At 35.7% G+C, this 72,089-nt stretch overlaps 3 protein-coding genes across 7 annotated transcripts; all 3 read left to right on the forward strand.

The window, feature by feature from the left end:
- The first annotated feature begins 7,804 nt into the window (after positions 1-7,804).
- LOC132316495 (uncharacterized) lies at positions 7,805-15,278 on the forward strand. 2 transcript variants are annotated; one of them, XM_059814967.1, is made up of 12 exons: positions 7,805-8,028; positions 8,114-8,176; positions 9,070-9,204; positions 9,505-9,607; positions 10,630-10,700; positions 10,806-10,910; positions 11,592-11,625; positions 12,123-12,223; positions 12,914-12,973; positions 13,032-13,235; positions 13,817-13,942; positions 14,959-15,278. In XM_059814967.1, the coding sequence occupies exons 1-11, from the start codon at positions 7,912-7,914 to the stop codon at positions 13,907-13,909; spliced, it is 1,086 nt and encodes a 361-aa protein (XP_059670950.1). In that variant the 5' UTR covers positions 7,805-7,911; the 3' UTR covers positions 13,910-13,942; positions 14,959-15,278. The 2 variants fall into 2 exon arrangements, with proteins under 2 accessions (XP_059670950.1, XP_059670951.1); XM_059814968.1 differs by having other exon boundaries at positions 13,817-13,935.
- Positions 15,279-17,086: 1,808 nt separating this feature from the next.
- LOC132316498 (heavy metal-associated isoprenylated plant protein 21-like) lies at positions 17,087-19,026 on the forward strand. 2 transcript variants are annotated; one of them, XM_059814971.1, is made up of 3 exons: positions 17,087-17,205; positions 17,389-17,464; positions 18,513-19,026. In XM_059814971.1, the coding sequence occupies exons 1-3, from the start codon at positions 17,134-17,136 to the stop codon at positions 18,803-18,805; spliced, it is 441 nt and encodes a 146-aa protein (XP_059670954.1). In that variant the 5' UTR covers positions 17,087-17,133; the 3' UTR covers positions 18,806-19,026. The 2 variants fall into 2 exon arrangements, with proteins under 2 accessions (XP_059670954.1, XP_059670955.1); XM_059814972.1 differs by having other exon boundaries at positions 17,132-17,236.
- Positions 19,027-35,352: 16,326 nt separating this feature from the next.
- LOC132316519 (protein C2-DOMAIN ABA-RELATED 5-like) lies at positions 35,353-51,634 on the forward strand. Of its 3 annotated transcripts, none has more exons than XM_059814991.1 (9): positions 35,353-36,099; positions 36,221-36,263; positions 40,527-40,597; positions 43,806-43,913; positions 45,165-45,260; positions 47,873-48,155; positions 48,456-48,562; positions 49,734-49,829; positions 50,855-51,634. In XM_059814991.1, exons 1-9 carry the CDS (start codon positions 35,572-35,574, stop codon positions 51,131-51,133), a joined length of 1,611 nt encoding a protein of 536 aa, XP_059670974.1. In that variant the 5' UTR covers positions 35,353-35,571; the 3' UTR covers positions 51,134-51,634. The 3 variants fall into 3 exon arrangements, with proteins under 3 accessions (XP_059670974.1, XP_059670975.1, XP_059670976.1); XM_059814992.1 differs by having other exon boundaries at positions 35,353-36,090; XM_059814993.1 differs by lacking the exon at positions 40,527-40,597 and having other exon boundaries at positions 35,979-36,090.
- The last annotated feature ends 20,455 nt before the right edge of the window (positions 51,635-72,089 follow it).

The following is a 72,089-nucleotide window of genomic DNA, read 5'->3' on the forward strand; positions in this document are numbered from 1 at the left end:
GAACAGAGAGAACAACCCTCCTGGCCGCCCGTTGGGAGAAATAAAAGTGATTATGGGAGGATTTGCATGTGGGGGAGAATCAAGCTCAGCACGAAAAACTCATGTCAGGAGAGTCCAGAGCTCGGCAGGAATCAATGAAGTTGAAATTCATGAACCCCCAGCGAAGTCTCCTAGAGTGGAGGGCCAGGACATTACCTTTTCGGAAAAAGAAGCTAAGGGAATCGAGCAGCCACATGACGATCCTTTGGTAGTGACAATGGTCGTGGCCAACTACGCAATCCACCGTATACTAATTGACAATGATAGTTCTACCGACTTGTTATTTATTGATGCATTTGACAAGATGTGTATTGGCAAGGAAAGGTTAAGGCCAACAAAGTCCCCCCTTGTTGGTTTTTCTGGAGAAAAGGTTTTCCCATTAAGTGTAGTCACACTTCCATTGACAGCCGGGACCAGTCCGAAATAAGTAACCGTAATGGCAGATTTTTTGGCGGTGGACTGTCCATCTACGTATAATATAATCCTAGGGAGAACAACTTTGCATGCAATGAGAGCTGTCACTTTAACATACCACCTATTAATGCGGTTCCCTACAAAGCAAGGCATTGGTGAGTTAAGAGGTGACCAAGCCATAGCAAGGGAGTGTTATGTTGCCGCTTTAAGAATAAAAAAGTTGCAGGAAGCATTGGCCATTGAGAAACCAAAAGGGTTAACTAAGAAGGAACTCAATCAAAGGGCGGAACCAGTAGATGACCTCGTAGAGATCGACTTGGATGAAGAAAGAGCTGGAAGAAAGGTGAGTATAGGGTCATTACTCAACCCACTCATCCGAGATTCACTCGTTCAACTTCTCAGAGATAACAAAGATGTATTTGCATGGGCACATGACGACATGCCTGGCATCAACCCCTCCATTGTGGATCCATCTTTCAGACCAGTCAGACAGAAAAGGCGAGTGTTTGTTCCAGAGAGGAACCTTGCTATATCAGAGGAGGTCGAGAAACTCCTGAAGGCCGACTTTATCCGAGAGGTGCAGTACCCCCATTGGCTGTCTAATGTGGTTCTGGTCAAAAAGGCATATGGCAAGTGAAGGCTTTGTGTTAATTTTACAGATCTAAATAAGGCTTGCCCAAAGGATAGTTTTCCTTTGCCAAGGATTGATATGTTGGTTGAAGGAACAGCAGGGCATGAGTGACTTAGCTTTATGGATGTTTACTCCGAATACAACCAGATCCCAATGTATTCTTCTGACAGTGAAAAAACTTCTTTTATTACTGACAGAGGTTTATATTGCGATAAGGTGATGCTATTCGGGTTAAAGAATGTTGGCGCCACCTATCAGAGGCTAGTCAACACAATGTTCAAGCAACAAATAGGGAGAAACATGGAAGTGTATGTGGATGACATGTTGGTAAAGAGCCTGAAGGCCGAAGACCACTTAGCTGATTTACAGGAATCTTTTGATGTGCTTAGGGCCCATAATATGCACCTGAATCCAATCAAGTGCGCCTTTGGAGTATCCTCGGAAAAATTTATGGGGTATATGGTAAGCCAAAGGGGAATCGAGGCAAACCCTGAAAAGATTCGAGCAATACTAGATATGAGATCACCTAGATCAACCAAAGAGGTTCAGAAGTTAGCAGGAAGGATCGCAACTTTGAACAGGTTAATCTCTCGAGCCACTGACAAATACCTTCCTTTCTTTAAGATACTAAAGAAAGCCTTCGAGTGGACCCCGGAGTGCGAACAAGCATTCATTGAGCTCAAAAATTATCTCAGCTCACCACCATTATTGTCCCGAGCAATTTCTGTAGAAAGTTTGTACCTTTACCTAGCAGTTTTCCCTGAAGCGGTAAGCTCAACATTGGTTAGGGAGGAAACCAGTATTCAAAAACCGATATATTATACTAGTCGAGTACTTCGGGGAGCAGAAGAAAAGTACCTGGCAATAGAAAAATTAGCATTTGCGCTAATTGTGGCAGCAAGGAAACTCAGACCATATTTCCAGGCACACACCATAATAATGCTAACAGACCAACCACTAAGGCAGGTCCTATACAAGCCAGAGACGTCAGGGCGCCTCACAAAGTGGTCAGTAAAACTTGGTGAGTTTGACATCCAGTACAAGCCAAGGGTAGCAATAAAAGGCCAAGCACTTGCTGATTTTGTGGTTAAGTTTTCTTCTTCTCTAGAAGGGAATGGGGTCACAGCCGCAGCTGAAATTAATCCTGAGAATCAGATGCATTCGGATGATGCTTGGTCACTTTACGTTGACGGGTCATCCAACGCCCGAGCCTGTGGGGCCGAGTTAGTGATTATATCGCCAGAGGGAGAGAATCTGAAATATGCACTTCGATTTGGTTTTAGAGCCACCAATAATGAAGCGGAATACGAGGCTTTGATAGCAAGATTAAAGTTAGCAGAGGTTCTCGGAGTGCAACAATTGAAGGTGTTTATTGATTCTCAATTGATTACAAGACAAGTTTGTGAGGAATACGAAGCCAAAGATGACAAGATGAAATTGTACTTGCATAAGGTGAGGGGCCTAATTGGTCGCTTCAAGAAGTTTACAATCACACAAATACCCAGAAATAAAAACGAGAATGTAGATGCATTAGCTCGGCTAGCCACCGCAGTAGAGCTTGAGAGTACTAAGGCTATACCACTTGAGTATTTGGAAGAGCCTAATATATCTAAAGAGCACAAAGAAGTAAACCAGTTAGCACCGGGGTTAAAGTGGGCAAATTCAATAGTCAGGTACCTCAAGAGTGGGGAGTTACCACAAAACCCGGTGGAAGCTCGGAAGGTAAGGGTTCGAGCACCTAGGTACACGCTTGTCAATAAAGTTCTCTACAAAAGGGGTTTTTGTCTGCCCTTTTTACGTTGTGTCTCGGCAGAGGAAGCTCGCTACATCATGAAAGAGATACACGAAGGTGCTTGCAGAAATCATACAGGGGGCAGATCCTTGGCTTACAAGGCAGTTCGTCAAGGCTATTATTGGCCCACCATGCAGAGAGATGCATTGTAATTTGTAAGGAAGTGTGATAAATGTCAACGGTTTGCTAATGTTCCTAGACAACCACCCGAGGAGCTAGTGCCGATGTCAAGTCCATGGCCCTTTGCTTAATGGGGAATGGACCTGATTGGTCCACTGGCTACAGGGAAAGGCCAAACCAAATATGCTGTTGTGGCAATCGACTATTTCACCAAGTGGGTAGAAGCTCAACCATTGGCCACTATCACGGCAAACAATGTCAAAGAATTCACTTGGAAGTCTATAGTGTGCAGGTTTGGAGTTCCCCATGTCATTGTGTCAAACAACTGTAAGCAGTTCGATTGTGCTGTCTTCAAAGATTTTTGTTCCCAGTTAGGAATAAGAAATCATTACTCATCGCCCGGACATCCGCAAGCCAATGGGCAAGCAGAAGTGGCCATCAGGACAATACTCAGTTTGATTAAGAAGCGACTTGAGAAAGCAAAAGAGGGTGGCCAGAGGAGCTGCCTGGTGTATTATGGGCTTACAGAACTACAACAAAAACCTCGACAGGTGAAACTCCTTTTCTTTTAGCCTTTGGGAGCGAAGTAGTAATTCCAGTGGAAACTAGTGTAACAAGTTTCAGAACCAAACACTATGATCCACTCCAGAATAAAAGAGAACTAGCTGTCAACTTGGATTTAATTGAATAGAGGAGAGAACAAGCTCAAATCAAAGTTGCAGCCTATCAACAAATGATGTCTCGATATTATAACTCTCGTGTAAGGAAAAGGAGGTTCCAACCCGGTGACCTTGTGTTACGTAGAGTGACTCAGGCAACTAAGGAGCCTAACGAGGGCAAACTTACCACCAATTGGGAAGGCCTTATAGGGTTATTCGTACAAAAAGACAAGGCACTTATTGGCTAGAGACTTAAGGGGGAAGGCAACTTGACCACCCTTGGAATGCAGAACACCTAAGGAAGTACTATCAGTAAAGTTATAATTCAATATTAGTGTTAGCTTTTATTTTTCCTGATGTTTAATGTTAGTTTCGGGTCGATTCGCGACTTAGTCTTTCATTTTCAATAAGCCTTGAGGCAATGATAGTTTTTAATAAAATTCCTCTCAGTTGCGTTAACTCTTGGTCAGTTATCTTTACATTTGCAATGTCCCCGTACTATAAGGGATAGTCAATAAGCGTCCTGTACTAAAAGGACCAGAGCTGAATTAATCCCGTAATCAATGTTCCCGTACTATAAGGGATGGTAAATAAGTGTCATGTACTAAGAGGACCCGGGCTAAATTAATCCCGTAATCAATATCTCCGTACTATAAGGGATGATAAGTAAGTGTTCTGTACTAAAAGTACCCGGGCTGAATTAATCCCGTAATCAATGTCCCCGTACTATAAGGGATGGTAAATAAGTGTCCTGTATTAAAAGGACCCGGGCTGAATGAATTCCTCAATCAATATCTCCGTACTATAAGGGAGACTAACAGTGCTTCGTACTATAAAGGGCCCAGCTATATAAAACCCATAGTCGTTGTCACAAAGTGATACAAGATCATAATAGAGTTCTTCATACAATAACACTACTCATATAATGGGAGTTCGGTTCACGACTAAAAGACAATATTCAACGTTACAATAGTAAAGGGAATTGGAATTGCATAAAGATAAACCGAGGAACAGGAAGCTATTCCTCATCGTCTTCCTTTTCCTCCTCAGCATCCATGGCATCATCTGAATCAGCCGGAAAAGGTTCAAAACTTCCAAAATCTACATTTGGATAAGCAAAAAGAACGTCAGCTCGAAAAGACTCAAAGCCATCCTTGAAATTCTTTGCTTTCAGATACTCAAACTCTGGGGAAGTTTTGAATTTAGCAATAGTAGATGGCCCTTCAAGGGCGAGCTTGGTAGAAAAATCGGCGTTGAGGTCCGCGATGCGCGCGTCATAGCTGGCCCGCACATCTGCTAGTTCTTTGGTAAGGGTCGCTTCAGCCACCTCCGCCTTCTCTCGACACCCTTTTTCACTCGTAACCTCGTTTTGACTTGATTCGTGCGCCGCACGAAGGAAAGATACTGTGGAATTAAACTCTTCCTCGTTTTTGTTGAGCAGCATTTTGGAAGCTATGGCTCGGTGCGACACACTCGTACGGTATGTGGCAACCTGTGAACAAAAGGTAGCGGTGAGAGCTAAATAATAATAATAATAATAATACTGTGGTAAACAAAGGAGGGACACTCACTTGACCCAGATCGTGAAGGCCGGCATCCAAGGTTTGCTCAAATGAAGCTAATTCCGAATCATTAACATCATCTGCTATAACAAAGTTATCCATCCTGCGGGCAGCAAGGGTAGTATCACGAAGGACCGATTGGCGCTTAGATGAAGCAATGGGCCTTGTAGATTGGCCAGAACAGCCCTAGAGAGGTTCTCCTTGGGGAAACAATGGGGTAAACGAAGGTTTAACGGATCCGCTGAAAGGGTTCTCACTGTTAAGCATGTCCTGAAATAATGGTTATGTAGGAACATTAAAGGTTGTCAAAAACGAATTTGGGTTAGGTAACGCCTCCTGTAACGAAGAAGTTTCAGCAAACGGATGAGTTACTTGATTTGAACCATTCCTTTTTCTCCTCCTGGCCGGTGGAGATGTGTTATCATTATTGCGAAGCTGTTCAATCACATCATGATCGAATATCGGCGGTGCAGCTGCAAGGGGGGCTAACACAATCAATATAGACAATAAAAGAAGTGCACAATTTGGCTCAAGAGATAAACTCACAATACCTTCAACTATGGTGAGGGTGTTGCGACAACCCTGTTATTGAGTTCAAATGAAGCAATGGTTTGCGGATTTACTATCTCAGCCCACACTTTTAACGGGTACGCACGGGCTTTTGCTATATTAGCATGCTCTTCATCGGTAAGGTCACGATCTATTGTCAAATTTATTGAAGTAAGAAGTGTTAACTAAGTCAAAACAGTCATCTGAGGAGAGTAAATAAAATAAACTTTTTACCAGCAAGATTCGGCTCATTCCATGATCGGGGCACATAAAGGCTTTTGTCCTCAGGGCTGGCACCCACATCGAACTCCCAACCATCTCTGGACACAAAGAAAAAAGCCAATCTCCATTTTCAGGGGTAGCTAGGAAGCTTTCCTAGCAAGGCGTCAGGTGGGTGGGCAAAGTTGAGCCAATCACCAGCTTTCTTCCTGGGTTGAAAGCAGTGAAGAAACTCCTTCAATGTCAAAGGAGTATTACCGCACAAATGCCACAAAATTATGCATCCCACAACTGTTTTCCAAGCATTTGGAGAAAGTTGGGAGGGAGCTAGATTAAAGAACCTGAGTAGCTCCCTAACAAATTTAGGTAAAGGGAACCGTAAGCCAGCATCGAAAGCCGTCTCAAAGAAATAAGTGGAGTCCCTTACAGAGAGTCCCTGCGTTACTAGACAAACAAGTGGCAACAATCCAAGGCCTACACCAGAGGCTCATAAGTTGTTTAACAGGGGTCCCCTACGTTTTTCTCTTTATAACTACAAGTAAGTGGCCGTAACACAAGGTCTATGCCGGTTTCTACGTTGTAAAGGAAAAAGGGAATCCTTTGTAACTTTCTGACAATGGGGTCCCTTACACCTTTTTGACAAGGGAACCCTTTGCACCTTTTTGACAAGGGAATCCCTTGCACCTTTATGACAAGGGGGTCCCTTGCACCTTTTTGGCAAAGGGTCCCTTGTACCTTTATGACAAAGGGATCCCTTACACCTTTTTGACAAGGGAATCCCTTGCACCTTTTTGACAAGGGAGTCCCTTGCACCTTTAGGACAAGGGGATCCCTTACACCTTTTTGACAAGGAAGTCCCTTGCACAGGTCCCTTGCACCTTTTTGACAAGGGAGTCCCTTGCACCTTTATGACAAGGGGTCCCTTGCACCTTTATGACAAGGGATCCCTTGCACCTTTTTGGCAAAGGGTCCCTTGTACCTTTATGACAAGGGATCTCTTGCACCTTTTTGAGAAGGAGGTTTCTTGCACCTTTATGACAAATGGACCATTGCTATCTTTGACGGAGAAGTTCCCTCCATTTGCCATGAAGGCCCCAATAATATAAATATATAAAATGAAATATATATATATATATATTTTCTACTAATCTTCCAGGGAATCAAACACCTTACATTCTCTTAGTTTGAGATCTAAATATGAGAATGGGGGCCAACTGATGATAAGGTCTCTACAATCCAACACGAATACACAAGTTCTAACAGACACGAAAGCCAAGAAGTCTAGTAAGCTACAGTTACGTAGCGATATGAATAAGGATAAGTTCTTAAGATCCGTATTGTACTAGAATAAGGAGATTAATTCCCTTATCAAATACTATAATCTATTCTATTAAAAGGGTAACTAGCCAATTCAAAATGTACGCAAACAATATCCCTAAGAGAGTCCATTGATCTTTCTGGTCTTGTACTAACTTGACCGTCGGAGGCTCTTGAGTCGGTGCCGTACCGGTGCCTTTTCGACGATGCTTTTTCTTCTCTGCAGGTGACTGCGTCGTTATGAGTCGTAACATAATCTTGCATCATCACAAGTGATATTTAAGTTTTTTTTTTTTTCTTCTTCAAAGTGACAATTGCAGATTGAAATATGAATATTTTCTTTTTCTTTTTCATTTTTTTTTATAAAAAAGTTAGCTATAGAAAAAAAAAAAAAAAAAAAAAAAAAAAAAAGGAATAACACATAGGGGTGTATATCTATTGACAACGTGGCAAAATGTGATTTGCAGACATCAAAGTAATTTATTACGTATAATTTACTAGAACCGAATCCTTTGTTACCTACTCTTGAACGGATGAACATCAAATCTGGAGAGAGTGATAGCCTAATCCTAAGCACGAACCCATAGCCGTTGTGTTGAAGAAGAAGGAATGCAATCGTCTTCACTGATGCTTCGACGCTTTTGCTGTTTCAATGCAACCTTTTCTTCTTCTGCTCTCAACCCTTCCTCTAAGAAAAAGCAACTCGTCTTCTTGGGTTCCCCTCAAGTACATCTCTCTCTCCTCTCTCTCTATATATATATCTATATATGTTGTATGCATATAATTTTTTAGTGCAATGACTGTTATTCAGGTATCTGCATCTGTTCTTGATGCTCTTTTCAATGCATCTTCATCTCCGGGCTCTTTATTTGAGGTACTAAATGATACAATTTATGAACTCAAATGTTTATATTTTCTTTATCTCTATATACATTAGTCCACAATAGTACTTCAATTTGGCTCTGCCTTTGTAATTTTGGTTATGGGTCTTACAGATTTTGTTTTTGTTGGGTGTTTTTAAACTTTTGATTTTATGTTTATTTTGGAAGATTTTGATGGGTTTTTATTTGATGTTTATATTTTCTGTTTCTCTACCCATTTTAGTCAATAATATTACTTCAATTGAGTCTGCCATTGTAATTTTGATTATTGGTCTTATAGATTTTGTTTTTATTATAGAATCCTGATTTCATGTTTATTTTGGAAGATTTTGATGCCTTTTCGAAAAGGACTTGATCCGCATTCCAATTTCACCCACAAAGTCTTTAGCTTTTACTTAAAATCATGATATTGATTCCCGGTTGCAGACTCTGGGTACTTCAAATCAGCTCAAACTTTTTACTTTATATTTCAATTTTAATTAAATTATATTTTATGATTATTTTGGGAAAGGAGATTAAATCTAATGGTTAAATCTTATCATTTACAGTAGTATACATGATTCTTCAACTGGAAATTATGGTTTCGTTGATCAGTTCTTTCTTCATCATGATGGCACTGTATTAGAACTCGATGTTGACTTGTATTTATTCAAGCCCCGCTGAAATTTTTTATCAAGTTCCTGAAATTTGCATATGAACTTACATTTGATTTGAGCTTAATTTTACATAGTTTCTAATATAACCTGGCTTTTAAGTTATGGTCCTCCTCCTTTTGGCACAATAGACTCGATATAAGTAATGTTTTGCAGAGCGAAAGATGTTTTAAGGATTATTATTGTGGATTCTATCTGGTTGCTCATTTTATTGATGATTTGATACTGTCTAGGTCGCAGCAATTGTTACTCAGCCGCCTTCTGGAAGAGATAGGGGAAGAAAAGTGATGCCTTCTCCAGTTGCACAGCATGCTCTTGATAGAAGCTTCCCTGCCGATTTGATTTTTACGCCTGAGCGAGCTGGTGAGGTAGGTACGTTTTCTGGGTATTATTTGTTATCATTATCCATGCACACCAAAATTTCGTGTTCGACTTTAAACTTGTAATTGTACTTATGGTTGATAAGTCTTTTTCATTTGACTCGAAGGTTTCTCTCACTTGTTTCTCATTCCAAATCAAGTCTTCTCTGTGGGAGTTTTCCATGCACTGCCGTGCATTTAGATATTCTAACAATGTTTCCTTGGCTGTTCAGTAATTTGTTTATATCAATGTCATTGAAGTACTTGACATATTCTGGGAAGCTCATTTCTCATTCTACGGTTATGCAGGAAACATTCTTGTCCAGTTTAAGAACTTTGCAGCCAGAACTTTGCATTACAGCAGCTTATGGGAATATATTACCAAGCAAGTTTCTCAATATTCCGCCACTGGGTTAGTTGAAACTTAAATTTACAATGCAATTTCTGTAACAAAATCAAAGTTGATATTTTGTGTTATTCTGTAACCTTTATAGTCTCGCCGATTGAGCTAGTTTTTTTTATTTTATTATTAGTATTTTTTACATACGTTAACTCATTGACTGTTAGAATCTATAAATTTGAGATTTAGACCATTGTCTTAACAAAGTGCGATCACAAATCTTTTTTTTTTTTTTTTGATGATTTTTACTTCACATTTAGGTACAACATTTGAAAATTTGCTTAACGTTCATGCCCTGATAACCTAAAACTTGTGAAATATCTTTAACTTTTGAATCTGACCTAATCACTTTCTACACGTATTCTCATGCATCTTATGCTTCAACTTTTATAAAAGCTTGTTCTGTATGTGTTGTTGTTCGCAACTTTTCTTCTTGTTGTATAGGCATCAACTACTTATTAGCAAAACCTTGATGTATTTTGTTAATATTTGTAAATTCTTTAGTTATTGGACAAGTTCCATTTCTTGCTAATGTCTACCCATGTAAGCAGTAACAAATTTGTAACCTTTAATATTACAAGAACTCAGAACTGAAGCTAGGAGTAATCTCGTAAACTGAAGATTGTGATATCATATAGTTTGTCTTGTTATAATGACGTAGAATACATCTTTCCTGTTATTGGAATAGTGTGAACAGTCATTACGACCATACTTATGTGTTGAGAGAATTTACCAATCATTATTTTAGGAATTACTTTACGCCTTTGCATTTTAATATAACTTCAGAAGGTGTCATTAATTTCAACATGCTTCCAGTTGATTCAAAGACATTGTCAGAAAGGACTTTATATGTAAAGTCAATATGTGCTCTCTCTCTCAAACACATCACCATTCCAACAGTATATATCTGTTGAGGAGAGATGGATTTGATCATTGGGGGATGGAGTTCTTCTCTTTTGTCTGATATGATTTTTCCACCATCTAAACTTGAAACCTGTTATTACGGTATCTCATGTTCAAATGTAATCTTCCAGGGACAGTCAATATACACCCAAGCCTGCTGCCTCTATACCGTGGTGCTGCTCCTGTTCAAAGAGCTTTGCAGGTTCTTAATTCCATTGAAATTTTGATATTAGTTATTTGGAATGCTTATCTATACTATTGTATCCTTTGTGAGTTCTACCCACAATATCATATATTTATATGCTAGGATGGTGTAAAAGAAACAGGAGTATCGTTAGCATTCACCGTACGCCCGCTGGATGCTGGACCTATCATTGCCTGTGAAAGAATGGAAGTTGATGATCAGATTAAGGTATGCATGACATTATTTAGAGTCATTAGTTTTATCTGAAGGTTATAGAAGGAGAACGATGAAATTCAGTTAGTCCATTTTCATGTCAGTCTCCATTTGATATATGACAAGTATTCGGGTGTTTTTTTGATCAGTAGATGATAAGTTGCATATGGGACAAATTTTTTGTAGTAGATGGTTCCGAGAGTCAAGTCCATCACATTTTATCTCATAAATTAACAATAATGCCGATATATGTTACAAGAGCTCAATTATGTGTTGAGTGTGGATTTGTGTTTAAATGTCTGACTTATCAAATCCTCGGACCTATGAACTCAGGAATATGGCTAAATATTCATATTTATTGTTATTTTCTTTTATTTCATAGGATGAAATGGTGTTTCGTGACAAAATGAACATAATAAAAGAGTTTTATGTACAATCTTACATTTCTTCAAGCATTTAGAATAGTCTGTATAGCATAGACGTGGATAAATAAAACTGCAATTAGTAATTTTTGTCTCCATTGACTTATCTCTCGACAGCAGTAGTTAGCTTCATCTTGACCTGCAAGTTTCTCTTAAGCACACAACATCTGGTCTAATAGTTAAACTTAAATTAATCATTACATCTTTCTATTGCTTTTGACTAGCATTTACTACATTCTAAGATTTTTTTTTTTTTTTGGTGAGCTGCCTGCAGGCACCGGAATTACTTGCATTGCTGTTTTCTGAGGGTAGGCTATTGAATTCCATTCTCTATGTTGTTTTTAATATCTGTATCTTAAACATCCTTGTAGTTTATAAATGTTTCACTTTATACTTCTATACATCTCTAATATATGACATATTTTTGCCTCTTTTTATTTTTAAGTTGCTCTGTAATATGGAGTTTTTGTTGTTTGCTAGTTAATAAACTTTAAGTATGTATTATGGAAATAATTTCATCATGCTATGTTAGCACGAATGTAGAACTGTGACAGTTGATTTAGAATAGATATGTTGACACGGATGAATTTTTAAAAAATGAGACATGACAAGGCAAGGACTTTTTGCAATATCTAAATATCCATGTTGACAACCGATCCACTCTTATTATACGTTGGAAATAAAATTTTGATTGGTGACCATGAGCTTCCCTCTGGATATGACAGATTGGCAATGGTGAAATCACAAGCCTAAGATGACTATATATAACTGATCCATTTTATTTTATTTTATTCTATAAATGTAGGATCTAAACTTCTGATACATGAGCTTCCCTCTATATTTGATGGATCAGCAAGGGCAAAAGCACAAGCCCAAGATGACTCTAAAGCTACTTTGGCTCCAAAGGTAACCCTTTTTAAACTATAATATTAACAGAGCCTGCAAAAATTCTAGGTCAAGTTGATATGTGATATAATGTTTACAAGTAAGTTTGCTTTTTTATATTACTATTCATGCATGCATTAAGCATTTCAAATTTTAAAATTGAAACAATGATTTCCTGAAACTGATTCTGGTAACGGCTAAAAGGCTGCTGGCAGTCCTGTAGAAAGGGTTACTGTTTGGTTAATGAGTGTCAGCTTTGTACTTCATTTTTGCATTGTCACTTAGGCTGCTTGCTCAATAAATGGTCGGAAAAAGACTAATGTTATTGTGAGTGTGAGCATCGGCGTACTGATGTTGCATCGTTTTGGCATATTCAGATTTCTGCATTTTCAGACCTGTGCTTCCTGAACGAGCTCTAAACTTAAAAATTCTAGACTGGTTCATTCTCTGTCTGCCTCCATCGTGCCCTTTGCTTCCCTTTTCTTGTTTGAGTACTTCCTAGATATCAGATATAGGGGATGAATGTTTATGCGACAGATGACAACATATGGTATTTAAGAAAGATGGAAATAACTTTTATTCAAGTTTGTTTTTGAATCATATGTACTTCTGTTGGCTTGCTGCAATAAATTAAGTTTGCCAACTTTCTATATTTAGGGTCAGGGATCTGTATATAGACTATTGAATTTTAAGATTGCTTCCTTTATGCAGATTAGTCCTGAGGAGTCGTGGCTATCCTTTGATCAAGAAGCTTTAGTCCTACATAATAAGGTACAGTCTTACTTTTTCCCTTGATCTGACTATGTAGAAATGACACACAACCTTTTAGGTTCGGGCATTTGCAGGGTGGCCTGGTACCCGTGCTAGAGTTGAAGCTATTGACAACAAAAGTGGTCAACGGAGTATTCTAGAGCTTAAGATTATCACTACAAGAGTTTGCAGCACTGAAAATATTCAGCGTAATGAAGTAGATGTTGTGGATTTTGTTAAAGGTGCATTGGTATTCCCATGTGGTGGGTGCACAACGCTCGAGGTGAGCAATCATTCTAAGGTTTTATGCTATATATATATATATTTTAAGATATTCCTATGGCTGTATTAATGGCATGATAAAAATTGAGTTTTGATGGTTGATGCTTTTCCTTATTTTTTCCCCATTATTTTTCAAACCCAAAAGAAATGCTTTATGGGGTGATTATGAGCTCGTGTGTGTGCTTGGGTGCCTTTACTTTAGTGTCAAGCTCTGTAAAGGCACATGGTCGTAAGGAAAAAGAAGTTGTTTTAAAGCATGTTTTAAGTTGGGGCCTATTCATTTAATAGTCAAGATGATGAGCAAAATATGTCCCTTTCTCTATTGTTTCCTAAGCGCTATTCTCAAATTGTGCCAAAGCTGTTGTACAGCGATGAAATACTGATATGACATCTAAAAAGGAGGGGCGGGTCAAGAGTTTATTTTTTCTTAGGTGTTGGTCCTAGCCAAACGAATTCAGGCTAGAGATATGTTTTGCACTAAAATGCATTTAACAGGCACACACTTCGTTATGGTCACACGTTAAGACGTAATGCATGCCCTTTGTTACTGTTATTGATGTTGGCTCTATGATGATATTTCAGGTACTGGAAGTTCAGCTTCCTGGTAAGAAAGTGGTAAGTGCAGCTTCATTTTGGAATGGTTTGCGAGGTCAAAAGCTGAAGAAGTTACAATGAAGGAGGCATTTTGTTTAGACGGCAAAGTAAGATGTAGGTTGAGAATATTCAATATGTTCTCTCTTTCTTTCTCTCTCTCATTAATTTTAAAAGGATTTTCTATATATTAATCTTAATTGTGAATATTTTCCTTAGTTTGTTTAAAGAGGGGTTATTTTGGCATTAATTTTAAAAAAAAATTTGTTCTCCCGTTGTTCCATATATATTATATATTTTCCCTCTCTTCTTTGTTGGCTATAAGTTAATAACACACACACATTATTGTCCCACAAGGGGACTTGAACCTTAAGAGGATATACCACTTAAGCAAAGGCTTGGTGGTCCTATTGTGCCATACTCTTAGAGTAAAAGAATATATTATTTGGTTCACAAATTTGTGAAAGATTTTTTAGAACAAACTTTTGAAATCTTAAAAGTTTCAATGGGAGACATGAAATTCTTAAACAAAAAACTATAGGGGATGACAGTTCATTACAGTACGAAAGAGAAGCTTCCAGTCTGAAATGGCAATAAAAAGTTTGGTTTTTATGCAAGGCTGGTCTACACTTAAAACATTGTTAAAATGACTTAAAAGCTGATGCAACTTTGTTCTATGTTGAAACTAAAAAGAGTTGTACTCATGCAAGGCTGGTCCAGTAGCTGGAACAAAAGTAAAAGAGGAATGTTGCCCTTGATGGGACAACTCATCTTATAAACAATTCTTGGAAATGGCTTATGAAACACAGAACTTTCTTTTAGCCAACACTTAAGGATGATTATATCGAGATTTACGAATTCTTGTGACCAAATGATGTGATCTATCAACTATCGTACATTGTTGGCGTATTGTGTTTCTTAGTGTCGAGATTCAAGAGTACTAATAGCATGTATATGGCACGGGGCAAGAAAACGTATAGTGGTAGTCTGGTAGCATCTTGACATTGTAACTTATCGGATATCCTTAAATTTTGTTTACTTTACTGTATTATTATTATTATTATTATTTTTTTTTAATTTTGTATATTAAGCAGATTTGATGTATGACACATTTATCTGGTTTCTCCTTATAGTTATACTTTGAAGAGAAGGAAAGCTTTGGCTGGGAGAGAGGATTCTGAATTTGCTCTGGTTTGAAGGCATGGAGTTTGATATGGTCAGCTAATTCCACAGCCCATTGCATCTTTATTTGAGGGATTAGAACTGTATTCTGATGAGCCACACTTGAGAGATCAGAAGTGAAAATTTTGGCAATGCTTATATGGCAGTTTAGTTTATATTTATTTTCTTTATACGGCAGAAGCTTTTCTGATTGCTCGTATGCAGTAAATTTTCAAAATGTTCATTTTTGTGGTGTATTATTAGTTATATATGCAAGAAAGCTTTTCTTTAATTTGACATGATTGAGAGAGAGAAGCAGCTAGATGGATGGCAAAGAAATCATTGGATCATTAGGGATATATACAGGAGACCTCTATATATTAGTACACCTGGTTTATTACTCTCTCTTTCTACATGTCATGATAAAATGAAGAGAGAATTGAAAATGAAAAGAGAATATAACATGGTAAAGGAGAGGCTTATTTGCAAAGAAATAAAAAAAAATAAAAAAATAAAAATTTCCTTGCACTTTACAAGTTCCGGCAATTATAGAAAATGTAATTCACTAGTATTTTCTCCTCTTCCAAAGGAAAAGGTGGATGGTTTAGTGGGAATGTATTTCTTGCTAATGAAAAAATGATAAAAAAGAAATTGTAGTTTCTTTATGCAAGTCGGACGACTTTTTGTGAATTGAGCATGTTGAATATTTTCTTCCATTTTAGTTTGGGTAATTTCACGGAGTTTTGTCTGAAGAAAGTTTTATGCAATTAACCCTAGAGTAAATTGAGATTTGAGAAGAAGTTGATGATGGAGAAATTGACACAAATTCATACTAGAAATGCATCCAAATGCACCTTTGGTATGTTTAAGAGATTATTTTAAAACAAATTGTAATGTTCACCAATACAAACCAAGTATAAGAAAAACAACAATTCCAACACTAAGCTAATTTTCAAGTATTGTACACAACATTTGACTATAATTAATTACTTCAAAACAAATGACATTCACAAGCTGTGAGGAAAGAAAAGAATAGTTGGGGAATCTATATTGAAGAAGCTAATACATATGAGTCCAAAGAAGAAGGCACATAATTCCGGTAAATTTTGATTTCTAGTGACTTTAAATAAACTTAAATTGTTTGCAAAGAAACTTGAAGAAGACAATCACCTGCTTCAATCCAAAGTGAAGATAACCACGGATATTTATGGATAGTATAATCTTTCCTCCTTAAAAGAAAGGTTGAGAGTTCAAAATAATAAAGTACATGTTATATGTACTGAGTGTGTGTTTGCGTTAACTCTCAAAATAATAATAATAATAATTATTATTATTATTGAAGAAAACAATGCAAAATTTTGAATTGTGCAACAATTTAAGAAATAACAATATATAAAAAAATAAATAAACAATGGTTATCATTTGAGGTATGGAGTTGAAGTGTTGAAAAAAGTTTGGAGGGCATATTTTTCCAGCTTAATTTCAAATATGGGAAACATGGTCTGCTAGCTCATTATTTAAGAAATTTGCTCCAATATTTTGCAAACAATTTTAGTTGGAATAGAAACCAACTATATATCAAGATCTTGATGGTTTTCAATCTCTAACAATTTGCTGAAATTTGGTGAAGGATAGGGCTTGGCGTAATAGTAAAGTTGTTCCGTTATGATTAATTATGAGATCACACCGAGTTAATTAAAAAAAGAAGAAGAAGGTAAAGCTTCGTACATCTGACCCTCTTCAAATTCTAAAACGACAGGAGAAGCCTCTTACGCTGATCAGTTAGCTCTTTAATCTTCAGATAGAATCAAGCTACAAAGCCATTATTGTGGTATATATTGATAAATAAATGAAAAGCAAAGCCACACCCATTGAACGAAAATGAAAGCAAACACAAAAGCACTTTTACAACATTTTTCCATTAACTTAAGAAAATAAACAAATGAAGGGGGAAGTCCAAAAGCATTGTTGCCCCCCTCATGATTTCAAGGCACATTATCATGGTTTGTGGGGCATTTTGTTGGTTAAAAAAATTCCATAGACATCTTGTTTACACATCTCCTTTAGTCCCACAAACCACCTAGCTTATATATATACCAATTCTTCCATTTATCTCTTTGTACTTTGCTTTCGGCCAAAGACAAGCAATGGGTGCTCTTGATTATCTTTCTAACTTTTGTACTGTCACCACCACAAGAGGCAAACGCAAACCAATGCAGGTACTCATTAGCTCCAGGCAACTAGCTTCATGTGTGTATAATCTTTGTAGAACTCTTTCTCTCTCTCTCTCTCTCTCTCACACACACACACACACACAGACACACACTTGTGTTTTGCTGGTTTTACTTTCTTCAGTTGCTTTATATTTCTTTCTGAGAGATGGGTTATGTTTTCTGTTTCAGACAGTTGAGATTAAAGTCAAAATGGACTGTGATGGTTGTGAAAGGAGAGTGAAGAATTCTGTTAAGTCCATGAAAGGTTCTTTTAGATTCTCTCTCTCTCTCTCAAGCTCTTTTTCATCTCTCTGGTTGAGGATATATATAGCAACTGCTTCTATAGTCAAACAACAATGTTAGTTTTTATTTTTTTAATTTTTTTTTTTTTTGTATTTTTGTTTTCGTAGTTCAACCAAACACACACAATCACAATATTACTCCTAGCAGGATCGAACTCTCAACCTCCTTTTGGGAGGAGAGACTAGTTAACAACATTGTTAGTTGCCAAAGTAACCGTAATTGTGACAGTTCTATCAACAGCTTTCATACTTATATATTTTTTTCCTCCATAGCTAGCAGTAGCAGCATTTAAATCTCAATTTTTTTTTCCCGGATATATTCGGATGAACTTTTTGTAAATTCATAATATAAGGAATCAGACTTCTTAAAAATGTTTTTATCAGTTATGACAACCGCACATAAAGAGAAACAGTGCACAGGAAGATGAATATACAAGTGTGTGAGTGTGTGTGTATAAAAACCTTGGTTAGCACTACTGCAAAGGAAAGGAGGAAAAAAGGAAAAGGTTCAGTGAGAAGTCGAGAACTGAAATTTGTTTCTTTGTCAAATTTAATCAAATGGGTTTTTTTAGGTCTAGGTTTGGTCTCTTTTGGTATGATTTTATCTGCTTATTTAATTTTGTCAATTAATGAATGGGCTTTGAGGATTTGTTGCTTTAAGTGGAAAGGAAAAACTTATGCCTTGGCAAAAAATTATTTTTTATTTTTATTCTCAAAATTTAAGCAAATTGTACATGTACGAACGTCAGAAATGCTCATGGAATTGAAGGAAACACCTCAGATAAGATAATTAATACGTAAAGTCCATCACATAGATAGCAAAGAACCCCAAACCCTACTTTATTTTGTTTATATGTTACTAGAATATATTTCTCTTTGGAATTGTATAATCTAACTTTATCTCTAACCCTCAACGTACTAATAACTGAAATGTACTTTTGATCTTTCTGGACTTCTTTTGATCATCTCATATATATTATCATAATCTCTCTCTCTCTCATTGGCTTTTAGGTGTGAAATCTGTGGAGGTTAATCGAAAACAAAGCCGGGTAACAGTTAGTGGCTATGTTGAGCCAAACAAGGTATTAAAGAAAGTAAAGAGTACTGGAAAGAGAGCTGAATTCTGGCCTTACATCCCACACAACTTAGTTTACTATCCTTATGTTCCTCAAGTCTATGACAAGAGGGCCCCTGCAGGCTTTGTTCGCAATGTTTCACAGGCGGTACCTGCCCCGAATGCACCTGAGGAGAGAATGACCTATCTCTTCAGTGACGATAACCCAAATGCATGTTCCATCATGTGAAATACTACTTAACTGAGTGGAAGAAAAAAAAAAAAAAAAAATGTTCACATGAGGAAGAAAGTGAGTTTATATAAAGGAATTTCAATATGATGTTTTGTTGTGGCCTTCTACTATATGTATGTATGTATGATTTCATGCTTTGCCAGTTTAAACTGCCTCATGTAGACAATGATGTCAATGTTTTAGCTGATATAAATATATGAGGTATTGAATGTAATAAATTTGCCACTGTTGAGAGTATAATTCTGCAATATTATGGGTTTAAATGGAAGGGAATGAGTTTTTTTTTTTAATTTAATTTTTTAAAAGAAGAATGATCATCCCGTTACTTACTTGGACTCTCGAATGGTTTGCATCCAGAATTTGTAAATTATTCGAGAATCTAAAGTAGCTAACTATATATATATATATATATAGTCAATAGATATACCAAAAAAAATAAAAAATAAAAGTTTATTTGATATGTTAACACTACAAAAACTAATAACTAGTCATTAACCATGATAAGGGGAGAAAAAGAAAAGCTAACTATATATATATATATAGTCAATAGATATACCAAAAAAATAAAAAATAAAAGTTTATTTGATATGTTAACACTACAAAAACTAATAACTAGTCATTAACCATGATAAGGGGAGAAAAAGAAAAGAAAGGAAAAGAAAAGGTGAGGTGAAATTATCGGTTTCAAATCTACACTGAGCATAACTGATTCTTTATTTTATTTTTGTGATCTATTGGGGGAGGAAGGATCATATCAGAATAAATAGATAAAGAGTATACTCAAAAGGGAGACATGACATTTTAAAGGTTGTGGTGGTAGAATAAGATTCTTGTTCTGATCCTAAATTGGTGGAATTAATTAGGTCAAATATGTTTTCAATGTCACTTGCATGTACAATTAAAGTGCTTTTCCCCAGTTATTTGGCATGTTTTTTTTACGAAAGTTCAAGTAAATGTATTAACATTCATAATATTATTCCTCACGACTCGACACTCAAATCTTTTTCTTGAAAAAGTGAGATCATACCATCTAGCATCAACAAGAATTCTTGTAGATTAGTTAGTTGAACCATATATGCATATAATTGTTAACATATATTCTAATATATAAGTCCATATATTTAACAAGATGAAAAGATGGCAAAAGTGATAACAATCACAATAACAGATACCATATATATTTTTGAAGCTTATATGGGTAGTGACTAAAAGACTAGATATCAGAAAATCAAAATTGGCTTCATATAGGAGAGATCCACTTAATTATACATACAGCCACCAAAGGGTTAGGAAAGTGAATGAAATAAAAAATATTATAAGAAAGTATAATGTAAAACTTTTTAGGTAGCTTATGATAAAAGCATGCATTTTAATATATGGTAAAACATATCTATGATGGAGTTATGATTACCGTACCCTAAAGATGATATTCATGGTAGAAATATGAATTTCCTATTAAAATTGGCTAGCATTAATTTGGTTTTACCATCATTAGGCAGTATCTTCTTATTCATGGCTTTAGGTAGGAAAGTGAAGCTCATGTGTATGCTTATTAATTGAAGAAAGCCATACCATACTAAGCATAATGAAGCTTCCAACCTTACTTCATATGTACCAATAGGCTCTAGTTTAAATAGTATAAGCTCTTTCTTTTTTCTTTGGAACATTCGAGCTTTAGCGGAGGCAAAAGTATATAGTGAGTGAGCATAGATTTGCTTGAACCAAAAAAATATATATATATAGATCCTTAAGCCATAGGTTAATTTCTTAGAAGTTCAAGCTATTAAAAATGGTATAATATTAATGTTTATATATATTTAAGCTCTCGTGTTAAACACCATCTATACTATAAACTTAAACTATTAGAAAAGTCCAAGGGATTGGCTCAGTGGCAAGGTCACTTGGCTCTGGTGCTTCATGAACCATTAGGTTTGACGTCCGACTCCTATTGGGTCCAAATAATTTTCTTTAGACTATGCTTCTGCGGCCATATTTTGCGACTTACTCGGCCTGAAATGGGGAGACGACTTTCTTGAGTCCTTGGGAATTAGTCGTAGCGAAGTTCCGGACACCCTAAATAAGAGAACTACATAATTGACTAGTTCACTAAACCAATATCTTTGCTGACTTTACTAGTTTGCTATCTCTCATTTTCAACCATCCCTAATTTCTGGCTTTAATTTGAATGGAGTGATATCATCACATTTTTATAAGATGGTGGTCCTCCCCCAAGGTAATGTGGAATCTTATCTAAATCTTTGATATTACCTACAGACACTACAGAGACATTTTTTTAAACATTATATATTGTCAAATGTAGATTTTTCAGTGATCTTATACAAATCAAAACTGCTGATATGGGGAAAAAGAAAAAATAAAATAAAATAAAATAAACTTTCGGTTAAACAAGGTCACAAGAGCCCTTAGCAAAACAGCATCGCATGTCGCGCGGCTAGAAATAATAAATCAAATTAAAGTGTGACACTAACATAGAAATAATAAAAGTGGTGTTCTTATTAACCAAAGTATTATATATATAATTAGATGAGATCTTATCCTAATCTTTTCCTTGGTGATCGAGGAGACAATAACATATTTTTTTACTTTTTATCTTATTGTGATTTTATGATTAATCATATTTATCATCAACTGTGATGTTTGTATCTGTTAATTTGGTCAAAGTTTAGTCCACAGTTGGTGAAGAGAGTGGAGTGACAATGTGTATAGTGACACTTGAAACATATATTATTTTACAGGAACAAAATAGCATAAAAGAGGGTGAAATCATTATTGGAAGCACCAACCATGGTTTTGCAATAATATATTGGTGTTAGAGGGAGAAGCTTCTTTAAAGAAATGAACTTTTAAGGCCTTGATTGGGAATTATGTGATTTGATTAAGTTAAATAGATGGTCCACTAATCAACCACCCTATATTTAAATATTTCAATTACAAAGTTAAAGAATGATTGTTCTTGGGTTTCTAACAAGCGAAGTTAAAGAATGATTTGGGTTTTTTAATTTTTTTCTCCAAAAGAATGATTTGTTTTCTTGGGACAAAATTTGTGAGAGAAATGGAAATAATTGAAGCATGATCGTTTGATCAAGTGATAAAAAGATGTTTCTTTGACCAGAAATCTACAATTATGGACGATCCCTCACCTTTCCTTCCATCGAAACTCTACATCTCTGAGCCGTTTACCTGAGTGAGAATATTCCTCATAAATATAAACATTTATGATTTTAAAATGTATCTACATAAGTAGAAGACATCTTCTTTTGTTCGTAACTAACTTCTTTTCTTGATAATGTGAAATGTCACACTCATTCTCTTTCTTAAAACTCACATTCTGGATGGCTTTGAAAGAAACATATCTAAGATATTTTAAAAATAAAAATTAACATTATCTCGCTGACAAAAATGTTAACAGGTAAAAAGAATCACGATTCCTTCTTGTTTGGAGGGATTCTGTGCACTAAAACGTTCATGCCAGAGTTTAAAGTGACCCACAAAAAGTCACAACACGCATTTTCGTTAGCGTGTACGTGTGCACCAAAATAATGTCATTACATGAGGGGATCTACCTCTACACAAAGATCGGTAAAAAAAAAAAAAAATCTGAATTCTAGGGTTATTTTGTATAAAGCAAACTGTTCTCAATCTCGACAACTTTCTAGCACTTGTTACTTTGTTAGAATTATATACTAAAGCAAAGTAACCACTAATAGGTGAGTTTGTTAAGTCAATCTCACAATGTATTACACTTCTCAACCACCACACAGTGTCAGTTTTACTGTTGACAACAAAATCCACTTCCATAATTCCATCCATGGATAATATGTAGATGTATATATTTGCAATAGTTTTTATTTTATTTTTATTTGACTGATAACACAATTTGCATATACATTTTTATAATAAGAAAGTGATTTGAAATCTTGTTATTTCAGTTAATTGACAGTCAAGCTCAACACTTCTTTTAACTAATTAAGCAATTTAGTTACCAAGAAATATTAGATAACTATAATTAAGTAATAGAAAATATATAATCGACTAAGAAAAAAAAAATTAATGAAGCAAGTCTTTCTGCTTCATTAATTTAACTATGCTAAAAAGGTATAAATATGATATATCACCTTGGATTTTTTTTTCCCCTGTAAGTATATCACCATGGATTTTATTACTACAATATTTACTTAGAGATCAAAAAATAGAAAGAAAAAATAGCTGATCATTACCCAAAAGCCAAATTTGTTTTTCTAATGGATTTTTCTATTTTTTATGTCAATATATATAGCATTCAATAGTATGTTTTAATCCACAATAATAATTCTCATAGAGATGGGTGCTTCATTTTTCTGCACCTTAATATTTTAACAGAGGAGCATTTACTCGATAGCACTCAGTTCCCGAATGGGCGGCGGCCTAATGGTTATAGGTCTGCTGGCTGATCTGGGCCGGCCTAGGCCATTATTGGACTTAGATTTTTGTTATAGCCAGGCCTAGGCTATTCTTTTATGGGCTAATCCATTTTCTGGTGAGCAAGGATCAATGTCTAAGGCCCAATCAGCCCAACTAAAAAATAACACATTTATTTTTTATAATTAATAATATCTAGAAAATAGATACCCTACTTGAGACAAGTAAATCATGCAAATATAATTTTGAAGCCATTGCGTAAGTTGGAACCACTACCAAAAATCAGGAGTCTCTGATCTACTGTTGTAGTGTATTGTAGCAGTTTTTAACGTATTTATATTTCAATGTATTTTCAACATAAAAAAAAATTTAAAAATTATTGAACGAAATAATATATTGAAAGTTGAAATGTTTACAACACATTGTTTTATAATTAATATATAATGTGACAAAACTAATCCTAAATATATAACCCAAATACACTCAATTAAAACTTCTTACACAAAGTTCATATATATTTTACTCTACTTTTGTCACACCACTAATTAACTAAAAATTTAACTTTAACTATTTGAATGCGTAATTTTGACCTAGTAAATAATTACTTTGACAAAGATCGGTTAACTAAAGGACTGTACTTTTTCATTAACCTAAGTAATTTATTAAAATTTTTTTTTTTCAAAAAATAAAAAACAATACACAATTCAAGGTCAGCTATTTGACTTGGCCGGCTCTAATCGGAAGACTATTAGTTTTTGTTTATTCACTGGAGAAAGAGAGACACAATTCATCTTGATTTTCAGTGAATTGGGTTTTTGAGGAAGAGAAAAACACACAGATGGCGTCGGCGTTGATCGGAAAGGCTGCATTGGGAGTAGCGTTCGGTGAATTACTGAAACTTGTTGTGTACGCCACAGACAAAACCATCAACTTCAAGTCCGAACTCGAAAGACTTGCATCAACACTGAATTCACTTGAACCAATTGTACGTGAAATTGAGAAGTTGGACAGAGAATTGGATGTCCCTGAGAAAGAAACCAAAATGTTCACCGATCTCTTGAAAAAGGTGGCGGAGCTGGTCAGCAAGTGCTCGAGAATTAAGGGCTTGAATTGCTTCATGAGGCCCCTCTACTCGAAGAAGCTCATCGAATTTGCAGTTTTGCTCGAGAGATTCTTTCAGAACTATGTGCAAGCTCTGCAGACAAGAGATGGCAAGAAGATTCTGGTGAAAGTGAATGAACTAGAGAAATTGTATGAAAACATTCTGGTCAAAGTGAATCAAATAGCGAAATTGCATAAAAAGATTCTGGTGAAAGCGAATGAAACAGATGCGAAATTGGATGAAAAGATGAACGAAATAGATGCGAAATTGGATCAAAAGATGAATGAAATAGATGCGAAATTGGATGAAAAGTGGTCGAGTATGAAGAAAGATGGAGGGGTTTGTGATTCGACCCCAGCCAAACACCTTGACCTTGATGTGTGTATAATCTGTGAAGAACTCTTCTCTCTCTCACACACACAGTCACACACGTTTAGTTGTGGTTTAAACGTTTTCTTCAGTTGCTTTTTAGTTATTTATAACAGATGGTTGTGTTTGATTTCTGTTTCAGACAGGTGAAATGAAAGTCAAATTGGACTCTGATATTGGCCGGATTGGCTGCGAAAGTAGCGTGAAGAATTCTGGTAAGTCCATGAAAGGTTCTTCTTAATTATACATGTTCTCTTTCAATCTATATTTCATCCTTTGGTTATAAGGAAGCAATCATAATAATTACAGATATCATGCAATGTTAAACTTTTTGGAGAAAACACGTGAGATTATTATTATTATTATTATTATTATTATTATTATTTATTTTAAGGTCAAAGCAAGTAACACCACAGAGATAACAACACACATAAAGTCCATCACATAGATGGCAAAAAACCCCAAATTAAGCCTACTTTATTCTTTTGTATATGTTTATTATGTATAATATATGTCCCTTTGGATAATTTAATCTTGTGAATTAGCCTCAATGTACTAATAAATGAAATGTGCTTTTCATATATTTTTTTTTGGAGTTATAGCCCGTTTGTTTTGTAATTCTGATAACTGAAAACAAAAACAGTTTTCTAAAAATTCAGTTATAAAAATGTTTAGAGAATTGTCTTTTCTTGTTCCTGAAATCAATTTTCTGTTCTATAAATTTTTTAGAACTGTTTTCAAAATTACAAACCAAACAAACTCTAATTTCTCTCTCATTGGATTTTAGGAGTGAAATTTGTGAAGGTTAACCGAAAGCAAAGTCGGCCAACAGTTAGTAACTATGTTGATCCAAGCAATGTCTTTTTTTTTTTTGGGAAGGTTGATCCAAGCAATGTCTTGAAGAAGCTAGAGTGTACTGGAAAGAGAGCTAAATTCATGCCACGCCGTGCTCGCAGTGTTTCACCAGGTCTGGTGTATGCATATGTGCGCGCTTATTTGCAGAGAAAACCAGAATGCCCTGTGTGCGTATGCGCGTGCTGAGTTGCAGAGGTTTGAAAACCAGAATGCGTCTCCCAGTCTCTTCAGTGAAGAAGACGTTCCATGTTCCATCTTGTGAATTACTGCTTCTCTCAGAAAAATTAGAATGCATTGTAAACCATTTATATAAATCTTCCTTACCTTAATCATAGGCACATGTATACAAATATAATCAAAACACATACCTGTATTCATAACAGTAGAACTCATGGGGGTTTCAATTTTTTTTTTCTACAGAATGTGTTTCAAAATTTTCAAGTCATGATTTCAGTTTTAAAACAGGCAATGGTAGCAATGGGCGGGATACATTGGCCAAGCCAGGAATTCACTTTAGAGGGGCAACCTTTGACAATAATATAATAACCCAAAATACTCCCTTGTTCCGTTTTCATTTTTGGTCATATAAGCACGTGAACCTGTTATAAAAGGGTGTATTTGAAATTCATTTCCTACCATTATAGTAAAATTTTATTAAAATTTACCCTCTTAAAAAGTTAGGAGGTTCCCAAAAAAAATAAATTTTTTTTTTTTTTTTGTGGGACAGGGAGAGTAATAAATATAAAAACTAAAAATATTATTACTTGTTAAAAATTGAGTTCACTTAGTTTGTTTGGAAGTAAAATATTTTTTTCTAAAAATATATATTTTTTCTAGGTAAAATAATTTTTTAATTTTTATTTTTCGATATTTGGCTAAGGTCTAAGTTGAGGTTGAGGTCGAGTCCATCGGGTGGTGTGTAAAATAATTTATCAAAAATTGATAAATAAATTATTTTTGTTAAATTTTAATATATTTTTTTTCTTTGTAAATATTTTACGACTGTCAAATACCCAAAAACATAAAAAATATTTTACCGTCAAACAAATTAAGGTAGCCTATCAACTAAAGTATTCACATTTAATGGATGGCTACTGAAATATGTATATAGTGACACTTGAAACATATATTATCTTACAGGAACGTAATAGCATACAAGAGGGTGAAATCATTATTGGAAGCACCAACCACGGTTTTGGAATAATATAATAATAGTGTTGGAGAAGCTTCTTTAAAGAATTGAACTTTTGAGGCCTTGATTGGGAATTATGTGATTTGATTAAGTTAAATAGATGGTCCACTAATCAACCACCCTATATTTAAATCTCTCAATTACAAAGTAAAAGAATTATTGTTTTTGGGTTTCACATATACAAAGTTAGATACTTTACCAAGGTGGTATAGAATTTTCTTTGACCATAAATCTGCAGCTATGGATAATCCCCCACCTTCTCTTCCATTGAAACTCGCTCGTCTCAAAGGATGAGGATATCTTTTCAAGGTAATGTGAGACATCTTCATAGCATAAGATTTAACTCCACTTCATGTGCATATATGTTTTCATAATCAGAAAGGGGCATTTTTTTTTTTTTTTTTGGGTGGTAAGGCCAAGCAAAGTACTATATGATATAAATATTTAAAGAATAAAGTGAGAAAAACACTCTTAATATTGTTTATATTTTGAGCAAATAACACTCATATATTTTATGTTGTATATATAAATCAGTTAATTTTGAAAAAATGAGCAAAGATCGAATGAGTTATGTTTATATATATATAAGTCTGTTAAGTTTGAAAAATGAACAAATAAGAGGTTGAACTCACTGTTATGATATAAAATTTAAAAAATGTCTTTGTCTCTAAATATAAACCTGATATGTATATTACCTATATATATATATATATATATATATATATATATATTGAACCTACACCGGTAAGAACATTGCCTAAGGACATATCAAGTCGTCGTTGCTAATCCATTGTTGGTAGTTTAGATTTGCGACGATGGTGATAAAGAAGAAACCCAAAAAAGGAAAAGTAAAGAGGGATAATTTAGTAATTTAACATTTAATTAATTTTTTATCTATTTTTTTATTCAATTATGGCGAGATATTTTAGTTTTTTCAGCATTTAAGTCTTTATTTGTTTTAAAATTAAATCCTAAAGGCTTTTTACAACATGTAAAAAAAATATATACTCTATATACATAACTATATGAATACTTTTCGCTCGCAACCCATGTATAAATGAAGGGGGTCCTGTTATTTAACTTGATAGTCAAACTTAACACCATTTGATCTCTCTCTCTCTCTCTCTCTCTCTCTCTCTCTCTCTCTATATATATATATATATATATTACAGTAATTGATCTACTAAGCCAGTGATTATGTATTGGTTGTAGATTTAGTTACCAGGAAATACAACTAGTAGAACAATCGCAACTCATATAACAATGAAGCAATATAAAATAATTTATCCAAAAAAAAAAACAAAGAAGTTGATAATATTCATTGTACAATTAAAGTACAAGTGAATTCGTGATCTTGTAATGTTTGTGGATGAAATTTTAAGCTTTCACCTCCATATTTAGAAGGTGTTTTTGTCCAAATTCTAAATAAGATTTGAAGTTATAAATATGATATATAATAACTGCAAGATTGAGAGATGGAAAAATTAAAGAAAAAGAGATCAATTACACTTGCTTTATGCTGTATATTGTCTAAAAACAAGGATTTTTCGTTTCGAATTTAACATTGATCTCCCTTATTAGTATAAAATTTGACTCTAATATGTTTACGACTATTATACTCATTCTATTTTTTTTTCATTCCATGCATGGACAAAATAACATTTTCAAGCTTTTTAAAGATACTCTTAAATTTTAAATAAATTTTGAGTAAAACAATACCAAATGAGAATGTCAGGTTTTATGACAGAAAATATTAGTTTTACTCATACCTGAAATTGAGGTTAATAGTATGTTTGAAAGGACAATATTTCTCAAAGGGAAAAAAGTAGCGATGGGCTGGATGGTCATCGGCCTTGGCAGTTTCATGACTTGGATTTTTTTATTATAGGCGCATTGGCCAGGCCTAGGCTAAGCTCCGGAATCAATTTCTAAGGCCCAATCAGCCCAACTCAAGATTAAGTAGCCAATTGGAGAATTAACACATTATTCAATAGGGTAGATTACATTTACCTTTCTTAAGATTTGAACAAATTATATATAGATTGAATATCTAATCTTTATTATTTTGACATCTTTTGAGATTTGACCCGTGTGTTTAATGACTTAAAAAAATGACTAAGTTGTCATTTTTTTATATTAAAATATTACAATAACCTTTTATTTTACATATAATTACAAAAATACCATAAAATGTCATTGGAATGCAAAATATCAATTTTTATATTAATTTCATATTACTAAATTTTACTCTTTTTCTTTTTTCTTTTTTCGTTTTTCTTTTCTTTTTTTTTCTTTTTTTGGGTTAATGACATTTGATTAAGTTTCTTTTTAGGGTTTTATTAGGCTTTTTTTTGGGTAATAAATTAGGTAAGATAATATAGTGTTTACCATAAGAGAAAAACATGGGTAATGGAGTCTTTTGGTTTGACAATTTTTTTATATTAAACTATTATTAAGTTAGATAAGGGTATGAAAGACATTTCATACTTTTAGAGGATATTAAAGTAATAAAGGGCCAACACTATATCCATATACAATTTAGGGATTATTACATATAAATGGTATTAATGACCCAATATTTACCATTTGACGGAGTCAAAGTATTATAGTTCTAAAAAAAAAAAGTTGACTAAAATGATGTGGTGGATATGAAAAAACATTGTTCATTTGCCAAAATGTACCACTTTTAGGCATATAGGTATCACTTTTTGTGCACACATGTATTACTTTTTGTCATTATGTATCACTTTTGTTTTGAGCATAGAGGTATCACTTTTAGACACTTATGTATCACTTTTTATACAGCACAAAATTAGTACCGGATGATAAAAAGTGGTACTTTTTGGCAAATAAACAATGTTATCTATGTCCACGTTAGCATTTTGGTTAATTTTATTTTTTTGAAACTACGAGACTTTGACTCAATCAAATGACGAATATGAGTCATCAACACTTTATATGTAATAATCCATATAATATAACCAAACCTCAAGAAAGGTTAGTGTAATTCAAGTCAAATCAAAATCAATGATTCATCTGTATAATAAAATTGGAATTGCATTTCAATTACACTTGAATTTCAAAGTTTATCCAATCTAGTTAAGGAGTGACAATTCGTATTCGCGGGTTGTTCGTTGATAAGGGCACAAAAATCATTATTTTATGTACTCAGCAGATTTATTTTATTAGTATTTATATTATTTTAATATTAGTATATGCATGTTTTATGTTTTATGTTAATAATTGAATAATGAGAAAAAAACAAGCAAAAAAAAATGAAGAACAAGTGGAAGATGGCTGTAAGTAAAAGATTTTTTAGATTTTCAGCCAATACTGAACATGAATAGCGTTCCAGGAAAATGGGTAAACTCTCGTTACAGTGCTCATGGCATGAGGAGTTTGTATTTTTTGGCCAATTGCGTCATCATTATATATATATATATATATATATATATATATATATGCATATTGTGAGTGCACGTGAGGAAGATTGGAAAAAGCAAAAGAAAAGTACAAAAAAAAAGAAAGATTGCAAAGGAATATTCCCACGCGAAAAAGGAATGAAATAAAGAAAGAATGACAGAAGTCCGAAAAGAATAAAAAATGAGAGCTGGGGAATTTTTGCTATTTATAGCCGAGGACAGCGAATGAAGAGGAGACAGGAGAGCCTGGTTTGAGAGTTAAAAGAGTAGGAATAGGTTGCTCCTTAGAGAGCTGCTTTGAGGAGCAAGCTATCTGCTTGTGTATTTATTTTCAGCACTCTCTTTTAATTAATGCATTATTATTTTTTAAAAATTTTAATTTACATATTTTTTTTTAATTTTTAGATGTTTTAATTTCAACAGATTAGTTCAAAAATTACAAAAAAATATATATATATATTCCTCTCTGAATAATAATTTGATTATGAGTTTCAATACAAAATTTCAACTTTAATATAGGTTCGATCGTGCTTACCACTATATAAATTGATTGAAAAGATAAAAAACAAATGTATGAATTGAATTCAGTAACGACAACACTCAAAAAAATTAACACGTTAAATGACGGTGTTGCCGGTTCAAGTTTGAGATTTCATGGAATGAGGATTTAAATTTGGTTTTCCATTTTCTTGTAGAATTTTTTTTTTTTTTCCTGGAAGTGTTTTGTTTTTCATGTTTCATGTTGTTTTATTTTATTTCAACAAAAAAAAAAAAATTTCTAGTGTTCATTTTCGTTCAGTTTGCATTAAAAAAAAAAAAAAAATTACAAGAGTCGGTTTGGTTTTCAGTTTTGCAATTCCAAAGAACAAAAACACAAACAACAGATACTGAGCAACCCATCTTCTTCAATCAACCACAAGCCAACAGACCCATTTGCAGTCCTCCACTGTCGCTGATAAAGTTAAGTTCATGCTCGGCAGTTCCGAGCTCATCAATCATCCTCACCACCGCGTCCATGCTCACCAATACATCCTGATCGCCGGTATTTCCATTGTCTTCGGCTGTACAGACCTGCTTGGGTCATCACCGGTAAAGCACAGTCCATCACTGCAGTTCAGTTCCTCCTTGCCGACCGGATCCGTGTAACCGGTGCAGCGCCGCAGATTCACTCCTCCTTGCACGCCGAACTCATCACCGTGAAGTCATCACCGCCGGATTTTTCTCTGTGGCCATCTTTGCTGGCCGGATACGTCACCGCCGAGCTCTCAGCCGCCGTCTGAAGCTGAGATCTCTGCCGTCACTGCATCACAGCCGTTCTCGCCGCCGTCGGCAAAAATAGTTTCATTCTCGCCGGCACATCCTTGCTGGACGTTCCATGCTCACTTTCCGTTCAATCATCTGTACAATCGTTTTTAGTCCACCATGCTCAAGCAATAATTCGTGATCGAGCTCCCCACCTTGCCGTCTTTCACTTTCTTGCCCGTAGGAGTTGCCGTTCGTTGCTTGCCGCCGGCCTGCATTGTTGTTCTCTGGATGTGGGTTTGTTCTTGTAAAATAATATACATATACATGTACAGGAACGCTATCGTGCGGTAAAAAACAAAGGATTGTTCAACCGACCAAAATTTAATTAGTGAATTGCACTTTATTACCTCATCACTCTTAATAATAATTAATAATGTTAATTTTAATAGTTAATTTAGCATAGTTAACTAATACTTTTATTCAATCTTTAGAATTTTTTTTTCTTCGACCCATTATTCCACACTTCGTGAATAATATATATATATTTTTTCTTCATATTCAAAGAATACTAATTTTTTAGGATCGGTAAATAAGCAAAACCTCCAATAATGAAGTTTTAAACAGAAAACAAATAGTGCTTAACCTGCCATGGAAACAATAAAAGGACTCCAAATTTGGGTTTTATGAAACTATAGTAAATTGACTATTAAAGTTAACATTATTAACTTGGTTAGGTCTGATAAAGTAATAAAGTGTAATTAACTAATTGAGTTTTGATCTGTTGAAAATTTCGTTATTTTGGACTGCATGACAGCTAAAAAAAAAAAAAAAAGGCACAGAAGAAAAAAAGAAGAAGTTATTAAGTGGGGAAGAAAAAAAAGATTGATGTATTTTTTTTGAAAGTTTGTAAGTATCTTCACTTAAAACTCTCATGAAATCTTATTGTATATGGTAAATGCAATCACCCTACCTGCCAAAATGGCACCTTTTTTTAGTTAGGAGTTTATCAAAATAATAATTTTGTAACCTTATTAATTTTTACCCTTAATTTGCTCAGACACAAAATTATTATTTTATATATTCAGTACATTTATTTTATTAATATTTATATTATTTTTATAGTAGTATGTGTATGATTTATGTTTTATCAGTAATAATTGCAAAAACTGAAATGCAAGTGTATGTGGTTCATTGTTAAACTGGCAAGTATCCTTACATTTTAAAAAATAAAAAATACAAAATTTAATAATTATCTGGGTTAAACCCAAGTAAATTCGAATCAAATTATAATTCTCTCTTCTCTTCCTCTTTTTCACGTTCGATTGCAATTACTATATCTCATCTCTGTGTGGCAATTAACTCCATCAGGTAATTCTCAAATTGGAGGGTCGTTCACATGATGTTTCACTGTCTAGTCAACAGTAATCTCATTCCTCATTCATGCATAGATAGAGCTCCATTTAATTTCAAGTTTTAGCAAATTTATACAAAGATGGACAAGGACCTTGAGTGGTACATATATGAATTCATTTCATTGTGTGTTGGTATTGACTATGTCAAAGGAGCAAATCATATGATAGATTTGTTTTTTTCTTTTCTTTTTCTACATATCATTAAGTGTTTTTGTGCAGAGTCAAACTTAGATTGCGTGAGCGTATGATTTGTTCCCTTGAGACCCTTTAATCACAAGACCAACAGTGCAGATTAATATGATGGATTGTTCTTAATATATTCACCACTATTTTTGTGTCTAAATTCTATGAACATTAGTCTTTGAAAGGAGGCTTTGCGCCATTGTCATCCTTGATTCAAAGTCAAAAAGATTTTTGTTTATTTCTTAAAATTAAAAATCATATATAATAAGAAATTTGTCCATTTCCATTATTATTATTATTTTTATTGTGGTGTGGGAAATTTGTATTAGATTCTGATCTCTGGAGCCTTAAGTTTTTGGCTTGGTTGTACATTGAGCCCTGCACTCCCACAATGAAATTGACCCCTATGTTCTTGGTGCATTTACCAACCTTTTTTGATGGGGGTCGATTGCCACCCAGAGGCCGAAGAGATATAGCAATTGCAATTGACCCTGACCAGGCAAATGCGATCATCGGGGTCCTCCCTCGCCTTCCCATAAGCCCTCTTGCAAAGGGGTAAAGAAGAGCCAAGAACCAAAAGTTAAAGAACACCCTCTCCATCAAACGTGAGAAAGAATGAGAGGAGAGAGAATTATAATTTAATTCGGATTCATTTCGGTTTAACTCAGATAGTTATTAAATTTTTTATTTCTTTAAATATAAGGATACTTGTCAATTTAGTAATGCATCATGAGAATAAATTTTTTACTCACTAATGAATAGGCAAGTTTTATTCAAAAATTATTTAGTTTTTCAGCCAATGCTTGACACGAACAGCTCTCCAAGAAAATTGCTAATACTCTTTTGTTGTAGTGCAGTGATCCAATTGGGAAAAGAAAAAGAGATTCCTTTTGCGCATGGGAATATTCCCTTCTGCAATTGTACTTCTTTTGCGCATGGGAATATTCCACTATAACAAGAGAGTTTAAGATTTTATTGTTGCTTCTGTTTAGTATTCGCTGAAAAAACTATACAATCACTTGCAGCCATCTTTTGCTTGTTCCTTATTTTTGCTTGTTTTCTTCTCCTTATTCAATTATTATAGATAGAATATAAAACATACATATATTAATATTAAAATAATATAAATACTAATAAAATAAATCTAATTAGTATACAAAATAATAATTTTTATGCCCTTATTATTCGTGTGTCGTGTCAGATCATGGGTATTATATTATGAGTCGATGTGAACACGACACAATTATTACACGAGTAACCCGTTTAATAAATGAGTCAATACTTGACATGACATGATAAGACACATTTAAGTCATTTTTTATATAAACACGACATGTTTATTCAACACATTTAATTAAATGAGTCATTTTTTATATAAATATGACACGTTTAGTTAAGTGGGTAGACTGGTCAAACACAACATGTTTAATTACCGTATCAATTTTGGTCAACACGATTATAACATGAACACAATTAAATCAAACCTAAACTCACTTATTTCGTATCGTGTCAAATATTGTCACTTCTAATCCAAACAGTAAATTTGAAATTAGATTGATAGGATTGTAATATCATAAAATAGCAACCCATATGCAATTTCAATCAATTTCAATTCCGCACAACCAAACATAGACTTAATATATTTATTTTACATGTCAACATATATTTAGTACAAAAAAAAAAAAAAAAAAAAAAAAAAAAAAAAAAAAAATTGAAAAGCAAACATAATGTGTTGAGACATGAAATGACTACGTTAAAGTGTTTCTAAACCACAAAAAGCTATAGTTTGGTCGTATTTCTTCCACCTCCGCAAGGGCACGGTGAGGATTAAAGTTCCTTGGGGACAAATGCATGAGTTTCTTACGAGTGGAAAAAAAAAAAAAAAAAATGTAAAGTGTTTTTAATACAGTTTTTCATAATTAATATGTGATGGGACAAAAGTAACCCCAAAAATATGAAGGTAATTTTGACATTGCACAAAATTACCATTTAACTAACTGAAACTATTTATATATATATATATATATTTGTTAAAATCTGAGTAAAAACTCAAAAATGAATTATCTCTGGCAAGATTTCTCTCCTAAATTTTGCATGTCTTAATCTTTGTGATAAAAACATTCAATCACGTCATCAAATTTGTTAGACTTAGATGTTACTAATATTTATGTTAGAACTGAATTTGTAAATAGTTTAATGTAGAGTTGTGTCCTATTAGTTCAGATACTTACTACATGAATGCTTACAAACCACGCACCTCAAGTGGCGGCTAGATACAGTGGCATCTACAGTAGATACTATGTTTTTTTAAGTACAAGTGGGGGTTCTTATAATAATCCTAATAATACTTAGGTTAATTATAAGAGGGTGATCACACAGAAGGGGAAAAAACACCTTTGATCGAATATCTTTTCTCGTAGAATTGAATTCCTGAATTCCAAGAAAAATCAGAGGATCTTCTGAAATTCTCGATTCACTGAAGAGCTAGAGAAACCTAAATTATCTTGATATTTTTTTTTTCAGTGAATCGGGTTTTCTATTCTGTGCAGAGAGAAAACATACCGATGGCGTCTGGGTTGATCGAGATTGGTTTGGGAGCACTATTTAGTTTATTACTGAAAAATGTTCTGGAGGTCAGAGAAAATAGTCACAACTTCAATCCCCAACTCGAAAGGCTTGAAGCAACTCTGTTTTCACTCGCAACAACTGTGCGTGACATTGGGAAGTTGGACGGAGAATTGGGCGTTCCACGGGAAGAAACCAAAATGTTCACCGATCTCTTGAAAGAGGGCGTGGAGCTGGTCAGCAAGTGCTCGGAAATCAATTTCTACCAGATTCCTAGCTACTCGAAGAAGCTCGAAGGATATACAACTAAGCTTGACAAATTCTTTCAGATCCACGTGCAAGCTTTGCAGACGAGAGATATGAAGAAGATTATGGTGAAACTGAATGCAATAGATACGAAAGTGGAGGGGAAGATGAAAGCGAATGAAACAGATGCGACATTGGATGAAAAGTGCAAGTGCTCGAAGATGAGGAAAGGTGGATTCGTTTATGATTCGAAGATAGCTGTAGCCAACCAAGTATACTCTGTGAACAGCTAACTGCTCTCTCTCTCTCACACACACACTTGCACATATTTTGTTGGTTTAAACTTTTTCAGATGCTTTTTGATTCTTTCTCAGACATGGGTTCTGTTTTGTGTCTCCGCAGACAGTTGACATTGCAGTCAAAATGGACTCGGATGGCTGCGAAGGTAAGTTCATGGAAGGTTCTTATACATGAAAGGTTCCAATTTTATTTATTTATTTTTTAATAATATTTGCACACACCAACAAATGCCCAGGACTCCATCAATTATAATTAAGATTGGTTTTTAGTTTATGGAATTCTAATTTATAAACTGTTAAAGCTTATTTCCTGATTAATCTCCCAGTTGACAATTAATAGGTTAATTTGATCCTAATATTGTTTGCTACGTTGATGAATGGGTTGCTGATAAAATGATTAATTTAGGTGAGCAAAACATTAGATTGAAACCTTGTTTCAAGAGATATATTGTTAATGTCTTCTTTATTTTTTTTATTTTTTTCCCCTGAATGTATAGTATTGATTTTTTAATTTGTTTGCTTGATTAAACAGTATATTTATCTAGCGATGACAACCAATACATAATCATAGTTATATCTCATAATTGTAATTTTTACATCTAACATTGCTCACACTTATATAGTAATATGGTAGGTGTAATCATATATGGTACTTTGTAATATGCAAGAAACCTAAGTTGTAGGTAAAGGGGTAAACTTGTAATCTAACAAAAATCAAGAGAAAAGCTTCTACAACTCTGACCCTCTCTAACTCTAACTGTGGGCTATGAGAAGACCCTCTCTCACTTGCAGGCTAAGAGAGAAACCCTCTCTATTACAGGTGGAGAGAACATCTAACATTGCTCACACTTGACAGGTGGAGAGCACACCTAATCCCTCCCACATAAAGGTCGAGAGTAAGCCTTCCCTCACTTACAGGTGGAGAGAAGCCCTTACAAGCTTCACAAGCTTTCCCTTGCCAAGATCAGGACTTTCCATTCTCAACCGATATAAGTTGAAGATTAGAGTGAACAATTGATGTCTCTTAATAGACAAATGTATACAAGTGTAAGCTCACAATACCTAGAGTTAATACATGAAATATTCCATTGAAAAAGCTTTTCTCTAGGATTGAGTACCACTATGAATAATGATATGCAAGTTTAAGCTCTATAGTGGTTGCTAACAAATGAATGAATGATTTTCATGGTTTAAAGCCCAATGGTAGAATTAGCCAACAAATGATGATGAAGTATATGCATGATGGTAGAACTCACATGGTAGAAATCTTTTTCTATATTTTTACACTTGTAAATGTTCATTACAAAGTGTATTTATAGTCCCTTGAAATAATATAGCCGTCAGGTACATTTTATATATTTTGGACTGCCAACTAGTCCGTTAGAATCTGAATTTCGAAAATCTCAGTAGACTCATGCTTAGCGCAGTTGACTGGTTTGCCTATATCACTCTGCTGATTGATTTGTCCCTTTGAGAGTTAAACTCTCTAGATTGACTGTGTCGATTGATTTCTACTTTCTGTTTCTTATGAGTCGACTGGGATAACCCAAGTTTTAAAGATTATGCAATTCTAAGTTCAATCTTGGCTAAACTCATTCTTATGCCAACTTAGGACTCTAGTGATTTATGCAAATAAGATCAAGTCCTAAGTTTATGTGTCTAAGGACTTTCCTCGTGATGTTCAATTCAATTGAAGGTCCTTGACTTCTCTAAGTATTGAGATTTTGAAAGATATTCCAATTGAAAACCATCTCAATATCAACTATAACTTTTCAACTAAGTGCAACTCAAGAGTCGAATGGTTTAGCCCAAGCTTTAAAGAATATGAAATTCTAACTTCAATCTTGGCTAAGCTCATGCTTATGTCAACTTAGGACTTCAATGATTTATGAAAATAAGATCGAGTCTCTAAGGACTTTCCTTGTGATGTTCAATTCAATTCAAGGTCATTGACTTCTCTAAGTATGAATAATGAGATTTTGAAAAATAATCCAATTGAAAATAATCTCAATATCAATTATGACTTACAAGAATGACACAATTAAGTTCAAAATCAATTTTCAGTGATTCTAGAGACCAATAAATGGTACAAGTCATTTCAAGTGTGGTCCCTGGAATATGTTAAATTAAGAGTTAAGTTCCTTCAAAGCTTTTGCAAGCTTGAGTGAACCTAAACTCAACAATGGCGTAACAAGATGGCTCAATAAGGTTCATAGCCTAATTCTAAATGTCTAAGGTACTGTGATACGATATGAATGATATGCATGAAATGTGAAATGGTCCAGGAGTCTTTTAGGTTAAGAGATGACTTTTTCAAGTGAGTTGCTTCAGGATTAACTTTAAATTTTGAGCTTTGAAAGTCGTCGTCTTTGACTTTAATGATTCTTGATGTTTGGAAGCCTTCGTATTTGACTTACTATCTTTTGAGTTTTTAGATTTCATCTTTTAATTGTTGGAACCTTCTTGGCCTTTTGCCATTGATCTATTAGCTCTCTTGAGTTTCTTATTGATGTAAAACCTATTTAGCATAAGCTCTAGTTGACATTAAATTTAACATTTTTAATGATTTGAAATCATCAAAATGTCTAATATACCTTTAGTTTGAAACCTTCGGTCAACAACAACTGCACATAAAGAGAAACAGTGTACATGAAAATGAATATACGAGTCTGTGTATTTATCTTGGTTAATACTACAAAGAATATGAAAAAGTTTCATGAGAACTAAGACTTGTTTCCTGAACTTTTGGTATGATTTTATCTGTTTTTGTCAACTAACGAATGGGCTTTTAGGATTTGTTGCTTTAAGTGGAGAGGAAAGACTTATGTCGCAACAAAGATCTTATTTTATGTTTTAAAAAATTTAGGCAAATTGTATATGTACCTCAGAAATGCTCATGGATTCGGAGAAAACACCTCAGATAATATATATATATATATATATTGAAGGTTAAAGCATGTAACACTTCAGATAAGATAGTACTTGGGGTGACAATTAGGTTCAGGCGGGTTTTGGGTGGGTTATAACTGGGCATATCATGAATGGACTAGTAACTTATATCTGCAGTAATTCTATATAGATCTTAGGAAGGGACAAAATTTAGTAATTATAATAAAAGCAGAGCCAGAACTGTGTGTGAGAGAGAGAGAGAGCCCAATTGATGGTCGGACTCTGCTTTGGAAAGTTTTAACAGTAACTATGTCGGCCCAAGAAATTACTCTCTCTCTCTCTAAAATTTTGGGAGAGCAAAGAGAAGAGAGAAAAATTTTCAAAAAAGAAAAAAGAAGAGAAAGAAAGTAGAAAAAAGAGAGTCCTCATTCTATATATATCTTTCTCCTTTACTTTATCGGTTCTCTCTCTAAAATTTTAAGAGAGAAAAAAAACAAGAGGAGAAAGAAAACAAAGAAGAGAGAGAAAATGAGAGAGAGATCAAGCAAAGAAGAATGAAAGTAAAAATCAGATCTCATGTTTGTTTGTTTGGATTAGTATTATTTTTTTATTTTTTAAAAAAGGTTATGTTTGGATGGGTTGGAGTGGGAATGCAATCCAATAATTACACTGCTCTTTGCCAACTGACTCATTTATAATGCTTGTTCAAATCGCACACCCAAAATCCAATAATTAGTGGGCGAGTTTAGATATAAATTGTCACCCCTAAATAAAACGCATAACATCGATCACATAGACAGCAAAGACTCCCAAACTAACCCTACTTTATTTTATTTACATGTTTATTTATGTCTAATATATGTCTCTTGGGATTATCTAACCATATGCCTCAGCCTCAATGTACTAATACATGATTTGTCCTTTTTTTTTTTTTTTTTTTTTTTTTTTTTTCTGGTGAATAAGTGAGAATAAACACAAAACTTGTATAGAAGTACCACTCCAAATATAATATAATGTATAAGATAATGTAACTAATATATCCAAATAATTCAACTAATCAAGTTTCAAACTTTCAACATCAATTCAATTAGATATAAATTACAACTTATATATATAAAAAAAATTATTACTTATTAGATGCTAGTGCTACTAACTATATGAATAACTGAATTATGAACATAAAGTTATAAACATTATACACCGATCAAATTTACTGAATTATCAAATTTAGTAAATAGAACATAAACAGAACAGATTAACAGAGGTGCAACTGAACACAAAACTTCCCATGCATAAATCAATTAGGAACATCTGAACAAGAAACCAAAAAAAGGCCTGATGTCGAAAACCAACTGAATTTGGAGTATTCAATGTTCACTAAATTCATAATTTCATCTTTATCTTTATTGTTTTGGGCCCCAAGATCGTAGGGAATGAAATGTACTTTCGATGTTTCTGGAGTTCTTTTAATCTTATATATATTTATATATTATCATAATCTTTCTCTCATTGGCTTTTAGTTGTGGAATCAATGCGGGTCAACCGAAAGCAAAGCCAGGCAACAGTTAGTGGCTATGTTGATCCAAACAAGGTAATCTTCAGTGACAAAAACCGAAATGCATGTTCCATCATGTGAAGTACAGCTTATTCTAGGGAAAGAATACATAACATTATATATGCATGTGAGTTGTGACATACTCAAGTCGAGTGGATGAAACAAAATTTTTTTTTCTCATGAGGTAGGAAGTGTGTTAAAGGAAATTCAATAGAAGGTGAGTCTGTTCTTATTGGTTTAATATGTGATACGTGGGTCAATGTGAAGCAAATAGAAAAAATACAAATTAGTCTTCTTACAACAATAAAAGAGATTAGAAATACTTTCGATCACCTCCGGAGCCTATATTTTACAATGAAAAGCTAGAAAATGCTTGAAGAACTAATTTTACTATAAAAATAACTCAAAATAATATTGATAAAGAGTATGCGCCTTTTATAAGCCAACTATTTATGACACTATTTTTCCTAGACTAACACTATTGACTGCCTCTATCTTGACTAGAGATACTATTAATTATTTGCATCACAATGGCCCACACGATATTAAATATATATGATATTTTGTTGTGCCCCCCTTCTACTATACATACATACATACATATATATATCATGCTTTGCCGTTTAAACTGCCTCTTGTAGAAATGCTGTCAATGTTTTAATTAAGTGGTGTGTGTGTGTGTGTGTGTGTGAGGTACTCAAATGTTATAAATTTGATACTGTTGAGAGTACAAAACTGCAGCAATAGTATGTTTTTTTTTCTTTTAATGGTATATCTGTTGATTTTCTTTGCCACAAAATAATTTTTAAAAAAGTTAATTTCTTTTATTTGTTTACACTATAAACTAATGACTAGTCATTACCCACAAACGAAAAAAAAGGAAAGACGTGACATTTTAAAGGTTGTGGTGGTAGGATAAGATTCTTGTTCTGGTCCCAAATAGGTGATTTTGAGTCAATTTTGTTATCAATGTCACTTGTATATGCAAAATAGATCATGCAATAAGCATATCACAAAATCAAATTGGCTTCATATAGGGGAGATCCACTTAATTATACAGCCGCCACGTTTAGGAAAATTGTGAAAGATCGACATATTGTTTTATTTGATTTGAAAAGAAGTGTATATACAATATGGTTATGAGAGCCATGAATAATTAATATTATTGCTAGGAAAAGAGTGTTAAATTTTTTTGGTACATTATCATATAAACAAAAAGATTTCTATGATGGAGTTATGATTACCCTAAAGAACAATTGCCTGGTAGAAAAGTGAATCTCCTATTAAATTGGTTAGCATTAGGTTTTACCATCATTAGGCAGCATCTTCTTATTCATGGCTTTAGGTAGAGAAGTCAAGATCATGTGTATATATGGTTATTAATTGAAGAAAGCCATACCATCATAGCATTATGAAGCTTCCAACCATAAGGCATAGGTTACTTTCCTAGAAGCTTAAGTGATTTTTTTTTTTTTTCTTGGAATTTACAAATTTTTAGACAGGTAAACTCCTAAAAGTTTAAGTTGATAGACCGATGTAAATTTAATATTTAAATAATCTAATACCTTCACATGTGACCTCCTTTTGATTTAACATGTGATCTTGTCCGTTTTGAACATCTCATACCATATTAAACATTTACTCTAAAAGTTTAAACGGTTAGAAAGAGTGTAACTTTAATATTTAAATCCTCTAACATGACTTTTATAACTTGACCCGGTTCTAAATCTTTGGTATTACCTACAGTCACTGCAGATACATTTTTTCAACATTATATGTTGTCAAATGTAGATTTTTCAATGATCTTATACAAATCAACACTGCTAATATGACGGGAAAAGGATAAAATAAAATAAAATGAAGGTTGTGTTAACCAGGGTCATAAGAACGCTTAGCAAATTAAAGTGTCACTAACATAGATATAATAAAAGTGGTGTTATTATATATAATATTAGATGAGATCTTATCCTAATATTTTCCTTGGTGAGGAGACAATAACATAGTTTTACTTTTTATCTTATTGTGATTTTATGATTAATCATATTTATTATCAACTATGATGATTTTATCTGTTAATTTGGTCAAACTTCAGTCCCCAGTTGGTGAAGAGAGTGTATTGACACTTGAAACATATATTGTTTTTCAATGGCACAAAAGAGGGGAAATCATTATTGGTAGCACCAACCATGGTTTTGGTATTAGAGGATAAGCTTCTTTAAAGGAATGAACTTTTAAGGCCTTCAATCAACCACCCTATATTAAAATATTTCAATTACAAAGTTGAAGAATGATTTCTCCACTAAAATGAAATTAAAATAGAGTCCCTACCCTAAACACTAAACTCGGATTGGTATGAGTCTGCTGAAGTGGGTATAAAATGCACTTTAGAGCAAGGAATCAAAGCCACCACCACTTTTTTCTACTCCTGTCCCTCTCATAATCACATCATAGGCCAAAACCTCTCTGTTCTTTCTTTCATTTAGGCTCCGTTTGTTTGGACGTAAAATATTTTTCAGAAAATATTTTTTTATTTTCTGATGTTTGGTTGTCGTAAAATATTTACGAAGAAAAAAAATATTAAAATTTAACAAAAATAATTTATCCATAAAATTTCGGCAAGTTATTTAACATGCCCCGTCCGATGGACTTGACCTCAACTTCGACGTAGACCTTTGCCAAACACTGATAAAGTAAAAATAAAAAAATATTTTACTTGAAAAAGTTACGTTGAAACAAATGGAGCCTTAAAAGCTCTCAAAAACAAATAAGAAGTTTGGCTGAAAGTCAGAATTGTTCCAGATGTGTTAGTAGTGATGAAAGATTTGAGAATTACAAAAACTTATTGAAATCACACCAACATATCATGTGAATCACTCACAAAGAAAGTTCAAAGAAATTTTTATTTATTCGTGGACTGAGTAACCAAGATTACATTCTACCCCTTTTATAGTATTATTTGATTGCAGTTCATTACTCTACTTGACTCTAGCATAATAAAGGTAAGCATCCTATAATTGAGGTAATCAGTATTTGACTCTAGGATTATCCGATAACTAAGGTAATCAATATTTGATTCTAACCTAATAAAAGTAATTCACTTATACAATTTGATCATATGCAATTTGACTGCAAGAACCCTATTATAATTTGTCTATTATGTGACAAATTAAGGGTTGATTATTAGAACCGTCCTTGCCATCCCTTTTATATACTTTAAAACGTTGTCGTCATTATCCTCTATCAGGAATATTGGTTGGGATTTCTCAATATTCACATCCACAGAGGCGAAGATCTTGCCATCAGAGACAGGAAAAGCAGCGATCCTTACGTTATTGTCCGAATGGGAGAAAAGGTAAATTAATCATAGTTTTTCAAATTTTTTTGAACTCTTTAGTTCTTTGATTAATTTGGTTTTGAGCTTATTTTGATTCAAGTTTTACTTTCTTTGATTAGTTGGTGCTGAGTTTGTTGTTGGGTTGTTCATGATTAGGGGAATTTTTATGATAACATTAAACTTGATCATTATTTTTGGAGTTAATCAAGCTCTGTAATTAAAAATCTAGCATTATATTTAAAAATCTTACTTTTTTGGGGAAAGCTTCTTCTCTTGAAATCATTTAGAAAAAATTAAATTTTAGTGACCAAAACTAAAGAAAATTGTTTTGAAGTGCTCAGAAAGAAAGGGGAAAAAAAAAAAAAAACACCGGGAAAATTATTGGCATAAGTGGGATACATACCTATATACATTCATGCCATGCCTTAGAATTGTAAGTAGAGGAAATTTAGCTCAAAGATCAAACTAAATTAACTCCAATCCCAATTCCAAGGTGCCCATTCAGTGCTCTCAAAGGCAACAAAAGTAAATATATATAATATATATATACTTTATTGTGTATACATGTATATATTTACTTGAGTATTAGGCTAGATAGATATGCCCAGAATAGATGTCTTGTTTCGTTTTCTTATTGATATAATATTATTTGGTTTGGATAAAATTATTTCAGTTCTTTCTCAATTCCTCTCATTAATATATTTATTTATCCCCTTCTCTAAGATTGATTTCTCACTTAATTGGGTTTTTTTTTCTCTCTCTTTTTTTTTTTTTTTTTTTCTCTCTTTTTTTTTTTTTTTTTTTTTTTTTTCTCTCTCTCTCATATTTTTCTAGTGTCAATAGGTTTTAGATAACATCAACTCCTAGTTAAAGCTAATCTAGGATCAACAATCTGTTAATGTTGCAAAAGTAGCATGTCCACACTTTTTTTTCATTGATAATCTTGATATAAGAAAAAAGAAAAAAAAGAAAAAATTGAATTCAAATAAGGTCTAGCTGTGGATCTTTTATGTATTTATCATTTTAGTTGGTCATGTTTTCAGTTATGAAAGAGATGCAAATTTAAGCTTGAAAAATTCTCAATTCTACCCTGAATTTTCATATGCTTACCGTTAGGCTGCACTTGTGTTGTTACTTTATGTATAACAAGTACGAATGTAGTTTGATTATTAGAACTTTTATTCTTTCCATGTATTGATTGCATATGACCTTATCAGCATCCAGAATAGTTTGTTTGACTTGTGTTTTTATCTGTTAATTTTGATGCAGGAATTAAAGACAAAGGTGGTGAAAAGGAATGTCAATCCTGAGTGGAATGAAGATTTAATTCTTTGCGTCACAGACACTAGTCTTCTAATAAAGCTAGTAAGTATTTTAGTTGTTGCACTTTTGTGTGATTTACTCAAGTGGATCAAAACAACAGATCTTTCAGTACATGATTTGCCAGCAACAAAAAGAGAAGAAAATATTTATATTTAATTGAAGTTGCTCCAAACTTAACCAAATAAAAAAAAAAAACTGGGGAAAAAAAAAATTGAAGTTGCTGCATTCATTTCATGCATTCCTTTATGGATACAATGTGAGATAGAAACTTGAATAAATATCTTTTACGAGTTTGGTATCTATATTAGTTTAATTCCTCTACAACTGCAAGACAACTCAACAAAAAAGTTAGTTATGCTATACAGGTAGAAATTTATACAGAATTTTTTCTTATAGTTGCCATGCTTCATTTTGTTCCTATTACTTTAAACAAAAAAGAACCATCAATGCACTAGTTACTTAAAAAAATGCCACTCTTGTATCACTGTTGATTAGAAATCTGTATAGAAATTGTATTTGACTAAAAGATCCAAAAATCTGCAGTAGCACCGTAATTAAATCCTTGAGCACAAGAATTGGCCGGATTGATTATCTGTTCATTTTGAAAATTTATTTGTCTTATTCTTTCTTTTCTCTTAAGTCCATTCCCTTTAAATGTAAAGAGAAAAGAGAAACAAACTAAAAAATATAAAAGGCTTGATCTCTATTGAATGATGATTCGATAATGCGGAGAGAACGACCTCTTTTTCAAATGGAGTTAAAAGTATTTTTGTTTTTTACCAAAACACACAATTATAGATAAAGAGATCATAGTTTAATGGGTATACAAGTAATAATACAACTTTTCCTGCTTTAATCATGAATATGTAAAATAAGAAAAGACTTTAGAGTAATGAGCATAATCAAGATGGAATGTGTCATTCCTTGACTAAAATATGTTGGAAACGGAGCATACAAAACATTTTGGGCGAAATTTTGAGTAGGTCCCACTAAGAATTTCTTGCGGATCTATAGACGAACGTGTTCTTTTCTGTAAGGAGATGAACGTGGTATATTTACTTTGTCAAATTCGTTTCCGGGTGAATGAGAAATTAGCTCCAAAGTAAGGTGTTTGATAAGCGTAAATGGATATGCAAAATGTGGGAAATGCTTGTCCCACATTGAAAATAAAGTGAAACCAATTAGAGTTTAAATAAGCCAAGTTTGGAATTTGGGTTTGGACCCAAGGGCCCCCAAGGTTTTAAGAGGGGGAGGACCTAGGCAAGCTTGGGTCCAAAACATTTACCACACCCGCGCGCGCCCCAATCGACTTAACCCTGTTTGGGCTTGGGCTTAATTGTAAAATCCGATCAATTTTTTATTAAATGGAATTTTTGAATTGGGTCTTGTGTTTGGTTTAATTTTATTTTGGACTGGGCTTACTCTAGTGGATTTGATTGGGCTGGGCTTACGTATGGTTGCACCTGGTGTGAACCAATGCACCGCATTTGAATAGGTGTCTTTGGGGTTGGTTTAGGTTGAACCATTGTGTCCTGTGGCTTTTCGGGTCATCTGAAAAGGCACATACATGCCTATAAATACCCCCCTTGGGTCATTTGCAAATCACACCAAACCCAGAAATTTTATTGTCTAATTTTGAGTTTTCCTCTCTTCTTTTCTTCTCCCGTATTTGCATACACATAGTGTTAGTGTGTTTGGCACAGAGAGAGAGTCCTTCACCAAGCCGGTTCGCCTATTTCTCCGGTTTGCAGTGTTGCTACTGAAGAAAGAAAGGTCGTTGTATCCTGGGAGACAGATGCTACAGAGTTTGTCAGTACCATAGTTGGGCGAATCTGTCTTAAGGAGATATAATTAAATTCTAGACTCGGCCTACTATCAAGTTCCTTTGTTTTTATAGTTCGGTTTAATATTATACTAATATAAGTATATTTTATTTATGCTCCGTTTGGTAGGAAATAAAAAAATTGGGTGGAAGGGAGAGGAAAATGGATGGATGAGACATCCATAGGGAAGAGATTATGCATTTCCTTATTTTTGTTTGGTTGGATAGAAGAGAAGAGAATAAGCTCATAATTTATTATGTTCGTCAAGAAAGAAGGAAATAAAAAATTTTAATTGTTTTTACCATTATATCCAATAATATTTATAATATTGTAATTTATAGAGGATATTATTGTAATTTAAAACTTGTTTAATTTAGGATGGCATTTAATTTAAAACTTCTATAATAGTCCACTTGTCTTCCCTCATTTCTTCCGCCATTTTTGGGCGGATGAAAATTTGTAAAGGAGGAAGGATGAGTCATCCTTCCTATTTTCCTTTCTTTTCTTATATCATCTCTACCGAACAAACGAATTTTGTTCCATCCTTCCTATTTTCTCTCCACACATCTTCCTTCCTTCCTACCGAACATAGCATTAGTATGATATATATCATTGGAGAATTATATATATATATATATATATATATTATTGTTTTATAATAATAAATATATATATATATATTATATTTTCTATAATATTTAAATAGTAATACTATAATATATGGTACACATACACCATTCTGGACAACAAAATAAACTTTGACTTGTGATTAGAATATAATTCTCGTAACATTCTATGCTTCTTACACCATTTTATTTTATTAAATTGCAGGCAGTGTATGATAAGGACACATTCAAAGATGACGCGATGGGAGATGCAGAGTTTGACATTAGACCACTCCTAGAAGCAGCGATGATGGGGTTGGGGAACCTCTCTAGTGGAAGAACCATAATAACCAGAGTAGAAAAAAGCTGGGACAACTGCTTAGCAGAAGAGAGCTGCATTATGTTGGCAGATGGCAACATTGTCCAGGATATGGTTCTTAAACTGCGAAACGTTGAGCGTGGTGTGGTTAAGCTCCAGTTGAAGTGGATAGATGTTCCGTATTTTAGAGGTCAGCATATGTAGTTTACGCTTGCTTAGTTATTTTGCACACAGTGTACAGGCTGGTTTCTGCTGGTGTCATAGTATGGCTCCATATGAGTTTCTCTCATAGTTTTGTTTGTTCATTGACATGTTAAACACAACTATGCCTTTCAGTATTTTCCTCATATGTACTAGCGTCAATCATAAGGAGGTTTGTAAACAGGCTGAGACAGTTTTTTCTTTCGTAAGAAATTAATTGTGATTAGGGTTCTAATATGTTTTGCTCCAGTGTTAATATACATTCCAATTTGTGATATGGAGAATGCAGATCACTTGTTGGGTCTTCTCAGAATTCACATCCACAGAGGTGTAAATCTTGCCATAAGAGACCGGAGAAGCAGCGATCCTTACGTTATTGTTCAAAAGGGCAAAAAGGTAATTTATCATAGTTTTGAACTCTTTGATTTTTAGCTTGTTTTGATACATGTTCTACTTTGTTTGATTAGTTGTTAAGTTTCTTGATGGGTTGTTCACTGTTAGAGGAATTTTTATGAAAAAATATTGGATTCATAGTTATTTTTGGAGTTAATCAAGCTCTGTAATTAATAATCTAGTATTATATTTAATTATCAAATAATCAAGCTCTGTAATTAATAATCTAGTACTTTATTTAAATATGGGTGAACGAAATTAAACCCCATTTTCTATTTGCCTTTTGCACTTAACCCCTCTTTCTATTTCCAAAATCCCCCCTCAACTTTGAAGGGAGTTGTTTAGACATTGAGTTTTTTTTGGTATTTTTAAGACGAAAATGCCCCTGTTCCTGTTTTATGTATACCCTACATATCCTTCTTCTTGCTCAATTGCTTTTGTTTACCCATGATATATACACATATATATTATATTATATTATATTATATTATATGTACCACAATAATATTATATATTATATATACTATTAAATATTAGTTACACTATATTTGCATTTTCAACTAACCTTCTGACCCACATGTCCACTTGAAATTAGGGGCTAGCTCAATTCTTGTCCCCTTGAAATCAGAATATACATATATACACTGTTCTGTATACATGTATCTATGTATTTGACTATTAGTCTGAATAGATATGCCCAGCATAGATGTCTTGTGTTATTTGGTAAAAATATTTCAATTTCTAATTAAAGATAATCTAAGATCAGCAATCTGTTTAATGTTGCAAAAGTAGTATGTCCACACTTTTCTTTCATTAACTTGTATTGTTCTGGAATTTTCTTATTGATAATCTTGATATAGTTCACAACAACCATCAATCGCAATTGAATCAAACTTACTATTTTCATAATTATCCTACAAAAAGGGTAGAGCTTTAATCCAATATTTTTGGAATTACGCAAAAAATAAAAAAAGGTCTGGCTGTAGAGCGTTTTTTGTATTTATCATCCTGGTTGTTCATGGTTTCTAAATGGACCAACCTTGTTGAAAGTGATGCAACTTTAAGCTTGAGAAATGCTCAATTCTACCTTGAATTTTCATATGCTTACATTGACCTTATCAGCATCCAGAATAGTTTGTTTGACTTGTGTTTTTATCTATTAAATTTGATGCAGAAAGTAAAGACTTGGGTGGTGAAAAAAAATGTTAATCCCGTGTGGAATGAAGATTTAATTCTTTGCATCGCAGACCCTACTATTCCAATCAAGCTTGTAAGTATTTTAGTTGTTGCAGTATGGTGTGATTAACTCAAGTAGATCAAAGCAACAACAGATCTTTCTGTACATAATGTGCCAATCCGCAAAAAGAGAAGAAAATAGTTATATTTAATTGGAAGTTGCTCCAAATTTAAAACAGAAGAATTTTTTTTTGAAGTTGATCCAAACTTAAAATAGAAGGAAAAAAAAAAAAAATTGAAGTTGCTGCATTCAATTCATGTATTCCTTAATGGATACAATGTGAGATAGAAACTTGAATAAATCTCTTTTATGAGTTTGGTATCATTATATAGGTAATTCAATTAGTTTAGGTGAAGATTAGTTTAATTCCTTTACAACTACCAGAGAACACAACGAAAAAGTTAATGATGCTATACAAATAGAAAAATTAATACAGAATTTTCTTACTGAATCTGCTCTGTGTTTGGTTCCTATCACTTCTAAATAAAGAACTATCAATACACCAAATTTTAAAAACTTCAATGTTACATCACCCCTGATGAGGAATCTGTATAGAAATTGTACTTGTCTAAAAAAATCTGCAGTAACACTTTGATTAAATCCTTGAGCACAAGAATTGGATTGTTTATCCTTTCATTTTGGATTTTTTTTGTGTGTGTGTGTGTGTGTGTTTTTTTTTTTTCCCCTTTTCTTTTATTCTTGATCCCTTCCCTCTAAATATTAAGGGAAAAAAGGGTAAAAAAAAAACTGAAAAATATAAAAGGCCTCTCTACTGAATGACAATCTGATAATGCCGAGAGAACGGCCTCTTTGTCAAATGTAGTTCAAGATTTTTACCAGGAGACACAATTACAAATAAAGATCTCACAATTTAATGAATATACACCACCCTGCTTGATTTATGAACATGAAAAACAAGAAAAGAGACGAGCAATGAGCATAATCAAGATGGAATATGTCATTCCTTGGATGAAACAAGCTTTAAGTTGTGGTTAGTGAACATAATTCTCGTAACGTTATCTAAGCATCTTACACTATTTTATTTTATACAATTGCAGAAAGTGCTTGATAAAGATAAATACAAGTGGGATGACAAGATGGGAGAGGCAGAGTTGGACGTTAGACCATTCTTAGAAGCAGTGAAGATGCAGTTGGGGAACCCCCATAGTGGAACCACAATAACCAGAGTAGAACCAAGCCGGGACAACTGCTTAGCCAAGCAGAGCTGCATTATGTGGACGGATGGCAAGGTTGTACAGGATATGGTTCTTAGATTGCGAAACGTTGAGCATGGTGAGGTTGAACTACAGTTGCATTGGATAGATGTTCCGGGTTGAGGTATGCACATGTAATTTATGTAAGAAACTATCAAGCCTAAATGAAGACCACATTACCTCCAGCCATGAAATCAGATTTGTTAATGCCTGCAAAATAAAGTGAGAAATCCCAAGACGTTTGCGCCTATACAAAGGTAATGCGATCTTCTTTTAGGCTTGATAGTTTCTTACATAAATTACATGTGCATACCTCAAACCGGAACATCTATCCACGCTTTCAATAAATTAGCAAAATTAGGGAGCTTTTGCATAAAAATAAAGGGGCTAGCCCTGTGCACGTGACTATATTCTGTTTAGTGTTTATTTTATTATATGAACCTTATGACTTGTCTGGTATTCCCCCCTCCCTAATTTTGATGCAAAAACTTTTGCAATGTTATGCGAACAGAACTATTGAATCCTTTAGAATACTCAGAAGGAATGATATGGAGAATGCAGAGCACATTAACAGTATTTGCATGTGACAAAAGTAAAGTAGCTCTTTGAGGTTTCTCTCTCTCAGCATTGTGTTCATGTGACAAATCATTAGGTCCTTTATTGTACAATGACCAAATATATTGCATTTAGATCACTTCAGGTTTATAATATATCCCTACTTTCAAGTTACCATATGAACCTTATGAGACTTACTTTTATGTTTATTTATTTATTTATTTTTTGTTGCAGTGTGTGCAGAATACTCATAAAAAAAACACCATTATATACTCATAAACCATCATATTCTCAATTTGGAATAATGTTATGATTGGGAACATCGAATTAGACTCTTAAATTTAGGCATAATAATGTGTTTGATGAACAACTACACATAAAGACAGTGTACATGAATTCTTTTTTTTTTATTTATTATTTCACCAAACACTAAATATTTTTTTGGGAATGCTTTATTGGACTTGGAAGTCCGTTTCAAGCCTCTAGAAAGTTTCCTTAAACAGGCACTTATTAGTGTTTGGTGAAATAAGAAAAATGGAATTCTAACCAATATGTAAAAGTCCGTTCAACCGAAGCGTCGAAAACTTGCTTTTGGAATTGATTTATGGGGAAGCCAGAATAATTTTAAGTAACAAATTTTATCGACAAATTTGTCTCCATTTATTTCGTGAAACTCTGCTCGATTTACTACAATGTAGACGATGAAGAAGGAGAGTTGTTGTGAGTCTTTTAGTCCTATTCAAATTCTAATAATAAAATATTTTTCTTAGTTACAATAGTTCTCTAAGAATTCTTAATAAGCCAGCAATCTTTAAATATCTTACTTTTTCTAATTTTAAGTTGATTTCAAGCTTTTAATTCTCAATATCTACGTTTGTAAACCCCAGTCTTTCCTTTCAAGTATTTTTCTCTCTGTGAATAGCCGCGCACTTGAGTGCATTCTCAAAGTTGTTTTTTTGTTTTGTTTTTATTTTTTTATTTTTTTATTTTCTCACATAGTGATCTTACAGTGGAGATATTCCATTTCTCAAATCTGTAATTAACATTCCATTTCTCAAATCTGTAATTAACATTCCATCTTCAATAATTGTGGAGCAAGACTACAATGGAAGCATGGATATAGCATCACATGCTATCTTCATTTAATCACTTTCATTATCTTTCCATTTATTTTTTTTCATTTGTTTTACTTGTTGTATGCCAATTAATTCAACTACAGATAGGTTTGTACTCTTCCTGAATTTTTTTTAAGTTCTTCTTATTAAAGATAAAATTGTGAGTTAAAACTATATTAACAACTTTTTTTTTTTAAATTTAATCGGTTGAAATGTATTCTTCAAAGTCCTTTATTTTGTAGGCATTAACAAATCTGATTTCATGACTAAAGGTAATGCAATCTTCTTTTGGACTTGATAGTTTCTTACAATTTACGCTTTATTAGTCATTTTGCACCGTGTACAGGGTGGTTCCTGCTGGTGTCGTAGCATGGCTACAAATGAGTTTCTCTCAAAGTAGATTTGTTTATTCATTGACATGTAAAACAGGTCTATGCTTTATCATGTCAATCATCAGGAGGTTTGTAAACAGGCTGAGACAGTTTTTCCTTTTTCTTTGGTTATAACTTAATTGCAATTTGGGTTCTAATCTATTATTAGATATTACTATTTTTTATTCTGTTTAATATTCATGCCAATTTCCGTGTAATAGTTAAGGGTAATAGGTGATATGGAGAATGCAGGTTACATAAACTGTATTCTATTAATAATAATAAAAAAAAAAAAAGAAAAGAAGAAGAAGAAGAAGGAGAGCACAAGACTCATATCATTGCGGGGTTTAGAAAGGATCAGATGTACACAGTCTTATCTCATATGTCAAGACTATTTTCGGTTTTAAACCCGTGGCCTTCGCGTCACAATGAAGCAACATTATTGCGGTGCAATCCCTACCCCTCAATTGTGTAATCAATTATGACAAAAGGATTGTAGCTCTTTCCTTACTCTTTCTCTGTGCATTCTGTTCATAATAACAGTTCATCGTTAGGGTCCTCTATATTCTGTTTAATGACCAAATGTATTGTGTTTGGATCAATTCAAGGTTGAAATTAATCGTAGTGTTTATGTTATTATATGAACCTTATTACTCGTCTGGTATTCCTCCACCCCACCCCCCTATATTTTGATGCAACAACTTTTGCAATTTTATGCAAACAGAACTATTGAATCCTTTAGAATACTCGGAAGGAATGATATGGAGAATATAGAGCACATTAACAGTATTTGCATGTGACAAAAGTAAAGTAGCTCTTTGAGGTTTCTCTCTCAGCATTGTGTTCTATGTGACAAAACATTAGGTCCTTATATTGTACAATGACCAAATATATTGTATTTAGATCACTTCAGGTTTAAAATATATCCTTGCAGTTAAGCAAAATACTCATAAAAAAACACCATCATATACTTATAAACCACTGTAAACCCTAGTATCTCCTTTCAAGTACTTTTCTCTCTATGAATAGGCGCGCACTTGAGTGCATTCTCAAAGGCTTTTTTATTTTTATTTTTTTATTTTATTATTTTTATTTATTTAAGATTCCATCTTCAATAATTGTGGAGCAAGACAACAATGGAAGCATGGACATAGCTTCATCATATGCTATCTTCATTTAATCACTTTCATTGTCTTTCCATTTATTTTATTTTTTTCATTTGTTTTTGAAGATGCAAGAGATTCTTTCTTCTTTCTCTCTCTAGAATTCTTACATTTCAATAGAATAAAAAAATCTCTTCTTTATCCACCTGTAATGGTCTATTTATAGACCATTACAATTATTATCGCTAACTGATTATATTGGGCCTATATTCAAGGGTTTTCTTCCTTTTGGGCCTGATTTTCCAATGGGCTTGATCTTCCTCAGTGGATCCTCTAAGTTCGGCTCATTCCGTGGTGCTTTTGCATGGGCCATACTTCAATTGTTCGACCCGATCCCATTCCAGCGAGCTATATCCAGCCCATGCCACTTACTGCATCCTCAACTGCCCCCATAATTACCCCTTATTGATTAGGGGGTAATTATTAGAGGCTGCTAATCATGACCTGACGGCTCGAGAAGATCGCGTGGGAGAATGGACGGTTAGATTTGGGGGTCGGCGTTTCGAGATTCAAAAAACTCATCGCTTTCCTGACTCCTCGGCCCTTGGGCTCACCTTGTCTTTATAAGCCTCATAGATGTTCCATCGATCCTCTTTACCGTCTCCATCTCACTTTCTGTTGTTCGAATCTTCTCCGGCGATTTCTTGCAAAAGATCCTCCTTCCAGTGACCTTGCAGTACTTTTTGCCGTTCTCACTCTCTGAGGTTAGTTTCATTTGCATTTTTCTTTTGGAAGACCTCTTTCTCTTCCTCAAAATCTTCATTCATTCTCACCATGACAGTAGATCTAGACGTTCTTCGCATGAAACTTCACCTCCCTGACGATGTAGAAATTAGAAATTGCCCCCGAGAGGTGAATATTAGAACCGGTGCTGGCCTTCTTCCCGGCGAGGTCCTGTTTTCACTCCTTCATCTTAATCTCCTTAGGTTCCTTTTGCATCCCTTCTTTTGCTATGTTTTCAACAAGCTAAAACTTTCCCCTTTGCAAGTAAACCCAAATTTCCTTAGGATTTTGTCTGTTATGCTACTTCTGATCCGTGACAGAGGTCTGGATCTGGACCTCATAGATCTTCTCCTCTGTTATAAGGTTAGCAAGATCATAACTGATGAACTGTTTTACCACTTTTTCCCCATTGAGAAGAGGTCCATCTGCACGGATAAAATCAAATCCGAGAAGGGTTGGAGGAAAAATATAATTGGGGTTAGGGGAGCCTGGTTCCTTCCAGCTGAGGAGGATTTCCCTATCCTGAGCACTTTTGGAGAGTGCTCTGTCTCTTTTTACAAGAAATATAAAAACCATAAGAGTGACTGTTTTTGCGAGATTTGTATTCCTCGTTTTTGTACTTTCTTGTGCCATTCCTTAGGCATTCCTTGTGATGATTTGAGCTACGGTGTGTGCAGGGATAGGGATAACTACCTGAAGCAGTACGTTCTGGCCAACGTTCCCTCCTGCTCGGACCTCCTCACCTCAGACAACCTCCTCGCTATCTCAGCCCTCGGTAAGACAATAAGCCAACTCCAGATCCCTTCCTTCGGCAGGAAGAAAACTGCCCCCAGGCTTGTTATCACCCCTACATCAAATTCTTCACCAGCTTCAGCATCTTCCTCTGCTACCCTTTCTGATACCACTCCTTCCACCGATCCATCCGTGACGGCTATTGACCCGGTCGCTAACACAGCGACCGCCAGTCCGAACGTTACCCCCTCTGTCAGCAATCTTCCTGGCTGTACTACTGCTTCCGCACGGGAAAAGGCAAGAGGAAAAAGGCACCAGCCTGATAGTGCCCTCAGCGTCAATGATGTTCTTTTGTCTCAGAGGGTCAGGCCCTCTGGGCCGAATGTGATATCTCTAGCAAGACCTCCTCAGACTAGGCCCCCTACCCCTTCTGGGCATGCCTCCACTTCAGGAACGGCACCACGGAACCCTCGCTTCATTCGAACAAACAGATTGTCTGTTAAACCGACCGAGACCATGTTCAAGGATGGTCAGACCGCAATGGCTTACTACAGGAGCATGTGGACTCCCAAGGACATTGAGGTAGCCAAAGGTCTGTCTCAGAGGGAAGTGTTCAGCCGATTTCCCTTATCTGCCATGGAGGTAACTTCTGCCTCTTAGTCAATAAGTCTTTACACAGTCTTTACACTTATTTTCTTCTAACCATCTGCTCGGCTTAACCAGTTGTCCTGTATATCTCTACAGACCCTGTACGGGATAATGGCTATGTAGAAACAAGTTGAGCTTGTGAATGCCAAGGTCCGTGCGCTTTCTGACAGCCTTAATGCAGCGAACAAGGAAAACGATGCTTTGGCTGCTCAGAAGACCGGGTTCATGGTTCAGCTTGGTAAGATTGAAAAGGAGAGGGATTCGCTGAGGAAGGAGACTGACTCTCTTCAGGATGAGAGGAATGCATTGCAGCTCGAAAAGAGCGTCTGGCATACTGAGCGGGAATCCTTTAAGGCTGAAAAGGAAGAACTGCTACGCCTTCTGAGTGATGAGCAATCCGCTCGGATGGCCTTTGAGAAAAGGGCCTTGGACGAGCGCAATGCTTTACTCGATACCATCAGTAGGGTAAACGGTGGTATGCTGGCTCTGCATGCTCCGTTTTCTAGAGTTGGGGCCCTAAGATATGCTCAGGGGTTTCGAGAGGGTTATGCCGATCGTGTTCCAGATGAGGGTCAGACTGGTTCTACCCCTGATGATGTTGACAAGGAACTGGAGATTGACCCTCCTGGTGTTTATGCCGATCCAGACTCCACCGCTACTGAGGGCATATTTGATGAATGCCAAGAGATTGCCTCTTCTCGGATCACTCCTACTCCTTCTGCTGCTCTGACTTTGGACATTCTTCCTCTGTCCACCGTGACTCCATCTGTTATTACTACTGAAGATAACCCTCAGCGGAATGATTCTTACAACGCTATTGAGGGTAGGACTCAACAGAACGATTATGTCATTCACCCCGACTCTCCTCCTCGTGAGGATGGTGATACCAATAATAATGAGGAGACAGTCCAGCACCATTAAGAGGCTGACGAGGCAAACGCTTCTTAGTTAGAACTTTTTTCTTTTTTTGATGTATTGACTTTTGTATATTTGCCATCTTTACACCTCATCGTTTTTGTAACTCTTTGAACTTTATTATTAATGAGATGGCTGACTTCTGTTCAAACTCTTGATGTAAACTCTTTGTTTCAATGATCTGATCTGGTTCCTCCCTATATGTCAGTGGTTGGCATTCAACTAATTTTTTGGCGTTCGGCTCATAGTGCCAGCTGCCTCTTACTTTGCTTAGGCGCCTGGCGCTCAGCTAGAATGTCACTTGCCACCTGACCTTTTATTTCTTAGCAAGTGTTTGGCGTTCGGTTAATAGTGCCAGCTGCCACTTACTTTGCTTAGGCGCCTGGCGCTCGGCTAGAATGCCACTTGCCACTTGGCCTTTTATTTCTTAGCAAGTGTTTGGAGTTCGGCTCATAGTGCCAGCTGCCACTTACTTTGCTTAGACGCCTGGCGCTCGGCTAGAATGCCACTTGCCACTTGCCACTTGGCCTTTTATTTCTTAGCAAGTGTTTGGCGTTCGGCTCATAGTGCCAGCTGCCACTTACTTTACTTAGGTGCCTGGCGCTCGGCTAGAATGCCACTTGCCACTTGGCCTTTTATTTCTTAGCAAGTGTTTGGCGTTCGGCTCATAGTGCCAGCTGCCACTTACTTTGCTTAGGCGCCTAGCGCTCGGCTAGAATGCCACTTGCCACTTGGCCTTTTATTTCTTAGCAAGTGTTTGGCGTTCGGCTCATAGTGCCAGCTGCCACTTACTTTGCTTAGGCGCCTGGCGCTCGGCTAGAATGCCACTTGCCACTTGGCCTTTTATTTCTTAGCAAGTGTTTGGCGTTGGGCTCATAGTGCCAGCTGCCACTTACTTTGCTTAGGCGCCTGGCGCTCGGCTAGAATGCTACTTGCCACTTAGCCTTTTATTTCTTAGCAAGTGTTTGACGTTTAGCTCATAGTGCCAGTTGCTACTTACTTTGCTTAGGAGCCTGGTGCTCGGCTAGAATGCCACTTGCCACTTGGCCTTTACCATTTTTACTTACTCAACCTCTTAAAGAGGAATATTATTTTTATAAATCTCAGAAACTTGTACATTCGCCTGTATTCAATTGAAAATGAACAAAATTCAATATTGAAAATCAACTTTTTATTGATAATACCTCTTCAGAGAAGTAGCATTCCAAGGCTTGTTAACCAGCCTTCCGGCCATGGTTTCTAAGGTATATGCCCACTTTCCTATGACTTTTGCAATTCTGTATGGGCCTTCCCATGGTGGCATCATCTTTTTGACTATCCCCACCTTCTTTTTCAGAACCAGATCACCTGGTCTAAAGTCTCTGTGCTTTACTTTTTTGTTATGGTTGTTCGCAAGCGTCTGCTAGTAGGATGCGAGCCTTACCGCTGCTGCATCTCTTTTTTCCTCCAGCAAATCGAGGTTAAACCTTAACATACTGTCATTATGCTCTCGGTTCCATGCCAAGCTTCGAACAGTCGGAACTAAGTGCTCGACTAGTATAACTGCTTCGGTACCATACGCCATGGTGAATGGGCTTTATCCGGTCGGTCGTCTTGGGGTCGTTCTGTAAGCCCATAGGACGTTCTGCAGTTCATCTAACCATCTTCCTTTATTTTCTTCTAGCTTCTTCTTGATACAAGTAAAGATTGTTCTATTTGTGATTTTCGCCTATCCATTGGCCTGTGGGTGACTTACTGCCGCCAACTTTTGAATAATTCCATATTCCTTCAACAGCCCTCTTACTTGTTTACTGTCAAGGTTGGTCCCATTATCCATGACGATTGACCTCGGAACACCAAAACCGGCAAATAATATTACTCCAAATGAATCGTCTCACATGAGTTTGAGTAACGCTCGGGTATGGCTCTGCTTCCACCCACTTAGTAAAGTAATCTGTAGCCAGCAGCACATACTTGTTCTGAGCTCTTGCAGTTGGTAGAGGACCAACTACATCCATCCCCCACTGTGCGAAAGGCCATGGTGTGGCCATTACGTGCAAGTCCTCAGGTGGTTGGTGAATCAGTGGTCCGAACCTTTGGCACTTATCGCACCTTCTGGACAATTCTTCCGCGTCTCGGGACATATTCGGCCAGAAGTACCCTTACGTCATTGCTTTGTGCGCTAAAGATCTCCCCCCTGAGTGGTTTCCACATACACCTTCATGAATAGCTCGTAGTATCTGCCGAGCCTCTATGGGGGTAACGCACTTTAAGTACGGTCCGGAAAAAGATCTTCTATACAATTGGTTATGCACTAAGGCGTACTTTGCAGCATTCGCTTTGATTTTCCTAGCCTCATCTCTTTGCTCAGGCAGAGTACCATTCCGGATGTAAGTTATGATCGGATCAATCCAGCTTGGCTCATACGGAATAACATTCACTTGCCAAGGATCTGAGCCCCAAGGTTCTTCGAAAATGGATGGCTGGTTTAATATTCCCACTGGAATCACCCTTGCGAATGTTTCTCCAGAACCCGAGGCACTACATGCTAGCCGGTCGGCATCCTCGTTATACTCCCTCGGAATTTGAATGAATTCAATTTTTTCAAAGTTTTTGGCCTCCCGCATAACAGCAGAACGATATGCTTCCATCGTTTCATCCTTGGTTTCATACTCACCCTTCACCTGCCGAACAATTAACTGTGAGTCACTAAAAACATTCAAATTCCTGACCTTCAGCTCCTTGGCAAGCTTAATTCCTGCCTGCAATGCTTCATACTCCGCCTCATTATTCGTGGCTCCGAATTCAAACCGAAGCGCTTGGCTTAAGGCTGTACCTTCTGGCGTCTGCAATTTGATCCCAATGCCTGCACCCATCTGATTTGAGGATCCATCGACGAAGAGTTTCCATAAGCAACCACGAAGGTCTTCCTCCACGCCCTCTGAATCACATTCTAGTAAAAAATCTGCCACCGCTTGCCCTTTGACTGCTATTCTGGGTTCGTATGTGATATCAAATAAGCTTAACTCTATGGCCCACTTCGTCATTCTTCCTGAGAGATCTGGTTTTTGCAGGATTATTCTGATAGGGAAAGTGGTTAGAACGATGATATGATGGGATTCATAATAATGCCTGAGCTTTCTTTTCGCATGCACTAGCGAGAGTATCACCCGCTCTGCCTTTGAATAACGTCTTTCGGCCTCAGTCATTGTCTTGCTAACATAGAACACTGGATATTGCTTCCCTTCTGCGTAGCGGATCAGAACACCACTTGTCGCGATGCTGGATACTCCGAGATATAAAAACAGCTTTTCGCCCGATTCTGGAGTTGACAGTACCGGAAGGTTTTGCATATACTTGTTCAGAGCAGTTAACGCTAGGCGCTGTTCATCCCCCCAAACTTGCCTGCCGTGGCTTCGTATTGTGTCAAAAAATAGTTTGCATCGATTTGACAACTTGGAAATGAACCGGCTCAGTGCAGCAATCCGTCCCGTAAGTGTTTGCACTTCTTTGACTGTCGTCGGCTCGGCATTCTTAGTCAGAGCATCTGCTTGGGCAGGGCTTGCCTCGATGCCTCTGAGATTAACCACGTGCCCCAGGAATTGGCCTGAACTTACACCGAATGAGCACTTGGTTGGATTGAGCTTCATTCTATATTGCCTTAACACATCAAATACGTCTCACAGATGTTTCACATGATCAGCTTTCTTCTTACTTTTTACCACCATGTCATCAATGTAAGCTTCCACTGTTTTCCCTATTTGTTCTTTAAAAATTTTGCTAATAAGTCTTTGGTAAGTTGCTCCGGCGTTCTTCAGTCCGAATAGCATGACTTTGTAGCAATACGTCCCATGTTCGGTAACGAAAGAAGTTTTTTCTTCATCAGCGGGGTCCATGGGGATCTGATTATAACCTGAATAAGCATCTAAAAAGGTCAAACGTTTATATCCAGTAGTTTCATCTACCATCTGATCAATCTTTGGCAGCGGGAAGCTATCCTTCGGACAGGCTTTGTTTAAATTGGTGAAATCAATGCATATGCGCCATTTCCCATTTTTCTTCTGCACAACGACAACATTTGATAACCAGTCAGGGTAGTACACTTCTTTTACAAACCCCGTATCAAGCAGCTTGTCAACCTCCTCGGCAATGATTCGGTTGCGCTCGGGAGCAAACCGTCGCTGCTTCTGCTTTACAGGTTTTGCATTGGGATTAACGTTTAAGGAGTGACAAGATACAGAAGGATCGATCCCTGGCATGTCTAGGTGACTCCATGCAAACACATCTGCATTTTGAGACAAAAAATCAACTAATTCCTGCTTTTCCTCCTCAACGAGTCGTTCCCCCACTCTGGTTGTCCGTTCCGGTCGGAACTGATCGATCTGCATATCAAACAGGGGTTCTTCAGTCAAGTCCATTGGCTCCTCCTCCCCATTCTGCTTGGAGGGAGGCTCCTGTAATTGCTATCTCGGACTTGCTGAACGAATGGGAGCTTTCCCCTTTCCGGCATGTTTCAGTGTTACCGAGTAACATTCTTTAGCTGCAACCTGGTCTCCATGAATGTCAATCACTTTGGTCCCGTCTGGCCCCAGGCATCTCATTACCTGATGCAGAGTGGACGAAACACCTTGAACTCTGTGGATCCACCCTCTGCCCATCAGAAGATTGTAAAAGGGATGAATTTCAACAACCACAAAGGTTTCCATCAAAACCCTCTCGGCAGCATGTACCGCTACCTTCACCGTACCGACGGGTTCCACTCGTTTTCCATCAAACCCTAGCAGTGGATTCCAGGTGGATTTCAGCCGATCCTGTTTGATCTCGAGCCGATCGAATGTATCCCTTGGCATGATGTTCGCACTACTTCCAGGGTCAATTAAAACTCTGCGCACCAAGCATTTGGCCACTGTCAAACTTACGACCAACGGGTCCTCATGAGGGATTTGAACACGCAATAGGTCTGTTACGTTAAACTTTATCTGCGTTGATGCGCTCTGTTGGTGCAAAGTGTTTACACTGCCTATCCTTCTCTTCATCTGTGCCTAGCGAAGGCGTGTTCGAAGCAGTTCATCTGACTCTTCGGCAGGTTCTGACCGACCGTGAATTGCATTGATTATTCGAACTGGTTGTGTGTTGTGAAAATTCGACTTCTGATTCCTCTTCACGTGCTCCATTGGTCGGTTCTATTCCACCGCTGGGCCTTGAATATAACTTGCGAACTCCCCTCTGGCTATCAGCATCTCTACCTGTCTCCTTAGGTTCCTGCATTCGTTAGTCTGGTCGCCAAAGTCAGAATGAAATGCACAGTGCTTAGACTGATCCCTCTGTTCGAGGGGTTGTCTGATTGGTAAAGGAGGTCGGAACTTATCTTTATTTTCTTGGTACAGTCTTACTAAGGTAACTTTCAATGGAGTAACCAGCTCTTCCTCTCTGGGCCTCTTCTCAGATTTCCACGAGGAGCGCTGCGACTGAACCTGCTTTTGCCTGATCTTTGCTTTGGTCTTTTCTTCCGTGGATATGACGGATGTTTTCCGAGCGTTTGCCGCCTCTTTTTCTTCCAAGCGCACAAATCCATCGGCTCTTTCGTTAAGTTCATCCATAGTTTTCGGCGTGTTCACCACCAAGCTTGTGTGGAATGGGGTGCCACGGGTCATGGCCAGTAGAAATGCTTGAACTGCCGTTGAAGGGTGACATTCAATAACCATGCTCTTGGTAAGGTTAAACCTGGTTAGGAAAGCCTGGAGACGCTCATCAGCATGTTGCTTCATTGTAAATAGGCTCAAAATATCTTTCGCTGGACGCTTGTTTCCATAATATTGGCTTATGAACCGATCACACAAGCTTCGAAAACTATCCACTGAACCCCTCGGCAGGTTCTTGAACCAATTCAGAGCTGGTTCAGCTAGACTCATAGGAAAACACTTGCACATCAAAGAGTCATTCTCAGTGTTCAGAGCCATTTTCAACTGGATGTGATACACATGATCGATCGGATCGGTCGTTCCGTCGAATAGAATGAAAACGGGTATGGAAAATTTCCTCGGACTCGGAGCATTCAGAATCTCATCGGTGAACGGTGAATCAATCGTTCGAGCTGTTGAACGGAGTGCTTCATTTTCCCTCTGGAACCCCACGGTTGCTCTCTGGTCTACAGACCTCCTCTCTGAGCCGTGATAATCGAACGTCGTCATGGAAGGCCGATAGGTCGGATCGAATGACCTGTCCTCAATAAAGTCTTTGCGCCATGGAGGCATAGCTTTGTGACGATCCAACTCTGTTGCTTCACCTCGGCTGAGCGTTTCTTGAAGTGGATCAAAAGTCATTGCTTCGTTTCGCCTGATCTGCTCACGCCGTGGATGCACGTGAGTTGATCCTTCACGATCATCAATACGACGAAGACTTGACGGCAAACTGTCTTGCCGGATTTCCTCGTGGTGAGGATCTACCAGATTGTTTCCGACCTCCTTACCGTGATGTGCCGCATCGGTACGTGCACCTTTTTCTCCTACCGGGAATGGTTGCAGAATTACTGGAGCTTCTTGACGCTGCATTTCAATTATTAGATCCGCATTTTCTCTCCAGAGAGCTTCGATCATACTCATCAACTCATCAAGTTTCACTTGCTGGACGTTCTCGACCGTATTGGAGTTCTCACCCCCTATCATGATTCCGGATCGAAGCAAAGGCATGAATTACGAACTCCGAAACAGATCTGAGCGTCATCGATGCAAATTCCGTTAGATCTGGGCTCAACTTCACCGAATCGTGATCACTGTTTGCTAGATCTGAACTTTTCTAGCTTTGAACTCACTGGATCTAACTGCAATTGAGCAAATCACAATTGTGTCATTCCGAAGCAAATGCCTCAGAATCCACAATAAGCAAGAATTCTCTCTGAACAAACTACAATCTCACTGATCTGGATTCAACTTCCAAAAATCAAACTGTGTACTCACAAACTTGATTGAACTAATATGGTACTGATCAGGCTCGAATCGATCTTCTTCTTCTTTCCCACAGACGGCGCCAATTGAAGATGCAAGAGATTCTTCCTTCTTTCTCTCTCTAGAATTCTTACATTTCAATAGAATCAAAAAATCTATAGACCATTACAATTATTATCGCTAACTGATTACATTGGGCCTATATTCAAGGGTTTTTCTTCCTTTTGGGCCTGATTTTCCAATGGGCTTGATCTTCTTCAGTGGATCCTCCAAGTTCGGCCCATTCCGTGGTGCTTTTGCATGGGCCATACTTCAATTGTTCGACCCGATCCCATTCCAGCGATCTATATCCGGCCCATGCCACTTATTGCATCCTCAGTTTTACTTATATGCCAATTAATTCAACTACAGGTTTGTACTCTTGCTGATTTTTTTTTTTTTTTTTTTTAAGTTCTTCTTATTAAAAATAAAATTGACGAGTTAAAACTATATTAACAACTTTTTTTTTTTTCTAAATTTAATCGGTTGAAATGCATTTTTTTAAAGTCCTTTAAATATAAGGAATCTTGGAATCAAAAAGCTTCTCCAAACAGGACCTATTGGAGAGAATCAAATTGGTTTCATATGGGAGAGAGTCACTATGTGAGATTATTTCTTGTGACCAAATTTGGGAGATAAATGGAAATAGTTAAGCAAGGTCTTCCTGCCGTTCTTTTAAAATATCTTTTTCTCGTAGTCCTGATTTCAACTTTTAAGTGAAGAGAGGCAAAAGTAGTGATGGGCCGTCCTGCATTGGCAGTTACAAACTTGGATTTTTGGTTTTCGGCACATAGACCAGGCCTGGGCTATTCGATGTACAAGGCCCAATCAGGCCCCAGCTCGATAATTTACACTTTAGTACTAGTATTTAATTATAGGAGTTTTTTACTTTTTCTTTTCCTAAGTGCTCATGCATACTTTGTCAACTTCTGTTCGGAACGCCGCTCTTTAAAACACATGTTTAAAAGTAAAAGTCAAATAATATTAAGTTTAATTTTATATTTCATTTTAACACTTATTGCAATTTTATTGGACCACGTTAACTTCATCCACTTGAATTTCACCCAAATATTGTTCATAAATATATATTACAAGAAGTAAATCATACAAAGATTATTTGTGATGCAACAAAGCTAATTCTAAGTATATGACGGAAATACTCTCAAGCTTTTTATACAAGTTCATATATTTGGACTACTTTTGTCACACCACACATATTCATAAAGGATAAAAATATACTTTTGTCAGATCCACGGCTCCCAGAGGTCAACTAGCCTTGCTGCAGATTCAAAAAAAAGGAAAATATATAGCAACTTCAAAATGTAAAAATTCAGGATGGCGTACATAAGTACCTTGTAAAAAACAAATAACTATTGCTTTTATATCGATAACGAATCCACGTCTCTTTGAAATTTCATATAGATGTATATATCGATCGCTTGAACAGAGGGCTAAGATGCCTAATGGAAGTGAGATATTGAACTGCGATTGTGATGAAGATAAGAAATGAGAGAGAGAGAAAAAAAAAAAAAAAGGGAGAAAATTTAGTTCACTTTGTTTTTATGACTTAATACACTAACAGATTAATTTAAAGGAATCGCTCATTTTCTTATACATTCTGTAAAAAAATAAATAAATAAATAAAATGTTGAAACACGCTACGTGTTTAAATGTTTTTAACCCATGATATCATAATTAATACATAATGTGACAAAACTAGCCCTGAGTACATGGCCGAAATACCCACAAGATTTTTTTAGAGTTCATATGTTTGGAATTATTTTTGTCACGCCAGACATATTAATTAAGGATAGAAATGTAACTTCATGTAATTTGAAGAGCCAAAAAAGGCGGTCAACTAGCTCTAGCGGAGTCACGTCAGATCCACCGTTCCCAGAGGTCAACTAGCTCAATCTCGAGGAAACTTCCTTTGACTGCATTCCTCACTAATTGAATTCTGGAAATTGCAAGAATCAGAGAAACTTGAAAGAGAAGTCTTGGGAATTCATCCAAAACATTACTTCGGACATTCTAGAGAGAGAAAACCCCAATTTCATCTTTGATGTTCAGTGAATTGGTTTTTTTCAGTTCTGTGAAGAGGAAGAGAAAAAAAAACACACAGATGGCGTCGGTGTTGATTGGAGGGGCTGCTTTGGGAGCATCTTTCGGTGAATTAGTGAAAGTTGTTGTGGATGTGGCTGACAAAACCATCAACTTCAAGTCGGAACTCGGCATATTTGTATCGATTCTGAATTCACTCACACCAATTGTACTCGATATTGAGGGGTTGAACAAAAAATTGGATGTTCCGGAGGAAGAAACCAAAACGTTCACCCATCTGTTGAAAAAGGCGACGGATCTGGTCCGCAAGTGCTCGAAATTTGAGGGTTTGAACTGCATCAAGAGATTTTCTTACTCGAGGAAGCTCATGGAATTTGGCGATTCGCTTCAGAAATTCTTTCAGATCTATGTGCAGGCTCTGCAGACAAGAGATAACAAGAATATTCTGGTGAAAGTGAATGAAATGGCGAAATGGGTTATGGTGAATGAAATGGCGGAAAAGTTTGTGGAGAAAGCGATGTGGATGGATTTGAAATTCGATGAAATGATCGAGATGTTTGCGAGATTGGATGAAAAGATGATTAAGATGTTTGCGAGATTGGATGAAGAGATTGTGGTGAATGAGATGCGAAATTGAATGAAAAGATGAAACAAATATATGCGAAATTGGATGAAAAGATGAAGGAAATGGAGGCCAATTAAATTGGATGAAAAGTGGTGGACTATGAGGAAAGGTGGTGAATGGGTTTATGATTGGAAGATACCTCCATCCGCCGACCACCTTCACTTTAAGGTGTGTATAATCTGTCAACAACTCTTCTCTTTCTCACACACACATACACACACACACACACACATGTTTTGCTGGTTTAACATTTCTTAATTAATTCTTTCTCATAGATGGGTTGTATTTATTTATTTGTCTCAGACAGTTGATGTTAAAGTCGAAATGGACTCTGATGAATGCGAAAGGAGAGTGATATATTCTGTTATTTCCAAGGAAGTTTCTTATACATTCTCTCTCTCTAAAACTCTCTTTTCATTCTTCTGGTGGTCCAAAACAGCAATGTTAGTTGCCGAAGTAACAGTTACAGTGAACAATTTTATCCAACTGCTTTCATAATTATACATTTTGTATTGGCACACCCTAGCATTTATTTATTTTTATTTTTTTCGGTTTGGATGAACTTTTTGTAAATTTACAAGATGAGTGACACTTCTTAAAAATGTTTATTTATTTATTTATTATTATTTTTTAATATCAATTATGACAATTGTTAACCTAGGGGGAGGGGGATGAATTGGGTCCATGTATGACACAATGGATTGTTTTGTATAATTAGCTATGATTCTATATCCTATGGTTCTTGTAAGTTGTAACTTATTCGACGAATTAGTGTTAAAGATAGGTTACTAATTTATGGAATTCTGAGTTATAAATTGTTAAAGCGCGCTTATTTATCGATTAATAGGTTAATTTGATCCTAATGTTGTTTGCTAATGAAATGATTAATTTATGAGAGCAAAACATTAGATTGAAAACTTGTTTCAAGAGATATAATGTTAGTTTTGATTTGTTAATTTGTTTGGTTGATTAAACACAACATGCAGTATATTTATCTAGCAGTTAGCCCCAATGCATAAACATGGTTATATCTCATAAACATACACTAATCATTAAATAACTATTTTGGATCAATGAACATATGATAAGTATAATATATCTAGACTAACAACATTTAATGAACATGTTTGTAATAATAAAAGGATAAGAGATGAGTAAAGCTAACACAAACATGTAACGTATTCAAGTGTAATCTCAGAATACCTAGAGTGTTAATGCATGTATTCCATTGGAAAAAATCTTCTTTAGGATTTTGATTCCACTAACAATGTTTTGTGTGTGTTTATATATATATATATATTCAGTGGGGATAAGCAAGTTTAAGCACTCTAGTGGTTGTTGCTACCAAATGAATGAATGACATTCATAGTTTAAAACTCAATGGTAGCATCTACCAACAAATGATGATGAAATATAAGCGTAATGGTAAAGGTAGAAATCTTTTTCTACGTTTCTACACTTGTAAATGTTCATTACAAAAGGTGTATTTATAGTAAAGATTATATATTTATAGTAAAGAATATAGTCGAACTAGCCGTTAGAATCTGAATTTTGAATATCTCAGTTGACTGCAAATAAGATCTTTTTTTGTATGTTCAATTTAATCTGTTGATTGGTTTGTCTCTTTTTGAAGCTTAAAACCCGTGATAATAAAACACATGACACCAAATTATCCTTATTTTATGTTCTTTTTCTATTTTTTTATTTTTTCGATAACCAGGGTGTTCGAAAATTTGCCCCAACTAATTTACGGGATCTGTACAAAATTACCCTCCACACAAATCAAAAATTTGTCCCAATTAATTCACGGGCCCCTAAAAATATTGATTGCATTAAAACTTAGTAATTCATAAGGCACCAAATATCCTTTATTAGTGCTTTTGAACTTTATGGTGTTCTTTTCATCTTATATTTTATTAACATAATTTCTCTCCCTCGTTGGCTTTTAGGTGTGAAATATGTGGAGGGTTAACTGAAAGCAAAACCGGGTGACAGTTAGTGGCTATGTTGATCCAAACACGGTCTTGAAGAAGGTGAAGAGCACCGGAAAGAGAGCTAAATTCTGGCCTCACATGCCAAATAATTTTCCTGGGGCCTCAAATATGACTGAGGAGAGATTCAATCTCTTCAGTGACGAAAACGCAAATGGATGTTCCATCACGTGAAGTACTGCGCTTGTGTGTGTGAATTTTTTGAGATGTGTTTTTACATTTTTATAATAAGTGTGATTGAATTCTTGTAATTTAAGTTGATACTCAAACTTAATACCAAGAAATACAACTAGTTAAACAATCCCAACTCATGTAACAATTAAGCAATGCAAAATAATTAATCCACTAAGAAAACAAGAAATTGACAATATTTATTGTAAAAAGTATCAGAAATAATCATTAAATTATAATCAAATTTGTTGATGCAAAATTCTGCATGATCTGGACCGAACACCCTTCTTGCAAGGAAAGAGAGGCATCTAACTGAATGCGTACTTGCAAGGAAAGAGAGGCAACCGAGACAGGCACAATGTGGTGTTAGCCGGACACTCTTCCAGGTCAAGTTAATACTTGACTACTTTTTGAGTTGCCCAACCTCCTTTTTATAAGAAAATATTTGGTAGGTTATCATTCACTTATATTGTTCCTTTGACTCCCTTATCGTTCCTCATCGATTTTAATCTTCTGTATCAAAATTCATGAAAAAAAAAAAAATAATGAATTCCCCCAAAATGGAGGATCCATGACATCCAAGGCAAATTCATGACCATAAATATTGGTAATTTCTTTATCTTCTGATGTTTGTGGATGAAATTGTTTAGCACAGCTCGGATTACACTTTTAATTTGCACCATCAGTAGCCAAATTCTAGACATGCATGGATAATACTTACCTCTTACCCCCATAAATTGGAAGAATTCAATATGCTAACTGATGTGGTCCAAAAAAAATTTAACACGTATTCAAATTAAATAATATTAAAAAACAAATTAAGAAGTGGATCAATTCATTTTAAACGGGTTGATCGGACTCAAATTAAAACTCATTTGAGAATGCTTTTGAGATCATATATTTTCCCCTAATCTCAATCTCTATTCTTCTATCCAAGAAATCCTAATCAATCACCATATATGGTCACTTCAAAGCTTCAATGGGTTTTTCCTAAATTCTAACCGATTGAAACAGAGATCAAGTTATCAACTTAAATATCTGGTTATATATATGTGTGTATATATATCTTATGTATAAATAGAGAGTGTGGAGGGAAAAAAACTCCCTCCAATAAAAAACACACACGTCACCACTATCCATATCTACAGGCCAAGGACATATAAGGCCCATCATGCTCAAGCCCAAGTTGAGGGTATTTACAGCCCAAGATCATTCCATCAAGGCCGAATCAAGAAGCTATTAGCCCAGCTTGTCGTCAGCCCAGATATGAGTATTTAACATCCGGCCCGTTACCCAAGCCCAGCCGGATCAAAATATATTCAGCCCAAGAATGCACAAATCCTACCATTTGAAGAATTTACCATAGAAGGAAAATTCGGATAGGAAGTTCTGTACAAGGCAAATTCTATGTATGGAAAATTCAACAATGGAAAGAACTCTATTAGAAAAGAATGATTATATAGAAAGAATTGGAGGGCAAGCAACGCGAGTCCTACCATAATTCTGCAATCTTTTGTATATAAATAGAGGCTAAGACCTCCAATAAAGGATCAAGTAATTCCACACTTCTATATACATTGTTCTTATTTATTTTTATTGTTTTTGAGTGAGTTGTTTTATTTTTCTCAGTCATTATTGGTTGAGCGAAATTTTGCACCTACACTTTGGCGCCATCTGTGGGAATCGTATAGAAATATACTCCCACTTGTTCTTCCTTTAATCGTGTCTGGAATGTCAAACGGAGAGTCAGTAATGAGTCAACAGATAGAATTGATGCAAAAGATGCGAGAAGAGTTCTTGCACCAATTTGAGACACTCCAGCAAGCGAACGATACGAGTGTCGCCCAGATAGCTACGCTCCAGCAGCAGACTCATACGCTGCACACGGCCATGGCCAAGCTAACGCCACAACCACCACCAGGTGATGCTGCGGCACCACCTCCCACCCGGAATTTACCTCCGGTTCACGAGCCTCCAGCCAACGAGACACCACCCAACGGGGCTCGACCTAGTGAGGTTCAGCAAAAGCAAGGGACGAGGTCCGAGGCGGTTGCTTCGGACAATCTCCCGCATCGCACTCAGGACGAACAGGCCTAGTCCAGCCATAGGCTTACGGTATGGTCCAATGGCGTTCCGGATGGCGCACGTGTACAAGATGCCTTCGACGAAAAGAAGCTCTTGAGAGTCCAGACACCAGCCGAGATGGCTAGAGAGCACAAGAATTCCTTGGTCAAGACCCCCTTTACTGACGAGGTGTACCTTGTGGAGAGGCCGAAGAAGTTCACTATGCCATCCTTCACCCAGTTCGATGGGGCAGGAGACCCCTCTCGGCATCTCGATCATTATGCGCAAAAGATGGCACTGGACGATCATAACGATCCGTGGATGTGTAAGGTTTTTCCTACCAGTTTAACCGGAGCAGCGTTATAATGGTTCAGGAATAGGCCACACAAGTCTATCCCTGACTATGAGACCTTGTGCACCATGTTCTTAGCCCAGTATTGCGGAAATAAGAAGCAGAAGAAAAGTATCGCCAGTCTTTTCACCATAAGGCAAAGGAAGGGAGAAATTTTGCAAGATTTCTTATCTAGGTTTAACATGGAGGCTTCGGAGATAGCAGATTGCCATTCTGCCACGGCAATCAAAACGTTTAAGTTGGCGATGATCCAGGGAACCAAGTTTCACACATCCTTAGTCAAATATTCCCCCCCGGATATGCAGACTTTGAACGCTAGGGCACAAATCTACATCCGGTTGGAGGAAAACGTAGCCCACCGTGCACAGCACGCTACCCTCGTCACGGTGGAAAACAAGTCTCGAGAGAAAGCTGCGAGCACAAGGATGCAGAAGGTCCCTCATACCGCCACACAAGTCACCCAAGCGTCTGAGAAAAGGCGAAGGACAGAGGACAGGCTTACCCCTCTCCATACTACCTTGGCGCGCCTCTTCCAAGAGAATAAGACGAGGTTCGCGACTCCTCAGCCCATGAAGTAACCCTTGGAGCAGAGGGACAAAAGCAAACATTGCGCCTACCATAGAGATTATGG

Source organism: Cornus florida, unplaced genomic scaffold, assembly GCF_030987335.1.
Source record: "Cornus florida cultivar Cherokee Brave unplaced genomic scaffold, ASM3098733v1 CherokeeBrave_3.0.0_Hap2_Chr07, whole genome shotgun sequence".
NCBI lineage: Eukaryota > Viridiplantae > Streptophyta > Magnoliopsida > Cornales > Cornaceae > Cornus > Cornus florida.

Excerpts from the sequence above, each read along its gene's own strand:
- LOC132316495 (XM_059814967.1), top strand. The coding sequence starts at position 7,912 with ATGCAATCGTCTTCACTGATGCTTCGACGCTTTTGCTGTTTCAATGCA. Across the intron at positions 10,911-11,591 it reads AAGTTGATGATCAGATTAAG|GCACCGGAATTACTTGCATT; the intron begins GTATGCATGACA and ends AGCTGCCTGCAG. Across the intron at positions 12,974-13,031 it reads CTTTAGTCCTACATAATAAG|GTTCGGGCATTTGCAGGGTG; the intron begins GTACAGTCTTAC and ends ACAACCTTTTAG.
- LOC132316519 (XM_059814991.1), top strand. The coding sequence starts at position 35,572 with ATGGCGTCTGGGTTGATCGAGATTGGTTTGGGAGCACTATTTAGTTTA. Across the intron at positions 36,264-40,526 it reads GGACTCGGATGGCTGCGAAG|TTGTGGAATCAATGCGGGTC; the intron begins GTAAGTTCATGG and ends ATTGGCTTTTAG. Across the intron at positions 48,563-49,733 it reads TTGTTCAAAAGGGCAAAAAG|AAAGTAAAGACTTGGGTGGT; the intron begins GTAATTTATCAT and ends AATTTGATGCAG.
- LOC132316498 (XM_059814971.1), top strand. The coding sequence starts at position 17,134 with ATGGGTGCTCTTGATTATCTTTCTAACTTTTGTACTGTCACCACCACA. Across the intron at positions 17,206-17,388 it reads GCAAACGCAAACCAATGCAG|ACAGTTGAGATTAAAGTCAA; the intron begins GTACTCATTAGC and ends TTTCTGTTTCAG. Across the intron at positions 17,465-18,512 it reads TTCTGTTAAGTCCATGAAAG|GTGTGAAATCTGTGGAGGTT; the intron begins GTTCTTTTAGAT and ends ATTGGCTTTTAG.